This window comes from Leucopleurus acutus (assembly GCF_964270905.1).
Source record: "Leucopleurus acutus genome assembly, chromosome: X".
Classification (NCBI taxonomy): Eukaryota; Metazoa; Chordata; class Mammalia; order Artiodactyla; family Delphinidae; genus Leucopleurus; species Leucopleurus acutus.
In genome coordinates, this window is record NC_139148.1 from 129,112,657 (window position 1) to 129,184,745 (window position 72,089).

Genomic DNA, 72,089 nt, shown 5'->3' on the forward strand with positions numbered 1-72,089 from the left:
AAGCTCTGGTTTATGAGCACTTAACACAGTGTCTGGGACACAGTGAGCAGTCAGTAAATATCACCAACTATTATTATAAATTAGCATTTTAAGCCTTGTTAATAGCCTGTAGCTATTTTTGGTCTCCAAGTCAGTCTTCTCTGGGAGGAAGAGTTACCAGAAAATCTGGTGCTATAAGCTGCTATAGTCTCTAGAGTGGCCTCAGCTCCATCAGGGCCCAGATCCTAGGAGCACCTAAGTTGCCCAAACATACATACTGAGGCTGGGAGAAAAGAAGCAGGAAACCCAATCACCAGTGGTGGTACAGACATGGCACAGGGCCTGCCAAATACAAAACTTATTCAAACCCACAATCAGGGCCGGGATGACAAAATGGATTTTCAGAGGGGCAAGAACTAGTCCAGGGTCTGACAGCAAAGCGTGACAGAACAGAGTTAGAGGCCAGGGCTGCAGCCTCAGTCACATCAGGTGGCCTCTCTGCTGCCTAGCTCCACAATCTTGAGAGTCATGTTTAAGGCTTCTCTGGGAAGGTTAGATGTCATCTCCCCTGTCCTCTTTCACTCCTGGGCCAATAAAAGAGTTTGGAGAAAGAGAAGAACAATAGACAAATAAGTAAAGGTGTCTCTCTGTATTAAAAGAGCCTCCTCCCAGCTGCTCAGTCACTCACATGACTGAAGCAGAGCTAAAGTCTGACCATGTCCTATTCACCTCTCTCTGGTAAGCAGAGTGCAAAGAGGGCTTTTCCCGGACCACTGCCACAATCTAGTCTCACACAGCAACTAGAGTGATCTTTTAAAAACACAAGTCAGATCACATCCCTTCTCTGCCTGAAGTCCTACAATGGCCCCATTTCATTCAGAGTAAGTAAGTGCCCTCTATGCTCTGGGCCCCAATGTTTTGCTGCCCTCCTCCCTCCCCGCCATTCCTCTCCTGTGACCCCAGCGTCCTTGCTGCTCCTCAGTCTCGCAAGGACAATGCATTTGCTGTTTACTCTGTCTGGGTCATCCTGCTCGAGAGGCTTCTCCTTAGGGAAGCCTTTCGTGAAGGTCAGATTTAAAGTTAGCTTCCTCGGCTCCTCTTAAAACTGTTCTGATTCTGTAGAGGGCAGTTAGCTCCACTTGATCTTTTCCTTGTTCATTAATCTGCTTACTTCTACATTGGGACCTGGAATGATTTTAAAGAACAGGGCAGCCTTTCAACTGATGTATATGTAATGTGAGTGAGAAATGAAACTTGGTTGTTTTAAGCCATTGAAAATTTGAAGTTGTTTGTTTCTTCAGCAAACCTTAGCTTATCCTGATTACTACAATCTTCAAGCCAAGTCATTAAGAGCTGCATGGATGCTTTGGAAATTTCAGGCAGAATCCTTTCCTGAGGTAGTTGGGAGGCATGCCTAGCAGGATAGTAGGAGGTCAGCTCCCACATTCACTAGTACATTGCTGTAAAATGCGGTGTACAATTTTCCCAAACAGGTCACTACTGGGACTTTGGATGGAAGGATTCTTTGTTGTGTGGGACGATCCTTCGCATAGCGGGGTGTTCAGCTTCCCAAATTCTAGTCTTATCCCTTCAGGCATTATGACAACCAAAAACACCCCACCATTTTTAAATGCCTCTTAGGGGGCTGCATCATCCTCTGTTGAGAACCCCTTGGGCAGGTGCTTGCAGACATTTCCATTAAGGCAGTCAACCTACTCCTAAGGTGAAACTCTCTATGCAAAGGTTATGCACATGAACCTGGCCATGATCAGACAATGTGAAGATATTGGACTGGCTGATAGGGACTATTTATTATCCTCATTTAATGAATGAAAATACTGAGGCCTCAGAGGTGAAATGACTTGTTCAAGGTCATATAGCTTGTGAGTGGATCCACATCTTCTGGTTTGCAGTTCATACTGTACCCACTATCATGATATGTGTGCCCAGTGCCCACTGGAGCAAATTAGTACTACAGTGGAAGCAACCCTGCTGGACGTGAATGGAGTCAGAGTGGTAAGGATTAACACCAAGAGTGAAAACTCAAATCTCCTCAGTTTGATCCGCCAGCAAGGAGCCAAAACCTGGCAGGCATGAGCAAGTTGAAAACATATCCACACCCTGATAAAGCCAGTTCGTCTGTCTAGGCTCACTGTAAATTCCCTAGGGTTGGTTGGGAGGGCTCCTTTTTCCCCTGAGACCAGATTAACTCCACTGTTATACACACCATAGCATCCTGTACCTTCCCTCCATAACCCTCATCACATTTGCAGTTAATTTTCAATGTCAGTTATGCCCCTCCCACACACACATACACACACAAAGAGGTGACCTCTGTGAAAGCAGGGACCTTATCCATCCTGTTCACTTATGTATCCCCATCTCTGACACAGCGTTTGGCATATGGTAAGCACTCACGGTACTCATTAATGCTGTTCACCAGCTTCTAGCTCTCTATTCAGGACACATGGTAGGAATACATTTCTTGGTCCTTTAGCAGTTGAGTATGGCCATGTTAATAGTTCTGACCACAGAGTTTTGAATGAAAGTTGCATGTTACTCCCACAGAGAGCATCGAACCTCCAGTGTAAAATGCTCTGGAGGAGTTCTTCTTCCCTCTGTCACAGTGACCAGCAGCATTCAAGTTGATGGCTAATATGTCAGCTTACTTCCTAGACTGAAGAGACATGGAGCAGGCTTCTAGCCTTCTAGCAATGAATATGCAGTGTGAATAAGAAATAAATCTTTGTTTAAAGTAAGCCACTAAGTTTGCAGGGCATTGTTTGTTACTGCAGTATAATATGGAATATTCTGACATAGAGTACTCAATAGATATTCATTAAAAGAGTATTTCCATATTGACTTGACTCTGAGGGTCAAAAATAATAAGTCCACAGGCCATCTGAAAAGGCTAAAAGATAATGGTAACTTTCTGGAAAGAGATAGAAAATAAGTAAAATAGCAAACTACACATGAAAGGTTATAGGCTATTTTTAGAAGGAAAACTTAATGAAGATTACTAATATCAAGTACTATTGGGATCAAACTCAGGAATAACAGAAATAGAGAATGATCCAGAAAGTTTAGTACATTGCTATGCTCTGGTTAAAGGGTAATGTAGAAAGTATGTGGCAATGGCTACGGCCCAGACAATTATTATATAGCCTGTGTAATGCAATATATATCTGCATATAAAAAGACTTTGGCTGAAACTTTTTTCTCCTAGTAAAAATTGACGTCATCTCTGAAATCCTTTAATATGTAGTTCCTTATTTTCTACCTTTCACAAGAATGACACTGTTTCAAGGTGGGACTGGGGTATTGAGTTGGGATTAGAAGTAGCCTGGATGTCTGGGGGTCTCAGCTAGAGAGGATTTCTAGGGGGAGGGGCAAATGTGTAGCTGCAGTAGCTGGGGGACAAAGAAGTTTCTACAGTGGGCAGAATGTTCAGAAGCTGAATAGTCAGACATACTTTAGCAAGTGTACCTGCAGTTCAGGTTAGTGGTTCCTTTCCCACATCTGTTTTCATAATAAAAACAATAGTAATAGACCACGTTTTTGGCATGCTAAGAGTCAGGCTGTATTCTAAGTGCTTTACGTGCATTATCTCATTTAATCCTTACAATACCATTAGGCAGGGTGCTATTACACATAATGGAGAAACTGAAGCCCAGAGAGGTTAAGTAACTTGCCCAAAGTCACAGAACTAAGGGATGATAAGGCTGGTATATTGCCCCCTGGAGATCTACCTCCAGAAACCAAACGCCTTAACCATACAACCATGTTTAGGACTACGATGAAAAAGTGGTAGAGGAAGCAGTGTAAATGTGCAAGCAAAGTGTGGAACATGTGTAGCGGGTGGCCAAAGGATTATACATTTTAATGTGTTTGCTAACCCACCAACAAAAGCCCAGCCTTGCCTCCTGATCCCTGCCTTCTCTCCACTCCTACCTTTAGGCTTTCTTCTCATAATTTTAGAACATCACTCCTGGATTTAGTTTCTACAAGGTTCCAAGGCTTTAGTCCTGTTAAACGTTGAGCAAGAGCCAATGCTCAGATGAACGCTGTTGAGGATGAGGCAAGAAAGGAGGGCTTACACATTTGGGGTGCGTTTTGATCATAAGGGGATAGTGAAAGTGTACATTCACCCTCTACATTTGGTGTTTCAGTGTCAAAGTCAGGTCGTGGACCACACCTGTTTGTCTTGGGGATGGGATTGGAGGGGGAAGGTAGAGGCTACAGAAAATATACCTACACTTTACTCCTTTATCCCTTGGCAAGTTCACAAGTCAGTGAGCATTATTTGTGAGAAGAGAAAGGCTTTCTGCACATACGTCAGGCTCTTAACTCAGTCTGCTTTTGGATGGAACCGATAAGGGAAAAAGTTCACGGGCTCTACACTTTTAATTTGTTTGTCTCCTGGTGTGCTGCAAACAGCAGCCTGGGGTCAAAAGTTAATAGCCAATTAGAGAGTAGCAAAATCCAAGACCAGAAAAAGTCTCTGCGTCAGTTAGGGATGGACGTGGGGCTGCTGCTGGCTCTTGGCATAAGAATAGAATTACCAGGCAGAGGGATAAAGTTTAAAAAGCGACCAGAATTTTCAAAACCCTGATGAGTGAAGCTTTTCATTCAATAAGGGTAAGCAGCAACCATTAGCTGTGTGTGTCATTCCTAGCATCATTGTGTTTCCAAGGCAACTGGATTACCAGGGAGACTTGGGGAGTGTGTATTGCTTTAAACTGTGTTATTGGAAGTGGCTGCGGCCCTAGCATGGCCTTTGAAACCATACAGAATATTGATGGTGCTTGTATTTTCCTGCATGCCTTTGTTCCAGATCTGCATTCTCCAGTGCTCTGGCTGAAATGGTTGGTCAGAAATAAATCATCTTAGACAATGCTGTCCCCTTACTTATAACTATAACTTACATTGACATGAGAGGTTACTATTTTGGCTCACATTGACCTCTAGTCCTATTACAGAACCAGGAAGAGAAGTAAAACTAGGTGAGAAGAGACCAGATAGTCCTAGATGGACTTGAATGGTCCAACCATCCTTTTCCTCCCCTTCTTGCCTTGCCTGACTTCAGGCTAAGAAGAAAAACTGCTGCTTTTAGATCCCTGACTGGTAGTGGGGGTAGAGATTGAGAGTTTCTGCCTGTCTTACTCCTTTGGACTGTCTCTTCTAAGATTAGTAACCCCTCCTGAGCAGTAGAAGAAGTGGGGAGAGGCAATAGCACATTAGACAGAATACACCAAGCATTTGAAGGCCCAGGTTCCAGAAAAAGAATCTGAAAGAATTCTAATATAGCAGGAGAATAGAATGCAAGAGAGGAGACAGATGTGAGACGAAGCTGGAGAGTTACACATTTGAGGAAGTCGTTGGAGGATTTTAAGTATGGGAAAGAAATTATCTGAATTATTCTTTAAAAAATGATCAGTTTGCTAGGTGGAGAATGGATTGTAGATGTACAAGAGTGGAAGCAGAGAGATCAATTAGAAGGCATTCACAGAAGTCTAGGCAAGAGATAATAGCAGCCTGGAATAAGGTGGTATCAATGGCCATAGTGAGAAGTGGGTAGATCAGAGAGATGTTTAAGAGGTACAATTGATGGGACTTGGAGATTTATTAGATGCAGTAAATGAGGGAGAGAGGGGAGTCTAGAATAACTGTCAGATTTCTGGCTTGGGAAACTGGGTGGAAGGTGGTTCAGCTCACTGAGATGGAGAAAACTTGAGAAGGGCGTTCCTGAATTGTTTGGGACATTGAGAACTTATTTACAACTAATCCAAATCCTTCATGCTTGCCATATCATCACCAACAAGCATGTGTTTGTTGTTCTCAGTCAATTCTTCCTAGAAACAGCAAAACTATTTTCTCCAAGTGGAGCCCACCTTATCCAAAGATTGTTCCTAAATTCTTGTTCTGCAATCCATTATGAGAAATATAGATATTCTCCCTAATTCAAAGTTTATAATCCCTTCATCATGAAATCCACAGGATCCATGATTGCTTGTTTGTTTTGGAGATAAACTGACTTTTATTTATCATCTTATTCCTTCATCCATTCAGTCATTGTTTATTGAGGACCCGATTTGCATCAAGGATCTCTGCTGGGCATTGGGGCCATAGAGGAATGACATGGGCCATCACAATTATCCATCCATCCATCCATCCATTCCCTCCTTCTTTCAGTCACCCTATTCCACCATTCCCTCACATTCCATTGGCCAGATTTGCCAAGAAAAAGTTCTGGCTCACTTGCAGAACTGGGTAATGAATAGGGTGAGGAGAAATTTGATAGTGAAGCAAGAGGATCAAAGAGAAGCCAAATAAAATCAACTCTTTAATAGAGGTATAACCCAAAAAGTTCATTCAACTCCATCAGTGACCAATACATCTTGTGTTTGGATTACCGTGTCAGCCACTCCACATCCACTCCTGGCCCTTCCAATCCATTCTCCCCAGAGCAGCCAGAGGGATTTTTTAAATAGCTAAACGAGCTCATTTTCCCCCATGCTTAAAAACCTCTAGTGCTTTCCCATCACACTTCAAATAAAGTCCACATAAAATACACATACTTTTCCACGTGTCCGGTATTTTTTGTCATAAACATCTTTGCCATAGATAGCTTTGCTGCAAGCATTTTTGCTACATAACTAATTGGCTGTAAGGCAATTTTGTTGTAAAAGGTAAATTAACTGACAGTTTGACAGTTTGGTTTCATTTCTCCATTGACGCAATACTCCCATTTTTATATGACATGAATCTTAGCCGTCATAATGGTCTACACAGTGACAAATAGACATGACAGTCTTTAAAATAGTTGATCATAACAACTATGTATGTTGATTTGATAGAAAATATGGTGATAAAACTTACTGGAAGTGTGAAATAAGAGAGTAAAGCCAGATTGCATACTATACTAGAAAATGATAAAATCAGTTTGCAAATTCTTTGGTGATTTGAAGGCGCAGAGTTGAACCCACGTTTCCCATAGAACTCCGGTACTTCTATCAACAGACATGTGACAATATGCCAAGAACAAACAACAGTGTAGAAGTCTTTCACAATGCAATACAAAGCTCAGTTACACATATACATATTAGTATTTGGAAACTGATCTCTCTCTTTTTTTTTTACATCTTTATTGGAGTATAATTGCTTTACAATGGTGTGTTAGTTTCTGCTTTATAACAAAGTGAATCAGTTATACATATACATATGTTCCCATATCTCTTCCCTCTTGCCGTCTCCCTCCCTCCCACCCTCCCTATCCCACCCCTCCAGGCAGTCACAAAGTGATGTCAAATGAGGAGATGAATCAACAGGCAAAAAAAAAAAAAAAAAAGAAGGATAAAATACTATGAATGAAAGGTTGGAAGACAAGTGGTTAGGTAAAACCCACAAAATAAAATCTGTTATTTATGCAGTATTGCCATGAATCTACACACATTTTATTTTAAGGTTAAATTAATTTTATTTTTTTACACATTTTAAATGTATTCAAGTATTTTGTATTTCTCAATAAAGTCTTCTTAATTTTGTTATTCACTTCTCATGGTTCATTTTATCCTTTTTAATATGTCCCCCTTTTATTTTTTCATTATTTTATCTTTTATAGCAAAATTACGTTATGGAGAATTAGTTATGAGGAGAAAATGCTTGCAGCAAAGATGTCTTTGATAAACATGCTTATGTCAGCCCTGCCATTCCCCAAGAGGCACACACACCTGTGCCTCATACACTCATGCTCCAGGTGGTTGAATTCGCCAGAACAGGACTTGATTATGAGTTTAAAAGGCCCTAAACAAGGAAAAGATTATGCCACCCTCACATCTGCAATTAAAAAATAATGGTTGGCTATTGTATAAACCGTAAAATGAGTGTAAGAATGTTCTACACCGTTCTAGTTTTGCACATGGTGATAGCTACCTGGGTGCTTTGCTTTTTGAAATGTTTTTTCTTTTGGTTTCTTTGTTCTCTCCTTCCTTCTCTCTCTTTCCTTTCTTCTTTCTTTCTCTTTCTTCCTTTCTTTCTTTCCTTCCTTCCTTCCTTCCTTCCTTCCTTCTCCTTTCCTCTCTCCCTCTTTTCCTCTTTCTTTCCTACCATCCCTCACTCCCTTTTCTTTTTTCTTTCCTTCCTTCCTTTCTTTCTCTTTCTTTCTTTCTTTCTTTCTTTCTTTCTTTCTTTCTTTCTTTCTTTCTTTCTTTCTCATTCCCTCTCTCCCTCTTTTCCTCTTTCTTTCCCTCCTTTCCTTCCTTCCTCACTCCCTTTTCTTTCTCCCTTCCTTCCTCCCTTCCTCCCTTCCTTCCTCCCTCCCTCCCTCCTTTCCTTCCTTCCTTCCTTCCTTCCTTTTCCCTGCTGTTCTTACCCTATTAAACCAGAGAAGCTGAGCAGATTTGGGCCTGTTCATTATATAGAGGGAAAGAAACTGGCTGTGCTGTGGGGGGACATGATGGGAAATGGAGGCCGGCCTTATAAATTGGTCAAAGGCCTGATTATGTACAGTCTTTAAAGAAAAACAGTCAATTTAGTTCAATTACATAAAGTTTATGTATTCTCACAGCAAATTAGATCCAAAAAGTAGCCTGGAGCCTTATGGCTGGCTTGAATGCACAAATAAGACTCATTTGTATTTAGCACATTGATTTGGTACAAACGGTAGCTCTTGAAATGCTTTGCCATTTTTCAGTTTCCTCCTCTCTGTCATCCCTTTTCTCTCACGGTAGTCCAGCCCAGGGGGAGTGAGCATTTTTGGAGGTTGGAATCAATAGGAAGTTACTGTTATTATGAGATATCTGCTTGTCCAACCTACCTGTCTGAGCTTTTATCTAGCTGTTAAGTGTAAACATGCTGCATGGTCAGAGGTTTACTGACCATTTTCTTAGCAGGATAGACAAAGCTTTTGTGACTTTATATTTTGTGACTTTATATTTTACTCCTGCTCCCCCAGGACTATGGTGACACCTGACTTCTCACCATTGCTCAAATTTGCTACCCATTTCTAGTCCTTTGTACAAACTTTTCTAGTCCTTTGTACAAACTTTTCCCTTTGCTGGGAATGTCTCTCCACTCTTCACCTAATGCCCTCCAACTCAGGTTTCAAGCTCTATCTTAATGTCACCTCCACTGTGAATCCTTCCTGAAAACCCTGGTGGATTTAGTCCCTTCTTTCTGTTCCCTCAACCCTCCCTCCATCTTTCTATTATACCCAAGTGTAATGTCATTGCCTGTTCCCTTGTGGGCAGGAACCATATCTTGTACCATTATGTATCCCAGTCTAGTAGCATCAGGACACCTGGGAGCAGCGTCTCAGGCCTCACCCCAGATCTACTGAATCAGAATCAGCACTGAACAAGATACCCAGGTGTTTCTTTTGATGATTAAAGTTTGAGAATCACTGTAAGAGTTGACAGAAGGACGGGGGAAAAAACAGTACATTAATGATTTTATGTCTGCCATAGGAACAAGCTAAAGGTCAAAACAGGTTCAAATGCTCACAAAGAAATGGGATGCTGGGACTGTTCAGAGCAGACTAGGAGAACAGCTGGCTGACTGTGATTTCCAATGGTCCTCAGATTCCTACAGATCATGTTGGTCCTAGCAGGACCAAGCAGACAGTGTCATAGCTGTAAGGTTCCACAGCCAGTATACAGCCAGATAGCCTCAGAGCTGGCTCCTTGGCTGGATGAAGCTGGCCAGCCAGTGACCCAGGCCAGCTTGTTACATCACTAAGCTAGCCTGAACCTCTGGTGACTTCTACATTTGAACCTCTGGTGACTTCTACAGTCCAGCCTTGCTCCAAGTCATTAAGAGTAAAAATCATTCCCACTGAACCCTCAAGTTTCTGTTAATTTGGCCAATTTCCTTTTTTGCTATTATTTTTATTAGATAACAGAGCCAATTTTAGACCAATTAATGCCATTGCACATAGGAAAAGCCCCATGGTGGTCTCATCTCTTTCTAAGGAAATGGAAAGGTCAACATGCTCCAAATCACATGCATCTCTCGGCTGGTCCAGGAGACAGAAGTTTTCTTTCTAATTCGTCACTTCTGATGTCTTTTTCGTTTGAAAATGTTCTTTTCCACATGATTCTCCTGGCTTCCAAGTTTATCACTCCTTCCCATCTCAAAAAGAGTTGGAACTTTCCAAGTCCACTCACACACTCCCTGCTTCCAAATTTTACCTGAGGCATGACTCAAGGGAGTTGCCAGCCAACACCAATGGGCAGAGATGTGGAACATTATCCAAAAGCTCAGAGGCTGAACCCCTTCCACCAACAGCTCTCAGATCACTTCCCCTGGCCACGTGCCCCAGTCGTTTGAACTCTTTCACACTTTTACTCCTGATGTACCTTCTTCTTCACTTCAGACAGTCATCCAGCCCTTGGATGCACCCCTTTACTGTCCGCCCAGAAGCCTCCTCCAAGCCTCTCTTCCTTTCCTCCCAAGTCAAGCCACTGTACATGGTGGATCAGTGGGACAGCCCTGTCCCCAGTATTCTTGATTCCTTCCCATTCATATCTTTTCCTTGCACCCACCCAAAAAATTCCCAAACCTGGATGAACTAATCATCCACAATCCAACTTCTTTGTTTTTAGATGCAGCTCTGAGTCCAGCTGGGAAAAAAAAATCACACAACCGTGATTAGCCTCATTATAAATCAGGGTCATTCCTTAGTTGAGCAATCATTGCTGCCAGGCAATCCTTTTCCATGGCTATAATGAGATTTGCCACCATTTTTCATCCACCAGATAAGAACCTACAGTTGCTTACAGCACATGGTGTGACACAATATACACAACTATGAGGTAAGTGGCCTAAAGGTAATGTATTTGTCTTTTTTGTGGGGGTGGCACCGCCACCTACACATATCACTCTGATAGACTCTTGTAATTTATGCCTTGACATCATGCTCTGTTCCCCTAAAATACACATAGACAGAAACACCAAGCCCTTTTCCTCCTTGCCCATGGGATAAATTATGATCTTTCTTTGCTGTTGTTTGTCTTCAGAACTCATACGCCACCCAGTCCTTATCCTCCATGTTTGCCTAACTGTGGACCTTTTGGTCTGACCCCCAGCCCTGCAGGATCCCACTTTCCTCCCTCCTCATACATCTGTCACTTCCCTTCTTCCCACTTTCAGGGAACTCACGAAGACACACACATCTTTTCAGAACTTATGTATTTTATTTTAATCATCCCTATAGATGTACCCTGTAGATGAAAGATTCAGCCTCTACACCATTGGCCACTTCTCAGAGGCCAGATCTCAGAGACTTTGCAAAGTGTTCTGAAGTCTCTAGCCTCACTCTGAAGTTATTGGTTGCCCAGGTCATCACTTGAAGTGGGGGATTTCTCCACACTCTCTATTTTTTTTAACATCTTTATTGGAGTATAATAGCTTTACAACGGTGTGTTAGTTTCTGCTTTATAACAAAGTGAATCAGCTATACATATACATATACCTCTTCCCTCTTGCGTCTCCCTCCCTCCCACCCTCCCTATCCCACCCCTCTAGGTGGTCACAAAGCACTGAGCTGATATCCCTGTGCTATGCGGCTGCTTCCCACTAGCTATCAGTTTTACATTTGGTAGTGTATATATGTCCATGCCACTCTCCAACTTTGTCCCAGCTTACCCTTCCCGCTCCCTGTGTCCTCAAGTCCATTCTCTAGTAGGTCTGCATCTTTATTCCCATCCTGCCCCTAGGTACTTAATGACCTTTTTTTTATTTTAGATTTCATATATATGTGTTGGCATACGGTATTTGTTTTTCTCTTTCTGACTTACTTCACTCTGTATGACAGACTCTAAGTCCATCCACCTCACTACAAATAACTCAATTTCATTTCTTTTTATGGCTGAGTAATATTCCATTGTATATATGTGCCACATCTTCTTTATCCATTCATCTGTCGATGGACACTTAGGTTGCTTCCATGTCCTGGCTATTGTAAATAGAGCTGCAATGAACATTGAGGTACATGACTCTGTTTGAATTATGATTTTCTCAGGGTATATGCCCAGTAGTGGGATTGCTGGGTCGTATGGTAGTTCTATTTTTAGTTTATAATGGAGAAAAGACAGCCTCTTCAATAAGTGGTTCTGGGAAAACTGCACAGCTACATGTAAAACAATGAAATTAGAATACCCTCTAACACCATACACTAAAATAAACTCAAAATGGATTAAAGACCTAAATTTAAGGCCAGACACTATAAAACTCTTAGAGGAAAACATAGGCAGAACACTCCATGACATAAATCACAGCAAGGTCCTTTTTGACCCACCTCCTAGAGAAATGGAAATATAAACAAATGGGACCTAATGAAACTTCAAAGCTTTTGCACAGCAAAGGAAACCATAAACAAGACCAAAAGACAACTCTCAGAATGGGAGAAAATATTTGCAAATTAAGCAGCTGACAAAGGATTAAACTCCAAAATTTACAAGCATTTCATGCAGCTCAATATCAAAAAAACAAACAACCTAATCCAAAAATGCACAGGAGACCTAAATATACATTTCTCCAAAGAAGGTATACAGATTGCCAACAAACACATGAAAGGATGCTCAACATCACTAATTATCAAAGAAATGCAAATCAAAACTACAATGAGGTATCACTTCATGCTGGTCAGAATGGCAATCATCAAAAAATCTACAAACAATAAATGCTGGAGAGGGTGTGGAGAAAAGGGAAACCTCTTGCACTGTTGGTGGGAATGTAAACTGATACAGCCACTATGGAGAACAGTATGGAGGTTCCTTAAAAAACTAAAAATAGAACTACTATATGACCCAGCAATCCTACTACTGGGCATATACCCTGAGAAAACCATCATTCAAAAAGAGTCATGTACCACAACATTCACTGCAGCTGTATTTACAACAGCCAGGACATGGAAGCAACCTAAGTGTCCATCGACAGATGAATGGATAAAGAAGATGTGGCACATATATACAATGAAATATTACTCAGCCATAAAAAGAAATGAAATTGAGTTATTTGTAGTGAGGTGGATGGACCTAGAGTCTGTCATACAGAGTGAAGTAAGTCAGAAAGAGATAAATACTGTATGCTAACACATATATATTGAATCTAAAAATAAATGGTTCTGAAGAACCTAGGGGCAGGAGAGGAATAAAGTTGCAGACATAGAGAATGGACTTGAGGACACAGGGAGGGGGAAGGGTAAGCTGGGATGAAGTAAGAGAGTAGCATGGACATACATACACTACCAAATGTAAAATAGATAGCTAGTGGGAAGCAGCCACATAGCACAAGATCAGCTTGGTGCTTTGTGACCACTTAGAAAGGTGGGATAGGGAGGGTGGGAGGGAGATGCAAGAGGGGGGAGATATTGGGATATATGTATATATATAGCTGATTCACTTTGTTATAAAGCAGAAACTAACACACCATTGTAAAGCAATTATACTCCAATAAAGATGTTAAAAAAAAAGTGTAATTCCTTGGCAGCATATAAAGAGATTCTGTTTCAGCAGCCATAAGGCAGGTAGGAAAAGCTGATTCTCAGATCCAGGGCTTAATTATAAGAGGACGAGGTTAAATTCTAAAGTTTTAGAGGTTAGCAGACATTTGGTTCTGTCCAAAACATCCATGGGCATATTTGGTCCATTCCAAATGGTTTTGGACAGGACCAAATATCATTAGCCTTTTGGTGTGGACCAAATATCTTATGGACTTTTTAGACAGGACCAAATGGTCGTACATATATCAAGAACCTTTTGGTGTGGACCAAATGACTTATGGACATTTTGAACAGGAACAGATATCAAGAACATTTTGTTACTCACCAAATGTCTTATGGATGTTTTGGATAGGACTTAATGTTCTGCAGGGCTTCTGGAGGTTGTCTACATGAAGATCAGAGCCATGGTTGGGAAGGAGTAGGACACTGGGGCATTGAGTGGAGTTGAGTTGATGTACTCAAACATCTTGATTGTTCAAATTCCTCTGAACCCCTTAGGCCTGCAAAGTGAACCATTCCTTCCTGTGAAAAAATTAGCACTTCCTACTTGCTTGAAGGACATGCAGAAATCTCTGCCTTGTTTGACAACATACATCCTCTTCAATATCTGTCCCTATTCACCTTACCATTTAATAGAGAAATAACTAGGGTTAAGTCACAACATAACATGGTTACACAAATGTTGAGTCTGCTAATAGATGAAACAGACTATATTCCAAAGGGGCTGCAAGATCTATCTAACATATACACCAGGAGATCTGAGACTATGTATAGGACTGGCTTCTGAGAGTACTGGATTAATAGAGGCAGAACATAACATTGGATAAGGAAGATTTTATAGGTATGAGACCACTCTTCTATAATACAATATTTAATAGCCTGGCAAGAACCCTGTGGAATAGTGTTAATATTATGTTAGAGTGGATTTCAGAAGCATGAAGAAGGTGATGGTCCACATTAAGTCAAGGTGAAATGCATCAAGAAAAACAGTGAAGAAGAGATTAAAATGCTTATAAAAATGGACATGGAAGAGTGAATGTATTTCATAAGGTCAGAAAACACATCCAAATGACTGTTTTGTGGGATAGTCAGAAGGACACTCTATTTACCAAAGTGGTAAAGAATGAACTCATGAGAGGGACACCAGTAACTCCCAGAAGTTTAGAGGTGCCTGCCTGAAGGTCAAGGTAGCCAGAAAGATGCTGTTACAGAACTGGGATCCCTATTAGCAATAATAGGATCCCAAAATGATAGAGATCAGGTAATGGTGCTTAACTATAAGAAGCAAGGTTTGCACAATTATCAGAATGAGCAACAAGGTCAGAGTAGCAGCCAGGGGTCTAATTTGAAGAAGACTATGGAGATAGAATGAAGAAAGTTGTCCTAGTGGCAGATACCAAGGTTATTGCTCCATCTGTGCAACCAAAATAAGTCAAATACGGATGACCAGGAGGATAAGGACCATCCCAATAGTCATGATCCCTTTGCCCAGGTTCTGGATGTCAGCCATTTTTCAAACCCAGGACCCATTCAATGAATTATATACATTATAGCTCAGTCTGCTATAAAAAATACCATAGACTGGGTGGCTTAAACAACAGACCTTTATTTCTCATAGTTCTGGAGTCCAAGAACAAGGTGCCAGTAAATTTGGTTCTTAGTGAGGGCCCCCTTCCTGGCTTAGCAGATGGCTGCCTTCTCAGGGTGTGCATGTAGAGAGAGAGAAATGCTTCCTCTCTCTTCCTTTTCTTATAAGAGCACTAATCCCATCATAGGGATTTCACCCTCATGACCCCATCTAAACCCAATTACCTCCCCCAAGTCCCACCTCCAGATACCATCACATTGGGAGTTAGAGCTTCAACACATGAATTTTGGATGGACAAAACATTCAGTCCCTAGGAAACCTCTTCCACACAAAATTAATGACCATATGACCAGGTGTACGGCTTGCAGCTCCACCCACTGGGAAAATTTTCCCTTGCAACTGTTTTTTAAGATCACCCCTCAGTGTGATTGCAATATAGCCTCCATCATTTCTCAATTTTCATCCACTATGAAACCTGACTTATTTATAAACCAAGCCTATATTATGACTGGGGGTGTGATAATTAACAAAGCCTTGGGGAAAATTATTAATAAATATTCTTATCTTTACCATTGTTTTTTATCCTCTTTTGTAATTGGAATGGAAAAGTACACATCTGCCAAATCAATTGCTGTATACCATGTACCTGAGATTTTATTAACCTATTCTAGTAACAGTATGGCAAAACAGCTGTAATCTGTATTATTACTTGGTGAAGCCTGTGACAACATACAGTCATTATCCAGAATCCATCTAGTTTCTTCAGGGACCAGACTGGCAAATTAAATGGAGATATGATGATGACTTCCTTGAGATCTAGAAGGGTGGCACTAATTCCCCCACCTGGTTTGTGATATTTTTACTATACTGTATTTGCTGGGAAAGGGTATTTTCCGAGGTTTTCACTTGGCCTTTCCCACTATGATAGCTCTTATAACACAGATCAAGGACTCAATGTGGAAGTTACTCCAACTTCCAGAGATATCAAATCCAATTATGCACTATAGGATGGCAAGATGACCACCAAATGGGTCTGTGGACCTAGTCACCCCACTGTGAACTGTAATCTATCTAAGATTCAATTTATTACTTGGTCTCCATAAGCCCCCTACTCTAACTGGGAAGTCAAATGATGCTTTAGTCTTCTGGTAGCAATGTTAATTCAGACCTATGTCTAAGAGTTCTTGAAATGTCTTGGTATTCCCTTCTATCCCAAGTATGCAGTCATCTGAGTAAATAGCTATAAAACCCTCTGAGGAAGGAGTGGGGATATAATCATAGTATATGCTTTTCATGGAGTTGCATAGTACTTCCTCCTAGAGACCTGGAAATCTATTCAGTCAATGAGTTCCAGTTCTGAAGGTTGGCTCAGGGGCAAGAACTGAGCAAAGTATCATGACTTTTTTATTTGGGCAATCACACTCAGCTTTCTGTTCCTGCAGTCTTGCCTCTGATTGTAGATTTTAAGTAGCACTCTTGTTAGCTATTCATCTATTTTTGCCTGTTCTGTTATCTGTCTCTTCAACTTCCTGTAAGTAAAGCTCCCTTGGCTGTCCCTCCAACCTTGTTGGTTAAGATAATTTCATACCCTGACTTCTGGTGATTAAGTACTACCACTTGGTGTCCATTGCTTCAGGGCACCATCATTCTCATTGCTATTAGCCATCCAAGCTAATGTCTCTGCTATGGTCAGCCCGGGCCTGCAGAGGAGAACTACTACTGAACTTCTTAGCGATGTTGGTGCCTCTCTAACTGGTGCATTCTTCATGGCTTTGAGGAATATCATGTCTTCTGGGCCCTCTCATGGAATATAATCCTCTCTGGGCACTCTCCTGGCCTCATCTAGCGTACAGGCCTAACCTATACGTTCTAGCAGGCGCACTTCCCTCAGACCTTTGAATTCTTTCCTTTACTGTCTGCCAGTGCAGTTCAGGCATTTCCGCTTTGCTCAGCATTGGTCATCATATTCTCTAAGCTTCTAAGGGCCACCATAGCAGAGATTTTGACCCATCCCCTGGGGTTCTTGCCAGGGTGTTAAATCTCATGTCTTGAGAAAGTGTCCCCATGTCAATGTATTCATGGTTATTCATTCTTATGTTGCAGCCCTTGTAATAAAGCATCCTCAAAATCCAGTCCCAGTGCTACTCCCCTGACTCCTCCTGGTATATGCTAGCTAATTCCTATAGCTCATTCAGAGTCATCTCTTTCTTCTTTTATTAGACCTAGTACTTTCCCAGTGGATTATGCTGGGATTTAGCTCTAGCTGGGTTGGCATCCAGGAAAGGAAGTTGGACAGCTCCTGAAGGGAGCACCTATTGCCTTGAGAGATAAAGGTCTCTAAAGAGTCCTCCAGTACTGCAGAAGTGCTAGCCCTATTCAGGGAGCAAGGAACCACCTATACAGGAAAGTCTACAAAGCCTCAATCCTTGAAGGTATTCACTCACATGTTCCCATTCTATGTTTCAGAGTCCCAAGTTTTCTCAAACAGTGCCCTCATTTTAGCCTAAGAGATATGCCTTGGCTGGACAATTAATCATATCCTGGATTTTTGCAAGCATAACTCTTAAGTTCTGCATTTTCTCCTCATCTCTGTCTGCTTTCCCACTGAAGGCAATAATGTTCTCTTTATAAGCTTCCAGAGAGGCCCTCTGACTCTCATCCTTACCCTTTAAGGTACTAAAACTACCGTCAACTATTCTCAGTTTTTCCTTATCTCTCTGTGGAGCATCAATACATTTAGTACTAACTGGCCAATGCCACGGTCTTTATATACAATGTTTCCCCCATAACCTTCAAATATGCTTCAATCAGCAACATGATTCCCTCCATTTGGATGTTTCCTGAGATAACCACCAGTGGAATCTTCAGGAATTGGGCTGTCACATTGTTTCAGATACTATATGTGCCCCAAACTCAGGATGGGTTGCTCCTTGCCAGCCAGGTGGTGGGTGATCCCAGAACCCCATCTTACTGTGTACTTTCTTGTATTTTTCATGGTATCAACTGGGTCAGTTTAGGTGGTCTGAGACGCAGATGCCAAGATGGGATTAGAAGAGCAAGAGATTTGTTGGGGCAAATGTTTGTGAAAAATAAAGGAAGAAGGAGCAGGAGTAAGCTGGGAAACCTTCACGTGGGAATAAGGTCTGACACCCAAAAGGAGAGGGAGAAGCAAGGATAAATAGGAGGAAGACCCTCGAACTGCAAAGCAGGTTTGACTAAGTCTCACTGACTTAAGGGGAGCTCTGGTGCAAAGACTGCTTGTTGGAGGAGTCCATCTGCATTTGGCAGAGGTGTGCATACTCTAGTACCCCTGCAGTGTTCAGTCCTAGGCTAGGAGCAGCCCACAGACAGTGTGACCTCAAATAAAGCATACTTATGCCAATATATATTTGTTATTTGTCTGAAATTCAAATTTAACTGGATATCCTGGATTTTCATTTACATTAAGGTTTTATGTAGGCACAGCAGCATGGTCACCAACTCACTAAGGCTAACTTAGCTATTGATTTTGCCCACAACAGAGACCAATGATGAGTCCTGATATATCAACATTCTTGGAGAAAATCAACAAGTGACTTGGGGACAAGTTGACTACATTGAGCCTCTTCAGACTTGCATAGGACAATGATTCATCTCAATTGCAATCAACACATTATGGATATGGGTTTGCCTTTCTTTCCTGGAGGACCTCAGCCAGCTCCACTATTCAGGAGCATAGAGTGTTTGATCTACTGGAACAGGATTTTATATAACTTGATATGGACCCATAGATCCACTTTCTGGCCAAAGGAGTCCAACATTGGGCACATGCCTGGGATTCTATTATATACCACTCCACTGAGAAGGTGCTGGCCAGATAGAATGATGAAATGGTGTGTTGAAGGCACAACTGAAGAGTCAGCTTGGAGATGATACCCTGAGAGGATGGGGTGTTACCCACCAGGAAGCATTGTACATCCTAAATCAATGACCATTATAAAGGAGGATATATAGGTTTGGGAACTAAGGAGTAGGAATAGGAGTTGTCTTCTTATCATCACTCCCAGAGATCCACTGGGGTAATCTATACTTCCCATCCTAATAATTCTGGGTTCTGCAGGTTTAGAGTTCTTGGCTCCCAGATTGTGCCTTTACCAGAGGACAACAATGAGTCCCATTAAATTTAAATCCACGGCTGGTGCCTGATCACTTTTGGCACCAGCCAAAAGAACACAAATAACCATCCTGACAGGGAAAATCGACTCTAATAATTGGGAGGAGGTAAGGGCACTGCTATACAGTGGGGACAGGCAAGAATAGGTTTGATGTCTAGGTGACCCACTTAGGTACCCCTTAGAAATGACGAACAAGTCCTCCAGCCATGACTTGAGAAGAGCAAGATCTCAGACCCTTCAAGGACGAAGCTTATAGTCACTTGACCAGGTAAGCTACCTAGATCAGGAGAGATACTAGCTGAGAGTGAGAGGAAATTCAGAATTGGTAGTGTAACACAGACATGATGATTATCAGTTAAGTTTCTAAGACCACCTGCAGTGGCAGGTGCTATAGTGTGTTTCATTGATCTTGTAAGTTTTCCTCAGGAAAAGAAGCTCAATGTAACCATGGGTAAATTTCTCCAGATTTTATTTATCTGAAGCAAATGAGCCTGAACAAAGTGAGGAATGAACTATAGTGGGTACTGTGGTGTGCTACCAAGACCTTCCACATCCGTGTCCCTTTGGGACTGAAGCTTTCATTTCTCCAACACCTGAGATTGCTGGAGGCTCACAGCCTTCAACTGAGTCCTTCTCCAGACACATCCAAGTTCATGTCCCTTCCAAGTTCATGCTCACATCCAATAACTGATAAATGCAAGAGTATAAAGGCCCAGTTCCCTTGCCCTGATTTGTGACAATTTGGAAAGCCCATCCCAACTCCAAAACTTCCCATGTGTACAGCTGAGGACCTAATGGTGGCTGCATTGACCCTAAGAGCACTCCTGAGTCAACCTCCTGCACGCTAATCTCAGTCTCAGAGATTGCTTCCAGAAAAACTAACCAGTGATAATATGTTTTGCTATACATTTTTTGGCTTTTCCTTTAGTTATTATTTCTTAGTACGGACAAACTGGTGTTTTATGTCATGTTTATAAAGGCCTTTCCCATCTCAAGAATATAAACATATTCACCCATATTGTCTGATGATTTTCTTTAAAAGTTTTAAGATGTTTGTTTCATCTGTAATTTTGATGTAGAGAGAGAGAGACCCAGTTTGTTTTTAAATGAGTAACTAGTTCTCCCGACACTAATTAATTTTTAAGTTCCTCTTTCCCCAAAGCTTTTCTAAGGTATAATATGCTTTTATCCTTTTTCCAATTTCTAGGTTTCAACACTTAACTCATTTATCTTCCATTATGTTTAGTAATTGAAATGCTTAAATCATGAAATTTTCTCCAAGTGCGGTGTTGGCTGCATCCCATGAGTTTTAAAACACATGTAATTTTTTCTTCATTAATTTAATTTTTTGATATTTATGCACCCAATTATGGTTTTAACTTCTTCATTTTTAAAGAACTGTTTACATGAGCTTTTTAAAATTTACAAATGTTAGGAATTTTATTTGTTTTTAGCTTTACTGTAGGGTGATTAAGGAATCAGGTTTGCACTATTTGTTTCAAAATGCATTTAAATATGAGTGCTCACAGATTTGCATGTCTCCACTGCTCAGGAGCCAGGCTTCCTTTTCCCCCCACTGCATCTAATATAGGTAAAAGTGAGGAAATATTTTCCCTGTTCTAAACTGTTACTTGTAATGTGCTCTGGGTTAGGACATTAGAAAATACACAGTAGAAGCATGTGGATTTCTTACAGGGAAAGTGTTTGAGCATCATTTCAAGAACTTTATGGCAAAACTGTTGGCTGTTCAGATATCATTTTGTCTCCTCCTTAGTTCTTATTGCTGTTTCTGACTTTCCTTAGAGTTGGATGTGTCAAAGGATGCCAGGGCCAACATTTCCCAATATACCTTTAGAAAGTTTGTTTGAAGGGTAATCAACCAAGATCTCCAGGCTTGCTCTAAGCCAAGACAGGGTATTAGGATTTCTGGGGTCTGGCCCCACTCCACTACTGACTGGTTGTGTGATAATAGACACTCCGCTCTGTGCCTCAGCATCCCCATCTTTAAATGGTGGTGGTGGGGAGTGTTGTGAGTCTGATGGTCTTTAGGAAACTTCTAGGTGACTAGATGAAGCTAGAATCATGGGCAAAGCAAAAGGGACATGGAGGGGAGAAGTGGCATAGGAGTAAGTAAGGGAATCAGTAAAAGGGGGCCACCCGCTTGGTCACTCTCTTAAGTTCTCCACTGAGAGAAGGGGACATGGTGTGTGCATGGTAGGTCTGGGAGTCATGGATGGGAGAGGGTAACAGACAAATGTTTGGGTCACTGAGTTAAGATTTAAAACCTGAGCTGAGAGCAAACTTGAATGCCCAAGAAACCAGCCATACCTTCTATGCTTTGCTGATATATTTATTGATATATTTCCCCTTCTCACTTGATGGTGACAAAAAGCAGATGGATCCCCATCCTACCCACCCCCCAATAAAATACAGACACAGATTTCATTCAGCATATACAAGCATTGGGGCGTGTCCAAATTCACCTCACTGGGTTACCAGAGCCAGGAGAGGTTAGATCTTAGGGGGCAGTCTGAGCACCTGAGGCCCAGGAATTGAGCAGGCCAATGCTGAAAAGAGGCTGCCACTCTGGGCCCTGCCACTGGGGTGCCAGCAGAGGCTATAGAATCAAATCATGGTGAAAAGAGCTGCCTAGCCCTGTCATGTGGTATAGAAGGTGACAGTGGGCTCCTGGGTAGTTTCCAGTGAGATCCACAGTCCCATAGAAATCTGTGCGTCAGGGTTCTCATCTGCAAAATGGGGATAAGAATCCTGCCCTGAATATATCACAGGGCTATGAGACTCAAAATAGAAATAATTTGTCAAAAGTGCTTTTGCAAAAGGTAAAGTGCTATACAAATTTAAGGGAATTCAATTGATTGATTGTGATTGTCAGAGTGCCCCAGGGATAGGAGCGGACTGGTTCATGGGTCCAGGGGCCAAGGAAGTGGCAGAACTCCTATGCTGTGCCTTAGCTGGGCACCAATCAATGCGGGTAATGCCCACTGCAAAGCAGAGTTCCCTTAGTTTCTTGGCTCCAGGAAGTCACCATGGCCTAGCACCTGGGTCGGGGCTGGGAAAGTCACTGGGAAAGTTACAGAAAGAGTCACAAGGGTCAAGTAGGAGGAAGAAGGTGGCATAAAAAGCAGGGGGTCATAGTATCATCACACACGAAAATAGATACCCACTGGATGCAAGGTATTGAATTGGTACTGCAGATGAGGAATGAAGGCCAGCGGGGAAGGGAGATGGAGATGTCACAGCAGCAGAGGGAGGGATACTGTCCTCAATTGCTGACTCCCCTCCTCCTAAAGGGATAATGTCAGTGTCCGTCTATCTGCAGGGGAAGGGAGGGCAGGGAGACAGAATCAAGAAAATAATAATCTGACTTAAGGATGGGGATTCCCTCCTGCTGTTAACACTGCTGCCCAGCATCTTAAGGAGGTGTCAGGAACAGGCAAGTAGCTGGTCTGTGCACTTTGAGGCTGAGGCCAGAGCTGGGCCTGGAGCACCACAAAGGCAGTACTGGTTTTCTGGGAAAAGGCAGTGGGTGTTAGCCCTTTTGGGAGATAGCTAATCCACTCATACATGGACACCATCTTAGGGAGCTGGTCACTGAGAGCCTACATTTTGAAGCCTGAGCATCATAAATGCCCCTTGAGGAACAGAGAGGGGTGTCATTTTACTTGAAATGGGCTGCTAAGGAGATTCAGTGAATGGGCCAGGTAGGGGAGAGGGCCAGCAAGGACCAATTCCCTGCAGGCTTCTATTTGGGCAAGGGGGAAGGAAAGACACTCTCTAGTTTGCTCCTGCTGCTGCTGCTGCTATTTTCCCCCAACTCCCTAGGCAAAGGCTGTGGGACCTCCTGGGGAACTGGGGAGGCTGCCCCACAGGGTACCAGCTGGTGCCTACAGGTTAAGGCAAACAAGCCAGTAGAGCACATTGAAGAAAAAGAAGGTGACTGGGAAAATCACTCGCGAGTAGTTATCAAGGCGGTAGACATGGATGAAGAGGCGGCCCTGCTGCCAGGTGCTGCCCTCACAAGTGGGGACCGTGCAGCAGTACTTCTCGCACCACTTGCAACAGCCACCAGGGCGAGGGGTGCTGCCTGGCCTGACGGACTGCCGGGCTGGGCAAGATGGGCCCTCCTCTTCCTCACTCTCCTCTTCCTCACTTTCCTCCTCCTCCTCAGGGTCCTCAATGTCGCACACAAAAGCTTCCGGATGCTCGATGACACGGACACGGGAAGGGGTTGGGTCACGTGCATGGGCACGAGGCTGAAAGGAACAAGGGAAGAAGTCAGAACAAGGCAAGGGAAGGTGAACCAAGCCTAGGTGCTGCCTCAGGGTTTCCTGGAGATTCCGTCCTTGGCACACTGTTTCTTTCCCCCCAGAATTCCCACCATCACATCAGAAAGTTTACTCAACTCCCCCCAAAGCCCCAGGTTACCCCCATCACTTGGTGAGCTGGCCACCCATGTGTCATGAGTCCTAGTGCCCTCACTTGCATGCCTCCGTACTCCAAAGCCTTGCCACCACTCCCATACCCAGCTCATACATGACGAAGTTTCGGAGAACCACGGGATGCTGTCCGGTTGTAGGTCAGGAAGTTGAGCACAGCAAACTCCATCAGAGCACAGAAGCAGAAGATGAAGCAGATCGCAATATAGAAATCCAAGGCTGTGATATAGGAGACACGTGGGAAATTCTTCCGGGAAAAGGTGCCCAAAGTGGTCATGGTGAGTACAGAAGTGATCCCTGTGAAAGCACAGGAGTGGAGGTGGGCGGAGCTACTGTTCTATATATTACACTTTGGAAAGGACCCCTGAAAATGCAATTCTGTGCCTCATGTGTATGCTCACCTTACCCACTTACCTAAAGAAGTCCTGGCCGGAGCACAGTCTTTCTTGATCCAAAAGGAAATCCAGGAGATCATCGTGGTCACAGAAGAAGGAACATAGTTTTGAAAGGCCACAAAGCCAAACCTCCTGCTCACGTTGAAGAAAAGCGTCATGACTACGTAATCGCCTGGAAGATATTTTAAAAATATCACTTCATTACAGCATTGCCATGAGGGTCTCCCACACGCAAGACATGCATATTAAGGGTCCTATTGTTCAGCTCATGGGATGACCACCACGGTCCTAGGATAGAGGCACATTAATCCAATGCCACACATGGAGGATCAGAAGAAGCCCCAGAGAAGACTCACAACAAGACCCGTGGTCAGTTAAGAGCTAAGCCAGGGCTAGAACCTTAATAACTTCTTTCTCAGTTCGCTGGCCCACATCGCACATCTGTCTTACCAGGATGGGGGACAGAATAGTCAAATGAAAGAAGTAAAATCAGTTAGGCTTCTAGATATCAGAACCATACAGTTAATGTCCAGATGGCTGACTGAGGCCTTTACAACCACTGAGGTGCCATATCTAGTCTGCAGAATCATTGCCTTATACGTGCACTACTGGCCCTTACAATGTATACTCTCAGGAAATGAACTAAAAGTGATCTGTGGTGGGGGAAGCACAGAAGCTATTCAGCCTCCTTCCTATACATTCATATGCTGGTGAAATGCCTTAGTTAGCACTGTTCCATCAATGGCCAAAAGAAATCACTTGGCTACCCCAAACCTCTGATGGTTTCCTGCTCCACAGGAGCTACAGAATCAAGTCTACACTCTGTAATCTGACACTAAAGGCTCACCACAACCTGGCTCCAACTGACATCTTACATGTACACCCTACTCTAAGCTAACCCCCATTTACTCAGATTCCCCGAGATATCATGCATATATTTATACCAATATTCAAACCCTGGACTCCCTGTTCTTAGTCTATTACCCTAGCCCAAATTGAGTGTTTCAAGAAAATAGAAGAATTAGTTGAAAGTGAAAATTTCAGTCAGCCCTCTAGATGTCAGGTCTGCAGAGTATACATCCACAAGGCAGACTGAGGTCTTCGCATTCATTGGGTATCATGTCCTTGATGTTGGCTCTCAGCCTAGATAGTGATGGCTCCTACAGGACCTGATGACAACCTATATCTACAGTTGGCATCTTCTACTGTACATTTCATGTTGCCTTATACTCTGACACACCCATCCCAAACACTCTGCATGCTCACCATGACTCCAGGGATTTTGGAGTCTTTTCTGAGGCCAGAAGATCCCTTTTTCCTCTCAACATCATGTTGGATTTATAATAGTTCAACTTCTGGCTCCTTAGTGAAGCTAAGCTCCAACTTTCCACCTCAGTGATGCTGTAGAATTCCCTGGCCTTGAGTTAGGTGGGTTTTTAAACCCCTTCACGACAGGGCTCATCTGAGCCCTGTTGCTACGCTCCTGCCCATCCATGCACAGCACAGCCCGGAACCTAGCAGATGCTCAACAACTCTTGCTACTTCCTGGCAACAGCTTTGTAAGGCAGACTAGAACACTAACCTGTCCATGTGTCTTCCTATTTTAGAAAATAGATCACCTACCCAGCAATTCTGGGTATGTTGGGACTGAATGAGAAGAGCAGCCTTTCCTACTCACCTTGTCAGCACTGACACTCAAGGGGCAAGACTTCTCAGAATCTTCTGGAAAAAGGCAAGGATGTAGCCTGGGGTCAGTTGAACACCTGTGTCCAGAATAGTAGCTTTGTGGATAGAACTCCTCCTCCAGGGCTGCTGCAGGGACCACTCGCACTTGCCTACTAGCCAGAATGTATTTATCAAGATCCTAGTTCCCTTGTCCTGGGGTCTTGACTGCAATTTAAGACAGCCCTACTCAGCTACAACCACTCCCCACAAAACTTTGCTGAGCTTATATATTCTTGTTACAACAAGATTTATTATTCTATCAGCTTTTTCTATTTTTATTTTATTTATTTCAGCAAAGAAGAACCTTCTCTACTTGTCAAGAGATGGGAATTTGTCTTTTAAGGCCAAGTGAAGGATATTAACACACACTTTCTTATTTCTGAGGAATGGAGGAGCATGGGTAAGGGAAAAAAAGATACCTGGGGCTAAGGAGCCAAAGGGGGAAAAAGCTAGAGATGCTTTCTGCTCTTATCTGCTTTAGCCAGACCACAGTTGGTCACTGCACTGTCAGAGGAACACAATCAAAAAGACTGTGTCCACAAGGATGAGTGGAGCCAAAGCTTTGAAGAACAAGGGGGAGAAAAAAGAACTATGGTTGTATAGTCTATAAAAGAATATGACCCAGGGCTGGAACCATAATACTAGTTCTTTTATCTTGACCCAGTGGAAGACTCACTGGACTTACTGTAAGCTCAGTATTTGTAGGGAAAAAGAACTAAGTCTAATGGGTGGAAGTTCCAGAGACTCCAATTTCAGATGAACAGGGAGATTTTTCTGATGAACAGAACTGTCTAGAGAAGGAAGAAACTCACTTGCGAGAAAGCAAAATCCTAATCATGGGTAAAATTCTATCAAAAGCTCAACAGCCAACAGTGAAAGATGACTCACTCACTGGGGGCAAGGCTGAACTCTCTGAATGCCTCCTGAAGCAGGGATTCTCTGGTTGAAGGCCCAAGGTGGCCAGAGTAGCATGCTCCCACTTCATTCTGAACGCTTAGGAGCTGAGTACATAAGTTTGTTCCAGATGGAGAGAACTGCCCAGGGACTGACTGAAAGAGTTTGGGTCCAGTCCCAAAGATAACTATGATACTGAAGAAACCATGATTCAAGATCAACTCATCTCTAGCAGAAGAGAAAAAAGCCCTTTTCCTTTCTCCCAAGAACCTCTTCTCTCCCAAGGAGGACTGGTGCTTACCTATTGTCATTGCTTTGGTGATGATGCTGGCTCTGGGGCTTTGTAGTCACTAGGGCACCATTTTGAAACAATGCACAACCATCTACTAAACGGAACCACTAGTGACTTGAAAGCCCCTGGGCCTTGTCTCCTCTGCTGCTTTTTGATGATGGGTCCCCAACCTGTCTGGGGAAACTGAGGTGCAGAAAGGCAAGAGGCATGCCAATGGTTAGCTGGCAGAAGAGCAAGGGTCCTAAGTCAAAGGTAGTAAAATTGTTTACCCAGAGCCCCCGAGAAAAAGGAAAGCATTTGTAAAGCAGCCCTCTGCCCCTGCCTAGTGCTGCGCAAGCAAAGCTCTAGCCGGATGAGCATGAGCTATCCCTCACCCAGTGACCAATTCAACAAGTAAAGAAAAAGCAGATTTTCCGCCTAGCCACATGGAAGCAAAGCAAGACGCTTCCCATGGCAAATGGCTGGTTGGGTGACTGGTTCCATCCGTATTCTGGAAACGATGAGGGCAGTGCCGCCACTGCCCTGACTTGGTCAGTATGTGTGAAGAGGGTTTCCAGGGCTGCTCGGGGAGCAACGCTAGGGAGGTCCCTTGGCTCCTCATTCAGATCACCTAGGAACACAAGCAAAGACACTCACACCTAATTGGGAGCTAAAGTTTAAGAGACCCAGGACCCTCCCCTTTAGTCCTTGTTAGGGACAAAGTCAGAAAACCAGTGATCACCATGTCCACATTGAATCCACCATGAAGTCTTTCACAGGAATCTGTGCGTATCAGACCTGCTCCTTTAAAATAAATGTTGATATAGCAGCCACTGTAGCTGCTGAAACCTCCTCCATATTATCCCAGCCCTCACCTAGCTGATGACACAACTCAAGCCTCCACCTCCCATTAGGAAGGGCTTTGCATCCCACTCAACTAGAACCACTTGGATTGCTTCTGAGTATGTAGAAGTCACATGACCTCCATTTCCCAAAGTCATCCAAGTAGGTCAGTTGTAACAAAGACTTCGAAACTGAAGGGTGTGTATGACAAACCTAGTTGCAAATTTTGACAGCAATAAAACTTAATCTACTTACCTACCCTCTGCGGGGCTTGGCAAAGCACTTACTTCTTTGCAGATGAGACTGAGATGTAGTTACAAAGTCTCAGTTTCCTCTGCAAACAGTTGTAAGTGCTTAGCATTTACAAAACAGGAGCCATGTTCTACAGTATTTTCATGGGATGATTACATAAGCATTTGGATGAATGGATGGCCACCTCCAGTCATCCCTACCACCCTCCTGGGCCTCTGCTGCCTAGCCCTGGCTCAAAGGCACACTTACCAGCTACGGTTGTGATAGTTTCAGTCGTGTTGCTCACTCCTATGAAATCAAACTGGAAGAGCTTCCAGGAATTACTCTCATTGATTACAAGCTTGAAATTTTCCCACTTGTAGATGATCTCATTCTCAGGATAGGAAACTGTAAGGCAACGTGGGAAGGAGAGTCATGTGAGACTGGGAAGCCCAGCTGAGGTCTCCACCAGCATGGTGTCTGACTCTGGCCTCACCAGCTGTGGGACCTTACCTCTCTTACCGCATTGCTGAAGTCCATCCAATAAGTGCATTTACTGAGCATTCCTCAGTACCACGCCCTGTGCTGGACATACAGAAACAAGCAAGGCAGGAGCCCTGCTCTCAAGCACTCACATTTTATTGAGTAAGACAGTAAGTACACATCTGTAATTGTTGGAATACATCTGAGAAGCCTCCACCCGTGGGAGAGTGTGGAAACAAAGAAGGGAAAGATCAGTTGGGGACACACCCAGAAAAGATTCCAGAGAGTAGGTGACATTCCCAATAAGTCTTAAAAGTCCAATATAAACATTCTCTGTATGGATGAGGCTGAAGGGGTGAGGAGGGTGTTCTATGCACAGAAAGATGAAAATGCCTGATGTATTATGGAAATGTCAAAAGTTCAGGATGGCTAGCCCACAGAGGATGGATGAGGTATGTAGGAGTAGATAGCACGGGCCAGTTCATGAAGGGCCTTGAAGGCTATTCTAAGCAATTTGGAATTGATCGATGAGAGTTCAGGAAGGATTTGAAACTAAGAAGTGACCTAGTCTAGATGATGCTTCAGCTAGGTCACTCTAGTTCTTATACGAGGATGGCCTGTTGTCAGGGAGACCAGTTATGGGAGGCCAGTTCAGTAACCAGTGCACAATAAAATGAATGAAGGCAGGATTCGAAGCTGTGGCAGTGAGAATGCAGAGAAATAGGATCGACAGAGATTCAGGAGGGAACACCAACAGGATGTGTTGATTGAATAGATGGGGAGGTGAAGGAGAAAGAAGCATCAAAGTTCTTGGCTTGGACAACAGAGTGGGTGATGATGCCTTTCAATGAGACAAATGGGAACACAGAAGCAACACATCTGTCTTGGGGTAGAGGTTCGGTGGAGACCATATATTTAGTTTTGAACATGTTCAGCTTCAAAGTGAAGATGTTGCAAAGTCCAAGTGGAATATGACAAAGACCTAAACCAAGGTAGTAGTGACAGTGGAGATGGAAAGCCGACATACTTGAGATACACTTCAGAGGCCGGTGACTGATTTGAGGTGGGGTGGACAGGAGAGGGATGAATCCAACGTGAAGCCCAGGTTAAGCAACACAGTATTGTTAGCAGGAAAGGAGATGAGGATGGATTGGGAGGCCCTGGACAACTTTGGCACCATCTTAGGGGAAAAAGCAGAGGCAGAAAAATGTAAAGGGAAAGGATGAGAAAAAGAAGGGGCCCAGCATGATGACTCTGGGGCCCCAGAAACCTAAGAAGGTACTCACAGCTAGAGAAAGACAGAGGGCAAGAGTGAGAATCCATTGGAAATTTGAGCATGTGGAGTGAGCATCCAGCATCAATGGTCATCCTGGAAGGGAGAAAGGAGCCTCATTAGGCTGACCCTGAACACTTAGGTATCCACCCAGCTTGGGCCTGGGGACCACCACCAATGTGTGGCAATGGTGGGAGCTGAGACAAAGAGCTCAAAGGAGAGACAAAAAGAGAGGAAGAACAGCTTGGAAATATCTGGCTACTCTGGTCTCCATCATCAGAGAAACGTATGGACTAACTTAGATGGAATTTTGCTTCTTGCCCATCCCACCTTCAAGGACCTGCCAACACTCTCCCACTCTTTATTGCCTCCCTGCCACCTTATCACCTGTACACAACCTTTCCTAGCCAGGCATTCAAGTATCCAGCCTGGTCTTAGGTATCTTTCCAACTGCTGTGTTGCTGCTCCACCTGGACAATTCCACCACTGTGGACATGTCTTTACATCCAGTGCCCACTTGGGATGGAACTGTCTACACAACACAGTCACCGTGCTACATTCTAGTTGGGGGAGCTCTGGACTTGGAGCCAAGTAACTAGATATCAGTCCAAGCTCTGCTACAAACTTGGTGTGTGGTCTTAAGCAATATCTTTCTATTTTGAGGCCTTAGTGTGTGTGTCAGTACATGAGGGGATTGAGCTCATGGTCTAGGAAAGCTGGAGGGGCCCTTAGAAGTATCATTCAGGATGAAACCTCTGCCCATGTTTCTTTGGCAAAAATTCTCAGGAGGGGAAGAAGAGTCTCAAGAGGCAAGACTCCAGAGGCTTGACATACCTGATTGTGTACAACACCTTGCCATCCTTGTGGATGCGGACCATCTGGTTGGGCATGGTGATCGAATGCTCTTGGGTCCTCTTAGAATTCCTAAAAAAGGTGTCTGGGATCCATAACAGGCTCACCAAGTTGCCATTCAGAACAAAGCTTTCAAAGCTGCCATTGAAACGAAGGCGTTCATCATACCAAGTCTGGTAGAAGGTGATGTCAATGGTGTATTCCTGGTGGCAAGGATAGAAAAGCACACATTTGGGGCTGTGCAGGCAAAGAACATTCCCATGCCATCCTGTGATGGGCCTATCAAGTAGATAGGGACCCACTTAGGTTTGCACAGAGGAAAACAGCATGAGTTTGGCTGTAGGATGTTTTCTATTTCCAGGTATTCCCAAAAGAAAAAAACATTCCTGAATGAACAACAATCTGGGAAGATGCATTTAATCCAGAAACACACAGGTGATGGTGGCTTAATTGTACAGGCTGGCCTCATCACGTCACTACTCCCCTGTAGCAGGCCAACACCCACTCAGCCCCCATATTTCCATAGCAAATCAAAGATCTCAGGTCAAAATCATTCTAAACATTTACAAACACACACACTTTTGATTGCATACAGTGAAGTTGCCCCTTTCAGCTTTTATTTGGGGAGCACAGATGTTAATTAACCCATGATTATTTGGTCTCTAGATATTGCATAGCCCATAAATTACTTTTTTTTTGAAGATAAGGATTCAATTTAATAAAACTTTACCACTCACAGACATGCAGAGGGAGGTAGTCTGAGGTTTGAGTAGCAACTAATTAAAGAAATTTTAAGGGATTGTAGTATTTAACCAGAACATTAACAGTCAGCCCTCTGTATCTGTGGGTTCCACATCTGCAGATTCAAATCCCCCCCAAAAATTCCAGAAAGTTCCAAAAAGCAAAACTTGAATTTGTCCCTCACTCGCAACTATTTACATAGCATTTACATTGTATTTGGTGTCATAAGTAATCTAGAGATGATTTAAAGTTTACAAGAGGATGTGCACAGGTTATATGTAAATACTACACCATTTTATATAAGGGACTTGCGCATCCTCAGATTTTGGTATCTGTGGAGGGTGGGAGGTGTCCTAGAACCAATCTGCAACATATTCTGAGGGAGGATTGTATTGAGAGTTTTCTATGTACCAGACACATGCTATGTGAACAAAATTCTCATGATTGGACTTTCAAGAAGCTTACAATTCTCATTAGCCTATAAATTATTAAACATCAAAAAGAATTTTTAATAGCAAGAAGCATGAGAAGCTAGAAATCTCACCACTGGTATTGAAGAGAGAAAAAACAGACTGTAATAGAACTGAAGGAAGCTGCTGGAACAGCAAGTACCAGAACTATGCCAAGGTAGAACCTTGAGGGCTAGGCCAATCTCCTTTATTTTAGAGGTAGCAACACTGAGGCTCAGAGAGAAAGGAGCCTCAAAGTTTAAACTCAAACAGTTCATGGGAACATACTGGCTCTGATGCTCAGAGCACCGTTAACATGGCCTTGCCCTGGGACGACCTTCACTCATCTTCCTCTCCAGTGCTTACTTCACTTGCTCCAAGAATCTCTTTAGGATCAAGGTCCAGTTTTCCTCTGCAGGACCCCTAGGTCTTTCCCCTGAGTTATCCTGCATCAAACAATGAACACCAACTGGAAACCCACAACCTGGGAGGCCTGTAGAGCCCTCAGGGTGGGGATGCAGAGGGTCAATACAATCCCTGCTTGCCTTTGCTGATCACGCCAAAAGGTGGTGAGAGCCACTGCAAAATTGCAGGGAGCCAGACCCCCAGGCCGAGAATGTTCCCTCGAGGAGTCCAGAGCATCACACAGAAAAAAGCTGGCAGCCTGGCTACCAGTCACATGGGAGCCCCCAGCCCTGCCCTGCCCAGCCACACCAGCCTTCACAAGTGGCCTTCAGGGTGGCTCTGCAGTCCCAAGTGGCTGGCAGTTCCAAATTGGCCTACAGAACTTCTGGGTAGCCAGAGGAAGCCTTCCCCTCTACAATCCACGCCTGGCTCCTGCTCTATGTTAGAGTGTTTCAAATGAGCATTTAATTTCTATTTAACAAGATTCCAATTGTAACTTCACTACACATCAACTGATAACTAACGGTTCAGTTTTTCCCCAGTTTGACAAGGGGGCTTGTTTTCTCTCCCTGAGGACAAATTCTGAGCTCTACGCAACTTCTGATTGACTGAAGGATGTTGGAACTCCTCCTCACCAAGTACTGGACTCTACAGAATCACCAGAGAAAAGTAGCCTGTACAAGGACTGGGACCTCCCACAGCTTTAAAGAACTATTTGGAAGTATGTAGAAAGCCAGACTTCTCCGGGAAATTTAATACCACATAAGTGTTTGGAATGTTCTAAAGGCACTTGGCCCAGGCGATAGCACTGTTACCGGCCAAAGAAAATCAAATTGTTGGCTCCTCTTTGGACCAGCTCTGTGTTGCATGCCAGGTTCAGTGACTGCTGGGTTATTAAACTGTATCTCTCAGGCTTGTCAGGTATCATCACTTCAGGTGAGCCCAATGCTGCCAACATTAGTAGGCATAGAGCAAAGAGGGATAGGGTATTCAGCTACTGTGAGTGGGGCTGCTGCTCTGCTGCCACACAGGCTCTTGCAGATGATAGAAATAGGTTTCCCAAAATTATATCTTACGCAAATAGCAAGGAGATTGTAGCCACAGATTTTCTACTACTCTTCAGGCCACTTTCTCCATCCCCCCACCAATGATCTGAAAGGTCCCGTTCCTATTAACAGTAAACAGTGGCCATGATGGTGGACCAGAAGAGCTCAACCTCTGGCTCAGAACCCAGCGTTTCTTAGTTTATCAACAATTTTAATCAAACTGATTGCTAAATTCATACTCACTTAGTGGTAAGCACATTGATAACAGCAAAAAGAGTAAATCTGACATCAAGGGAAGAGGAAAAAAAGAGCTTTAAAATGTCAACAGAAACTCAAAAAGATCTGTCTCCTCTCATGTTTCTTCCTTGTTATTTCCCAAAAGTTCATGGCTTTTCCATCTTCAGCAGTTTTTCTCATGCTCTTGCTCACTCTAAGGGAAGCCACCTGCCAGATGGAGAAGCCCACATGGCAAGGACTGTGGAAGGCCTACAGACAGCAGCCAGAGAAGAACTGAACCCTGCCAACAACCACGTGAGAACTTGGAAGTGGATCCTCCCTTAGTCGAGTCTTCAGATGAGACCCCAGCCCCAACTGACACCTTAACTGCAGCCTTGTGAGACCCTGAAACAGAGGACCCAGCTAAGTCATGCCTGGATTCCTAACCCACAGGAGCTGTGACCTAATGACTACTTGTCATTTTAAAACACTGTGTTTTAGGGTAATTTTTTTGCATAGCCATATATAAGTACATTGTGCCTCAAGAACTAGGCAGCCAAACAAAGCATCACAGTGGGAAACCCCACTCTTCCACTCAGCCTATGTAAACACCTTGATCTTCCATGAATGTTTACTTACCTTTGCGTGTCTATTTGCAAGTGCCATCTCAGAGCCTAGACTCTGAGCTCACCCACTCACATGGTGCTTCTTGGGTACCAGTGTGTATGCTAAAACTGTGTCTGACTTGAGCCAGGTCAAGGTTATTGCTGTGATGGATTTGGTTACCACAGCCTTCCTCATTATCAGGCTCCGCAGATGAAAGTAACATTTGCAGAACATCTTTTATAATTCGTTTGCTCAGCTAATATATACTGGGTCCCTGACATCAAGAAACCCATAGTTGACAGAGCAAGGCAGACAGAGTACATAATTACAGTACAGTGAGGTAGAGAAGGTCAGGTAAACAAGTGTGATATAAGTTGAAGGATAAGGTAGAAAATTGGAACAATGCCATCCCAAAGTGGAAACAGCTTGAACAAAGGCTCAGAAGTACCAGATAGCCTGGGAACACCCGTATGCTAGTGTGACTAGTGCATGTGGTCTCTAAAGGGGTGAAAAGAAATAAAAATAGAGCCCTGGGTTGGCTCTAGCCATGGAGAGCCCTGACTGCTAGAGTGTGGGGTTGAACTTCATGCTTTAAGCAGGGTCAGGACTGCAGGAGGCACATCTCTCAGGAGGCCAGGTTAGTAGGTAGATTGGGGGGTAGGCAGGGACCTTGTGTTTTGTATATATCAAGTGGGAGATAATGGAGGCTAACTGGGGACAGTAGTGACACTGGGATGATAGCAACAGAAAGAGAAAGACAAATACCGTATGCTAACACATATATATGGAATTTAAGGGAAAAAAACGTCATGAAGAACCTAGGGGCAAGACGGGAATAAAGACACAGACCTACTAGAGAATGGACTTGAGGATATGGGGAGGGGGAAGGGTAAGCTGTGACAAAGTGAGAGAGTGGCATGGACATATATACACTACCAAACGTAAAACAGATACCTAGTGGGAAGCTGCCGCATAGCACAGGGAGATCAGCTCGGTGCTTTGTGACCACCTAGAGGGGTGGGATAGGGAGGGTGGGAGGGAGGGAGACGCAAGAGGAAGGAGATATGGGAACATGTGTATATGTATAACTGATTCACTTTGTTATAAAGCAGAAACTAACACACCATTGTAAAGCAATTATACTCCAATAAAGATGTAAAAAAAAAAAAAAAAAGGAAAGAAAGAAAAGGAGACAAGGAACTAGGGCAAAATTAGAGAAACACTCCTAGAGGAAGAGTTGGTAACTACAGGCTTAAGTCCAAAAAAATTCATTATCAGAAGAAAAGAGCAATCCACTGTGTTGTTTAAAGTTGCTTTATTATTTTTATTTTGAATGAAAGACAGGAAGATACAGTCAGGATTCTGAAGGTCCTCTTCAGGCAGCAAAGGACTTGTTCCTTTCAGCCTCCTTCTCAAGTCCATGTTGGTTAAAATCTCTCCCCCCAAAAACTCTTGTCACAGACACACAGAAAAAACAAGTATGTGAAAGCCCCACTATAATCAAAGCTCAGTACTCACCATGTCCAGGATAGAGATAGGCCCAAGGGTGTTGACAGAGAGCTCAACAGTGACCACAGTGGGCCTCTCTGTAAAGTAAGCAGAAGTGGCAGAGGTAAGTGTTAAACAGAAGCATGGGGCAGGGGAGGGTGTGGTCAGTGGGGAATAAAGGGGGTAAGGGTTGGACTACATGGTTTCAACATCCGATACCATTTCTTTCTTTATTCTTTCATGGCAAGATCCAATTCATAGACTGTTAAGAGCTGAACATACCTCGAAGGTCAATCACCTAGTCCAGTCATCTCATTTTATAGTTGGACAAACTGAGGGTGAGAGAAGGGAAAAATCTAGACCAAGGTCAATGGCATTGCTGAGACTAGAGTTGACATCTCTTACCTGGCAGGTCAGCAAAAGTTGTTCCTGCCCACATGCAGGGCACTATCACCTACACCCCAGGCCCATTCTCCACACTTAGGCCCTCAATCCTCCTCCCCTCCGGGGTGGGGGAGAACTATGTTCTGCTACTCACCGCCAATGCCAGGGCGCAGTTTGTAGTCATAGTTATTCAGGATACCATCCAGGATTTCAGTGGCTGTTGGCATTTTGCCAAGTCTGTCATGGGTATCAATAGCAGTGGGCTTTATTTCTTCAGGGGGGAGTTCCTTATCAGGAGCCTGGGGTTTGGGGCCATAGACATCATCATCACTGGCAGAGGGTCCCTTCTCTGATTCAACATGAGGTCCTTCAATCCTAGAACATAAAAACAAACAAGTGAAGCTCTGTCCTCTGCTCTGTAGGGGACCCAGCTGGTACTTCTTGGGACGGAAGCAAACCAAAATAAGCCTGCAACCCAGGGCATAGTTAAAGAATGACTGGTAACAGTAAATTAAGAGCCAGTAACAGATTATTCTTGTTAATTTCTTCTAAAGCTGCTGCTCTCTGGGAACTTCCCATGCTATCCTTTTTTTTATGGTCATACTTTATTTTAAAAAAATCAATAACAAAAGCAAGTTTGAGATTTTAAAAGAATTTTTAACGTAAAATCAAGAGGGTATTGGTGTATGAGCTCTGGCCAATCAGCTGCCATTACCAGCCTTGGTCTTAGTCTGCCTGACTAGTGACACCTGGGAGCAAATGGGCAGGCAGAGGGCCAGGATTGCTGAGGAATGCTCAGGAAAGCCACAGCACTCTCCCAGCGGGGGCTAGGACACTGGGAAAATTCTGCATTTCTTTGCTTTTGGGATACTCCATTGCATTGGAGTTGGGGGCTGGGGGTAGGGGAAGCACTGAGAAAAGACAAAGACTGTCATTCAGGAAATAGATGGTCAACAGGAGTCCAACCTGAGTGCCACAGCCATGCACCACAGCCAAAAAATAATATAAAGAATTAAACTAAATTTTTTTTAAAACTTAAAAAAGCCATCTGCTAATGTATGAAGCTCACTGATGGTGTTAGAAATCAGGGCCATGCTACCTTTGCTGGGAGGCAGTGAGGAAGGGGGCACCAGGGGGTGTCTTGATACCAGTGTGATCATTTTCTGACAGCTCATCAGCCGTGCACTTATGATCTGAGCACTTTTCTGCATATATGTTCTAATTCAATAAAAAGTATTTTGAAATCTGCAAATATATGGACCTTATTTGAATCCTGATTTTAAAAGGCAAACCATAAAAAACAAAACAAACACAACACAACAAAAATATATTTATGACACAATAAGGAAGATTTGAATACTGACTGGTTAGTTTCTTCAGCATGAAGAAGTTATTCTAAAAATTTTGGTGTGATAGTGGTATTTTATTATGTTTTTGAAGTCCTTATGATTAGAAATACATACTAAAATAATTGCATATGAAATGATATGATGTCTGAGATTTGCTTTAAAAGAATCTAAGCTGGAAATGGAGAGTGGGTGGGATACAGAGAAAATAAGACTGGCTATGAGTTGATAATTAATGAGGCTGGTGACGGGTACATGGAGATTCACTCTACTGTTATATGTCTTTGAAAAAAATTTATAATTAAAAGCTTTTTAAAAAGCCATCATCAAAATTAATCTGTGATGCTGGAAGGCAGGAGAGTGTTTTCCTTTGGGGAGAAGGGTGTACTTGGAGGGGGAATGTGGTGAAGCTTTTGAGGGGTGGGGGAGTGGACTGGCAATGTTCTATTTCCTGGTCTAGGTGCTGGTTACATGGGCATGTTTACTTTGTGAAAATCTACTCCTGATTTTTACACTTTTATATTCTGTTACACTTCCAAAATGATTTTATTTTTACAAAGGCAATTGGACAACTTGCTTCTGCAAATAAGGGGTTAACAAGGCAGGAGACGGGGGCATGGTCTCTGTACTGCAGACCAAGGAACTGCCAACTTGAGCAGCAAAATGCGTTTTCCTGCAGTATTTCAACCTCTTAGAATTGCTTAACTGGCATACAGATGTGCCAAGTCTATGCCATTTCTTATGTCTGAAGTGGCTAATTCCCACTGTGGGCAAGGGAGGAACTGGGCTTGGGAAAAGCAGTTTCCATTTCCAAATATCATATCCAGAGATGTCCTCTTTCTCTGAGGCTTTTCCCCCAGTCTTCTGAGTAGATCATGCCAGCCACCGTGGGAGGGGAGGAGGGAGAACTAGGGAACTGGCACCCTGCAAAATGAGTGACTTGAATGGGAGCAAGGCATGATCAGGACTGGCACTGTTAGCCAAGACCACCCAAGAGCCTGCAATGACCCCTCCCAGAAGTCCAAAGTCAACAACAAAACCCCGAGGTTCAAGAGGCAAACAAACAAGCAAAGGCCCTAAGACCACCGAAGCCTTTCTGCTCCCAGACTACGTCTGCTATGAAAGTGAGATCAGAGGGTCTTGAGGTTGCTGTCATCCTACAAATAGCTTTTGTCAGTAAAAAAATTTCAAATGAACAACAACAACAAAAAAAACACCCTCATCCTGGGATCCTTGGGGTTAAGGGGCTGCTGACAATGTATACCTTTCCTCAGCTAGCCATTAAGCCCACTTTCAAAGCTAGAAATAATAGAAAAGTGAAAATACTCATGCACTGGACTAGTGGGATCTTTCCATGGGGGCTTTTCAGGCATCCACAATCCTCTAGATGTGATGATCTAAGATGGAGGTGAATTTCTGCAACCCCTCCCCCATGAGGATGCTCAGTCAACTAGCTAGGGAGAGGGAAGGGACCATGAGAAGGGCCACTGGATTGTATTTTTCCAAATCAGTCCTCTTTTTCGCCTTACAGATAGAGAAACTGAGAAAATGGGGGGAGGGGCTGTGCCCACACAAGTGATTTTAAGCTGAGCCTGGACCAGACGGAGGTGGTTCAAGGTGGCCCTTGCCAGCACACCCCGCTGCCACCTCCCCAGCTCTTTAATGACATCACAGGTTGCCCTGCTGACAGTGTCTGAACGTCAGTTACTGCAGCCCTTCCCCCTGGCTGGAAGGTTAGTTTCCATCACAACGGCCCCTCTTCTCTGATGTTTTCCTCTCTGCTCCCTCTCCCTCATTCTGCACCACAGACCCCTCTTTTGCCCTAACCAGTCACCATGTCATCTCTCCCAACCAGTCCAGTTCACATCTGGAGTGATGTGGATGACTGGAAATTCCTAGCACGCATTCAGAAATATTTACCAAGCCCCCTGATGGGGCCAGCCCCTCCACTCCCCAGTGCACCAATGAGTCAGCAGGGAGCCCCACAGCCCCTCCCTTGAGGAGCTAAAGCATTTTGGGGTGGGGAGAGAATCCATCTCCCCTCTCCCCCTCCCCAAAACAGAAAAGCAAGACAAATCCAGTGACATGGAGGCTTCTAGAATGCTGGAAAGATCAGGAAGCTTAGGAACTTGTGACAGTTTGTGCCCAATGGGAAATCATCTCAAAAATATGAAGCAGTCATCTTCCACCCTCAAAAGCCAGAAATGCAGGGGACAACCTTCCTGGCAAAGTCCCAGGGCCAGAATAAGGTGTGAGGGAAGCTGGCTGCTCAGGGGAAACCTGCTGCTAGTCTTTGGAAAAGCGGAGAGGTATTGAAATGCAGGACCCAAACCACAGACCTAAGAGATTACCATTTCTGGCCTCTGGCTCCCATCTGCCCAAGACCCAGCAGGGTGTCTGGGGAGATAAGGGCGGAAGAGAGAAGCTGGCAGCAGAGGGGGTATGAGGTGGACAGCTGGGGTGGGAACTCTTAGACTAAACCAGGGCTCCTGCCTGGGACTGGCACCAAGAGGAGTGGTGGGAAGGGAAGTAAGTAAAGTCAGAGTTGTCTGGCACAGTGCCTGGTACTCACTAGGCGCTCAGGAAAAAAAAAATATATATATATATATATATTTTTTTTGAACGAGAGGACAGACTAGTCAACACTCAAACATTTCAAGCGCAGTTTCCACCCACTGCCCGCACGACTTTCTGGGCGCCACCTTCCCAAAGTCCCCCAGTCCCCCCAGTCCCCAGAAGCGCGAGCCTGCCCTGGCCGCTCGCCTCTTGCCTCGAAAGGCTCAGAAAGGGAGGGACGTGCTCTCTCGTTCCCCGGCCGCCGCGGTGGTTTGGAGAGCGGGAGTCCCGAGGAGTAGAGGGAGGGGGGACAGGAGCGGCCAGGTGACAGGCGTCCTGTCTTCCTTCCTGGGAGCCCCTTCAGGGGCCCAGGGAGCTCGTCCTAGGGGAAGCGGTGCGGAGGCTTGCCGCGCGCGTCGAGGGGACGCGGGACCAAGCTAGACCGTGCGAGGGCCAGGGGCAGAGTGGGCGCGGGGCTCGAGGAACACGGGGTGCGGGGGTCTCAGGAGCCGGCCTCGCTCCCGGAGAGGGGGAGCTGGGCTCGGAGGGATCCTGAGTCCTGGGTTGGAGACTTACCTCGACGGAAGGATTATGAACGTGCCCAGTAGGATCAGGAGAACTTTGGTCAACATCGTGGCGGGGACCGGCGCGACCACCTGTGCGGAGGTCGCTGCGCAAGGTCTGGCCGCACTGAGCGCAGTGTGGAGGGTTTTGTTGGGCTCCAACTTTCACTCCTCCCACTTGCCCCGCCCCCCGCCCCCCATCCTGGCCCCGCCCCCTAAGCCCCGATGGAAATCTCCGACGACGTGTTTGCTGCTGCGGAGGGAGGGGTAGGCTCCGGCGGGCGTGGGGAGGAGGGAGAGGAGGAAGGAGCCCTGTCGCCAAGGCCCCCCGCCCCCCGCCGCCACCACCGCAGCGCTGCCAGACAGCCAGGAGCGGGGGACGCGGGGGAGGGAGGAAGAGGCAAGCCTGCGGTGTGCGGGCCCCAGGCGGGGAAACCGGCGGCCCGCCGCTGCGGCTGGGAGAGAGGCTGCAGACTGGGCCTGGCAGGGGCAAGGTGGGGGGTTGCGACTCCCTCAGCCCGCTGGTGCGCATTGGGGTCAGACTGTGGCTTCCAGCCCTTGGCTCCCCCCACCACCTGTTGCATCTCATCACTTTCCCAAGTCCCCTGACCTCTGAGATTTCCCCCACCCTCACTACACACCTTCCAGTCCTTCAGAGCACATCCTTTGGCAGCCAAAGGAAGCTGAGTAACTTAGCATCTTCCTTGGCACAGAGGAAAAAAAGAGACTTGGGAGTCTCCCCAGGAAGCTCTGATCTGAGTTACCACACAGGCCATTTCCCCAGGTATTTAGGGGTGGGGGAGGACCCACCAACAGAGGACCAGCCCAAGGCATTCAGGGTAGGACTTTCTCTGATCCCAAAGGAAACAATGACACAATGTGGCTCACAGTTCAGTCCAGGGGCCTGGGTGTGAGAGGGACCACCTGAGGTGGAGGGACCTTGGAAATCCTCTTTCCAATATTGGCTGCCTATATCTTTCTGGCTCCTGGTGATGCCAGAAGTGAGAAGGCACTAGGGGTGGAGGTGGGGTGCAGGGGTCAGTGGCCCCATTCAGGGGGGACATCTCAAGTCTCAAGCATCCTCGGACTTCATCTTTCTTGCCTAGACCCTCATGATTCACGTCAGAGGGGAAGGGATTGCAGAGATTTGCCTGTCAAGCTGATGCCAAACACTAGCAGCATCCTCACCTGTTGCTCTAGAACGGGCTGTGTGCATCCCAGCCCCCAGGACGGCTCCCTGGAGAGGCTTTGCTGTACCACGCTAATCTAATACACCCTCTCCATCACCCCACCCCCATCTCATCACTCTGCTTTCTCATATTCACAACACTGCTCACTAACTGATGATTTTCTTGGGCATTTCTTTGTGAGCTCGTTTATGGAGCAAGCTCAGTAACAAAAAAGAAAACAAAACAAAACCAAACAACGTGTCTGTCTGGATTTTTCACCATATCCCTGAAACTTAAGATGAGTTTTGGGCACACAGTGGGCACCCAACAAAAATTTGTTACCGGCCTGTGTGCAGCTGTGTGTGTCTAAGTGCCACTGAGTTCACTGGGATCTGGCTCCGTTCAGACTGTGCAAGAGAGAAGAAAAGACTGCAGGACACATTCAGGCCTCCTGTGTATATGCTTCCCAGCTGTGTGGCAGGGCCAGCCTCATGGGCATGTGGCCTTTTCAGCTCGACATGGCCCTGCACACAGAGGTGCCCCCATGCTTTGTTTAATGCTTTGCTGTTACTTTCTTGAAATTCTTAATAATTTTTGAACAAGTGTCCCTGAATTTTTATTTTTCCCTGGGCCCTGCAAGTTAGGAGCCACTCTTGCCCTAGGTAAACATGCTACAGAGCAGGGAACAGGCAAATGCAGAGCATTCCTGAGCCTACTAGAAAGAGAAATCTGCCTTTTTGCCCAGCACCAGACTGCTGCAGAGAGAGGCGATTCTGCACTTACTGTAGCCAGCCTTGGACTTGAACTGTCTTAGATGAATGTCTTTTTCTCTACTGACACTGGAGCTCCAGGAGATGGAGGTTTGTCTGATTTACCTGTATTCCCCTGGGTTGAGTGCAGTGCCCAATGACTGGCAAATTATATTTGCTGAATGAGTGACTGAATCCAGGCACCAAAAGAGGCAGATGGTTACAGCTTTCTCATCAGATGACACCCCCAGGGCAGCTTTCTCTTAAGGCTTGAGATTAATCACACTTTGCCATCTTCCTTATAAACCTCATCCACTGGATGACTGCAAGAACCTTTGCAAACTCTGGAGCCTTCCAAAAGGCAAGGCCTTTTTACTGTGTTGTGGTTCTCTGAGTACTTCCCAAGTGCTTGTCTATGCCAGGCCCTGGACTTGGTGATGGATGAATATACAGTAAGGCCTCGAACGCAGTTCTTGGCTCTCACATGTGTTTCAACACAGGAGAGGGGATTTCTCTCAGAAATTACTAGCACAAGTTAGGAAGTCATGATTGCCCTGGAGTTTCTAGGAAGATGGGCCTCCATCTGACTGGGCAGTCCTGGAAGCTGTGTGTAGGTAGGAGGATCCTGCCCTTCATATGGACTTGAACCTTGCAGCCATACATGGGTCTTACAGGCAGGGGTTCACAGATGGGCATTCCAAGCAGAGATCCAGCCAAGGTGCTGAAATCAGAAATGCGTGGTGCTTAATAGAGAATAAGGAGGAGTTTGTGCGAGAGAAAGCTGGAGTGGGAGGCTGAATAGGCTAATGCTGGGCCTTGAATTCCAAGCCAAGAACTTGCACTTGATCTTGTAGGCAAAGGGGAAGGTACAGAAGAGTTTTGAAAAGGGACACTGCATGTCAGAACTGTTCTTCAGGAAGATCCCAGCAATCCCACTACTGGGCATATACCCAGAGAAAACCATCATTCAAAAAGAGTCATGTACCACAGTGTTCATTGCAGCACTCTTCACAATAACCAGGACATCGAAGCAACCTAAGTGTCCATCAACAGATGAATGGATAAAGAAGATGTGGCACATATATACAATGGAATATTACTCAGCCATATAAAGAAACGAAATTGAGTTATTTGTAGTGAGATGGATGGACCTAGAGACTGTTATACAGAGTGAAGTAAGTCATAAAGAGAAAAACAAATACCGTATGCTAACACATATATATGGAATTTAAGAAAAAAAAAGGTCATGAAGAACCTAGGGGCAAGACAGGAATAAAGACGCAGACCTACTAGAGAATGGACTTGAGGACATGGGGAGGGGGAAGGGTAAGCTGGGACAAAGTGAGAGAGTGGCATGGACATATATACACTACCAAACGTAAAATAGATAGCTAGTGGGAAGCAGCCACATAGCACAGGGAGATCAGCTCGGTGCTTTGTGACCACCTAGTGGGGTGGGATAGGGAGGGTGGGAGGGAGACGCAAGAGGGAGGAGATATGGGGATATATGTATATGTGTAGCTGATTCCCTTTGTTATAAAGCAGAAACTAACACACCATTGTAAAGCAATTATACTCCAATAAGGATGTTAAAAAAAAAAAGAAGATCCCTCTGGTGCAGGCAGGCAAGAGTGTTTGCAGGAAGAATAGACTGAAACCTCCTTTCTCTTAGAAAAAGGAGTTATAAGGATCTGAATGAGATCAGAGCCACATGGATGGTTAGAAGGGAGGGAGCACTGTGGGGGAGGATTAATTGACACAATTGATGGCTCATTAGATGGAGTAGGGGAGGAGGCAAAGGAAGGAGTGTTGCTGGAGAAGACATAGGGTCATCCCCAGGTGACCAGGGTGGTGAACAGAAATAGAGAAGGCAGGAGGGGGAAGAGCTTTTAGTCATGGTAGTAAGAACAGACTCTGGCATTTTGCATTTCACTTTCTAATATTCCAAGAACATTAACATTTACTGTCTAGATATGTGTGTGTGTGTGTGTGTGTGTGCGCGCACGCATGTGTACACCCACGTGCACGTGCCCACTTTATCCTGGGTTGTTTGTACGCCAAATATGTCTCTCTTCAATTTGATATTCAAGCTGGATATAAACAAAAAAGTTAATATAGTAGCTGTATTTTCATCACTAAACCAAACTACCCATTCATCAGAATAGCTATGAGCAACCCCTTTGTCAGTTGTGAATAATCACATTTAATAACCAACATCCAATCACATATGCCCTGCTATAAACGTGGTTTAGTGGTAAAACCAGAGCTTCTGGTCAAAAAGTCTTTGTATTCCTGCCCTAGGTTGGCCCAAACTGTACCACATGCACAATGTGCTTTTCCTGTTAGGCCAAGTGAAAAATACAAGCCCCGAGAAGTTGTGCAAGACTCTTAGCTTGTTAAGTATCTGGGCTTGCAGCAAGATCAAGATACCTGGGACATTGGGGGAGGCAAGCTGGAGAAAGAACTGTTATAGGAAAAAATGGGGCATGAGATGAGGGTCACATCCCAGGTCTTGAGAGAGTCCCTGGGATGGGCTGCCAAGTGAGGGTCCTTGGCTTCAAGCAGGAAAGAATTCAAGAGTGAGCCATAGTAAAGTGAAAGAAGGTTTATTTAGAGAGATACACACCTCCATAGACAGAGTGTGGGCTGTCTCAGAAGGCAAGAGGCGGCCCCAGGGCATGGCGTCATCTCTTTGGAAAGTGAGAGAGCCCTGAGGTATGGGGGTGGTTAGCTTTTACGTGCTGGGTAATATCATAGGGTAACAAGTGGGAGGATTATTCTATCTTGGAGAAGGGGTGAGGATTTCCAGGAGTTGGGGCACCATTCACTTTTTGGACTTTTTGGTCAGCCTCAGAACTGTCATGGTGACTGTGGGTGAGTCATTTAGCATACTAATGTATTCCAATGAGCATATAATGAGTCTCAAGGCCAACCAGCAGGGGAATCTTCCGCCATCTTGGGCCCAGTAGGTTCTAACCAGTTTTTGTCATATTCTGTTCTTCTTAATGTTTGTCTCATTCATTTTTTTAACATCTTTATTGGAGTATAATTGCTTTACAGTGGTGTGTTAGTTTCTGCCTTATAACAAAGTGAATCAGTTATACATATATGTATGTTCCCATATCTCTTCCCACTTGCATCTCCCTCCCTCCCACACTCCCTAGCCCACCCTCTAGGTGGTCACAAAGCACCAAGCTGATCTCCCTGTGCTATGTGGCTGCTTCCCACTAGCTATCTAGTTCACGTTTGGTAGTATATATATGTCCATGCCACTCTCTCACTTTATCACAGCTTACCCTTCCCCCTCCCCATGTCCTCAAGTCCATGCTCTAGTAGGTCTGTGTCTTTATTCCCGTCTTACCCCTAGGTTCTTCATGACATTTTTTTCCTTAGATTCCATATATATGTGTTAGCATACAGTATTTGTCTTTCTCTTTCTGACTTACTTCACTCTGTATGACAGACTCTAGGTCCATCCACCTCACTACAAATAGCTCAATTTCGTTTCTTTTTATGGCTGAGTAATATTCCATTGTATATATGTGCCACATCTTCTTTATCCATTCATCCGATGATGGACACTTAGGTTGCTTCCATCTCCTGGCTATTGTAAATAGAGCTGCAATGAACATTGTGGTACATGACTCTTTTCGAATTATGGTTTTCTCAGGGTATATGCCCAGGACTGGGATTGCTGGGTCATATGGTAGTTCTAGTTTTAGTTTTTTAAGGAACCTCCATACTGTTCTCCATAGTGGCTGTATCAATTTACATTCCCACCAGCAGTGCAAGAGTGTTCCCTTTTCTCCACACCCTCTCCAGTATTTATTGTTTGCAGATTTTCTGATGATGGCCATTCAGACTGGTGTGAGGTGATACCTCAATGTAGTTTTGATTTGCATTTCTCTAATGATTAATGATGTTGAGCATTTTTTTCACGTGTTTGTTGGCAATCTGTATATCTTCTTTGGAGAAATATCTATTTAGGTCTTCTGCCCATTTTTGAATTGGGTTGTTTGTTTTTTTGTTATTAAGCTGCATGAGCTGCTTATAAATTTTAGAGATTAATCCTTTGTCAGTTGCTTCATTTGCAGATATTTTCTCCCATTCTGAGGGTTGTCTTTTGCTCTTGTTTATGGTTTCCTTTGCTGTGCAAAAGCTTTGAAGTTTCATTAGGTCCCATTTGTTTATTTTTGTTTTTATTTCCATTTCTCTAGGAGGTGGGTCAAAAAGGATCTTGCTGTGATTTATGTCATAGAGTGTTCTTCCTATGTTTTCCTCTAAGAGTTTGATAGTGTCTGGCCTTACATTTAGGTCTTTAATCCATTTTGAGTTTATTTTTGTGTATGGTGTTAGGGAGCGTTCTAATTTCATTCTTTTACATGTAGCTGTCCAGTTTTCCCAGCACCACTTATTGAAGAGGCTGTCTTTTCTCCATTGTATATTCTTGCCTCCTTTATCAAAGATGAGGTGACCATATGTGCGTGGGTTTATCTCTGGGCTTTCTATCCTTTTCCATTGATCTATATTTCTATTTTTGTGCCAGTGCCATACTGTCTTGATTACTGTAGATTTATAGTATAGCCTGCTGGGAGGGAGCCTGATTCCTCCACCTCCATTTTTCGTTCTCAAGATTGCTCTGGCTATTCGGGGTCTTTTGTGTTTCCATACAAATTGTGAAATTTTTTGTTCTAGTTCTGTGAAAAATGCCCGTGGTAGTTTGATAGGGATTGCATTGAATCTGTAGATTGCTTTGGGTAGTATAGTCATTTTCACAATGTTGATTCTTCCAATCCAAGAACATGGTATATCTCTCCATCTGTTGGTATCATCTTTAATTTCTTTCATCAGTGTCTTAGAGTTTTCTGCATACAGGTCTTTTGTCTCCTTAGGTAGGTTTATGACTAGATATTCTATTCTTTTTGTTGCAGTAATAAGTGGGAGTATGTCCTTAATTTCTCTTTCAGATTTTTCATCATTAATTTATAGGAATGCAAGAGACTTGTGTGTATTAATTTGTATCAAAAAGCCCCTGGTTACGGAGAGTTCTGTTCTCCCCTTCATGAGACCCTTCCTCCATTACCACCCCTTGCCCCCTTCGTGTATCCTTCTTTGCTTAGAGAGGAGGCAACACTTCCAGCGTCCCCTCTCCTTTCTCAAAATGCTGTTCTGCGTGCTAGGGATACAGTGACAAGCCAGACAATTCCCTGCCTTCATGAAGCTTACATTGTTATGCAAGGAAACATGCAATACACAGACAAGCAAACAAATCTGATAATTTCCAGTATGAAATGGCATGAAGCAGTTAAAGTTGGTAATATAGCCAAGAATGACTATAGGATAAAAACAGTGGAGTGTCAATCTGGCAAGGGTGCAGGGAATGTCCTGGGCTTTCTGGGCAGCTTGGAAAATCAGGGCAATCAGCTCTGAAACCATTTTTGCCATTTCTAATTCCAGTGAGAAATAAAGGGAGCAGGAGGAAGGTAAAATGACAAGGCTATTAATATATGAGAGGCTGCCAAGCCATTATCATTTATTTCAAGTGGTGGTAAAAGCAGATGACTCATCCTTCAGAGCTGCAGGACTTTGCAACAGTCTTGATGGTTTACTGGCTTGCCTATTTTCCCAAGCCTGATGTTCAGGGGACAGGGCTTCTGAGCACGAATAGCCCTGAGGAGCTATATTTCTTCACCCCAGCTCTAAGTAAGATTTTCCTGACTGTCAAAGGTCCCAAGGAAACAAACAAATGCTTCAGCAACAATTGGGAGTAGGGTGGTTTCCTGGTGGGGATGGAGCTAGGCACTTAGATGGAAGAGTCTGTGGTTCCCTTGCCCTTCCTCAGCAGACACACTTCCTTGCCTTTTTGTAGGTTAGGGAGTCTCTTGTTGGAATTCCCAGGAGGAGCACATTTTCCCTGGTGCTCTGGACAAATGTAGCTTATTTAATGAAAGGCATTTCTCCTCCCAAACCTGTGATTAACAATTTCATAATGCCTGCTGGGCCCGGCTGCCAATCATTTGTAACAGTTGGGATTGTTGGGCTTGGTCAAGTGCTCTGGGAGCCTCCTTGGATGGAAGCTTCACCACTGAATCTACAATGCAAAGCAACCTGTTCTACAAAAGATTTGTTCCAACAGATTTAGAGGTGAATTCACCAAGGAAGTATGTACTTTCAATGTAAAAAGGCCTTTGTAAAGAGCAGGTGTTCTCTCTTTTCTGATGCATCACCTATAACATCATTGGTTGGGCCTCGGTTCTAAAATTATTAGGGCTAGTGCTCTTGTATATAATAGAAAGCGCTCTGAGGTGGGCTAGATAAATTTGAGGCTTCCTATTTCTATGGGCAATTTTAACAGGAAAAAATAATATGTTTTTATCTCTAAGAGTCTAGTATGATGGACTACAAGAGGAATCAGGATTTGGAAGGAACTATAAATGATTTGATGAAACTGGTCCTAACTTCCTCTTGAAATAGGAATATCTGTTATAGTCTCCCTCACAAGTGGGGCATTCAACTTTAGACTGAACCAGGGATGGGGAGCCCAGTACTCACAGGGCAGCCTGTGTCACTTTTAGACTAGTTCTATAGCAAAGAAGTCCTTTGATATGATAAGTAAAGAATTTCCTGAAAGAAGGTAGAGGGGCCAATCAGACTCTCCTTTCTTTTCAACCCTAAGTTGTCCAGGACAGAACATTTAAACTTGAAATTAGAGAGCCTGTCCCTACTACTGTTTTGCCCTGCCCACGTGGGCAGGCATGGTTTGATCTCCCCCTCTATAGGTATCCACTCTGTGGCATTCAGTAATCATTTTCACACACACTAAAACTAAGTAGGTGACACATTATCCTAACACTTATGATACTATTTGGACCAAAGATTAGCCAATAGTTTAGAGACATCACACTCATCTGAATGTCCCAGAGTCAACACTAAGGCTTCTGCCAATTTTTCATAGGCAAGCCCTTAGGACTTTACTCAGAGCCTGTTTACACTTAGTGTACATACAGTTCCAAATACTTTAGCTGCAAGTAATGAAAATCTTTACTTAGATTGACTCAGACAACAAAAACATTTATTAAAGGAAGTCCAGAGGTATGTGAGTTACTAGATTGCTTAATTCAGTAAGCAATTAAGTTATTGTATTGCTTAATTCAATTGTGTGGTCTTTGAGGACCATCTCAAAGACAACACAATGCTGTCTATGTTTGCTCTTTTCTTTCGAGGAAGAACTTGAACTAGAATAAGAGCTGGGCCTAAAGTCAACTGACAATTAACCCAGAGTTCTGTCCACTCCCTATGCTCTCTTAGGACTGAAGATATTCCAGTAGCCTTCTGTGTGAGGCTATGTTGGGAAAAAACAATGGAAGTTGAAGAAAGCTATCTCAGGGGAGCACTTGATGTCCAATTGACTATAAAGTCCCACAACTCTAGGAAGGATCTAATTCCATGATAAGGTTGAGGGTATATCAGAATTGAAAAGGGTCAACAAGGTTTGAGAGGACATGATATGTTTAGGATGCTTCTATTACGAGTGGTGAGAACATTGGATACTTAGAGGGATAGTGTAGGAAGTGAAGTTGGCATGTTATCTCTAGGGCCATGGTGGTAAGACTAGGTTTTCTCTATTAAGGGCCATTGAATGATTTAAGCAGAGGAGTTTGACATGGTCAGATTTATGTTTTTGAAAGACTTGTATGGCCATGATGGCAAACACAGATTTGGGGAGGTGATGGATGAGACCAGAGGTAGCTGTATCCCTTAAGATGCTGTTGCAATATTACAGGACAGAAATACTGAGAACATGGCCTAGGTCAGGGCAGAGGAGATGTAGAGAAAGGGTTGAAAGTCCTTCAGGTATTAGTCTTAGCCTGGTAATTGGTGATAGATTGGATGTGGGTGGTGAGGAAGGGTTCAGCCTATGAGGACCTTCAAATTTCAGGCGTTGCCCCATAATGCCTCTAGTTTAGGATATGTTGACTCTGAGGTGTCTGTGGGAAATTTCCAGGAGGCAGTTGAATATATGAGGCTTGCGTTTAGGATAGAAGTCTAGGTTAGAGATTGACTTATTAATATTATGAGTGATATTATATAGCTCTGTGTTTTACAAGCATCTTCATCATCATGATTTTATTTTATCGTTAACCCAATTCTGTGAGGTAGACATTATTTTTTCTACTTCCCAGCTGAGGCAACTGAGTCCCACAGAAATTAAATGACTTGCCTAAGATCACACAGTCAGGAACTAATAGAGCTGGGGCTAGAATTCAGGTCCCCTAATGCCAAATTCTACATGTTTCCCACTGTTCTTCAAAATGGCAAAGTAAGCTACACAGAGATGGTGGGAGAAGCCATGAGAATTGCTGAGGTCCCTCATAAAGCTTATGGAGAGCAAGAAGAGTGTTTGGCAGATGAAATTCTGGAGTTTTCATGGAAGTAGACATGAACTGACTGCAGCTGGGCATGCAGAATTCTGATCAATGGGATGTTATGATTCCACTTGCCTTTAGACCTTGCTCTTAGTCCTGGGGATGTTGCAACTTTGCCTTTCCCAGGTTTCGTCCCATACCTACTCTATCTCCCTCCTCCCTGTGCTTCTACTGAAGTCATTCATTTGTATTTTGTATGTTGGCTCTGTTAACTGTGCCTTGAGGTTCTGAACCTTGGCTGCATCCCTAGATTGTTGACTCACAGCACCCACCCCAGGCCTCCCTGTTTGGGTCTTGGACTCTGTCCATGCTTTCAGGCTGGCTGGGCTTCAGGTTCTGGGTGCCAAAGCCCAGGGAACATTACTGGGGAGGAATGAATTCAGACATGCTTCTTCATTCCCTTTCAGGCCTACTGTCTTGCCCAGTAGGTCACAAAGGAATGGTTGCAATTTGCTCGATTGGCAAACAAACCCCAGTGAAGGTTCACATGGTGTATTAGACAGAAACAAGGGCTTTGTAAACTAGAGGGCAATCCTGCAGATGGTCCTTGTGAAGAGGCAGTGAGGAAAATCCAAAAGGCAAGAGTCAACTTGGGGGTGAGTTAGAGGAACGAGGGTGCTAAGGAAGACAATGGAAGCTCTGGTTCCTGTCTTCAGTGAAACTGTAGGCAATTTATTCCCATCCTCAGATCAGGAGAAAGCAAGCAGCAGAACTGTGCTAAGAACAATCATATTTCTTATATCACATTTTCCAGCCTGGGTAGTGAGGAATCTGCATGAAGGTGTCTAAATGAAGTTCACCACTTTAAGCATCAAGGTTTTCGAAAAGGATTATTTTAAGCTATGTATTAGGAGGTAAAAACACATCTTCTAAGTATGGCACTTTTTTCTATCTTAGCAAAACGAAGCACACCAGACATAAGTAACCTCTTCCTACTGACTCCAATCTGTCAACTACCACTTCTCATGATTGTCAGTGAACCTGCTTCTTGCATGAAATCACTTTTCTTTGCTATTTATCATTTGCTTTGATGTTGGAACTTAGATACATACATTTCATAGAACTTTATGTAAACTAAAGTTTCTGGGCTCTGACTGAAATCCTGAACCCCCAATCCCAATAAAAGTGTGGAACTTGGGCTTCATAATCATGATTTCATTTGCTCTGAGGCTTTCCTTTTCCCCTCTTCTTAGTTGTATTCTCATTAACCACGGCTTATTCATTCTTTTAGCAAATATTTTCTGAGCACCTACCGTATGTCAGAGATTCTTTTAGAGGCTGGGGGTACAGAAGTAAGCGAAGCAGAAGAAGTCCCTGGCCTCATGAAGCTTGCATTTCATGGGAGGAGACACTTTAAAAAATAAGTACAAGATATGTTAGAAGATGGAAAATGCTATGCAGTACAGAGATCTTTGGGTTTAAATGAAGAAATACATTTTAACCTAGATTCTGGGTGTGGAAGAAGCAAGGGAAATGTGTATGGTCATGACTGTTAGCTGTACACTGGAATTTAGTTTCCTTTTCTTCTTCTTTCTTCTTCCTTTTCTTCTTCCAATGTTATAATAATAACATTGTGGCTGGGCACATAACTGCCCAGCTAGACTACATTTCTAAGAATCTCCTGCAGCTCGATGCTGTCATGTGACTACATTATACTCACCTTGAGACCACGCTGTGCTGCCTCCTTGTCCTCTTCCCTGCTTTCCATCAACTGGACCCCTTTATGATGACCATGCACATTTAATTAGGTAAATTATACCAATGTCCCAATGAATAACCAAGTAACAACTGGGAAGGAACCTGGGTTCCTAAATGACTTCAAGGGGAGAACCACTTGACAACCAGGTCCTTCACATCAGGACTATTAAGTGATAAAGAAATAAACTGCTTTGTTATCTCAGCCATTCTAATGGTGGTTCTCTGTTACAACAACTCAGCTTTATCTTAACTAAAGTAGAATTGTGTCTTGAAATAGGGTGCTATTATAACAAAAGCCTAGCAGGTAGGTGGTGGGGACAAAGATATTGATACTATCAATTTGAAAATGCGTAACTCCTTCCATGCCATGACAAAGCAGAGTAAAACTGTCACTTAAACTAACTTTGAATGCAGTCTAATGCTTACTGAGACTATAGTGCTAGAAAAAGTGATTGGGAAGTGTCAGAATGTTTATGTTGGCTGCTCCTTGATGCTTTTAGGAAAGTAATAAAAAGGGTTGATCTCAGGTGAGAATTTTCCCAATTTGCAATATGAAATAGAAGGAAATAAAGATAGTCCAAAGATGTGTCTCTAGTAGTAAAGGCAAAAACTTAAGAAAGTCCAAATGGCTAGAGAGAGATCACTGGCATTCTCAGAGTTCCAATGGAACTTTTCAGCCAATCAGAAGAAGGTATCCTGTTCTATTGATCTATGTGTCTGCTTTTGTGCTAAAACGATACTGTTTTGATTACCGTAGCCTTGTAGTATACTCTGAAGTCAGGGAGTGTGATTCCTTCAGCTCTGTTCTTTCTCAAGATTGTTTTGGCATTTTTTATTGTTGTGTAGTATTCCATTTTATCAATATATTAAATTTTTAAAAATTGTGCTCTTATTAGATGTTTTCAATTTGAGTGCTTATTATGAATAAACCTATAAAATTCCTGTATATATAGATATATGCATGTATTTCTGTTGGTTATACTCTAAAAACTAGAATTGCAGGATTAAAGGGTATGCATATATTTAGCTTTAGTAGATACAGCTAAACAGTCTTCCAAAATGGCTACACCAATTTTACATTCCTGCCAACAGTGTATGAAAATTTGCCATTGTTCCACATCCTTGCCAATGTTTCCTATAGTTAGTATTTTTCATTTTGATCACTCGACTGGGAGTATAGTAGTATCTAATTGTGCTTTTATTTTGCATTTCTATGATGATATTGAGCATCTTTTCATGTCTTTCCTAACGATTTGGATATCCTCTTTTTCTTTAATTTCTTTTATCTAGTTTTCACTTGGGGTTTCCACATTTCTCTTGTTGATTTTTTTTTTACATCTTTATTGGAGTATAATTGCTTTACACTGGTGTGTTAGTTTCTGCTTTACAAGAAAGTGTATCAGCTATACATATACATATATCCCCATATCCCCTCCCTCTTGTGTCTCCCTCCCATTCTCCCTATCCCACACCTTTAGGTGGTCTCAGAGTACCGAGTTGATCTCCCTGTGCTATGCAGCTGCTTCCCACTAGCTATTGATTTTACATTTGGTAGTGTATATATGTCCGTGCCACTCTCTCACTTTGTCCCAGCTTACCCTTCCCCCTCCCAATGTCCTCAAGTCCATTCTCTACATCTGTGTCTTTATTCCTATCCTGCCCCTAGGTTTTTCAGAACCTTTTTTTTTAATTCCATATATAAGTGTTAGCATACAGTAACTGTCTTTCCCTTCCTGACTTACTTCACTCTGCATGACAGACTCTAGGTCCATCCACCTCACTACAAATAATTTTCTTTCTTTTTTTATAGCTGAGTAATATTCCATTGTATATATGTGCCACATCTTCTTTATCTGTTCATCTCTCAGTGGACACTGAGGTTGCTTCCATGTCCTGGCTATTGTAAATAGACCTGCAATGAACATTGTGGTACATGACTCTTTTGGAATTATGTTATTCTCAGGGTATATGCCCTGTAGTGGGATTGCTGGGTCATATGGTAGTTCTATTTGTAGTTTTTTAAGGAACCTCCATACTGTTCTCCATAGTGGCTGTATCAATTTACATTCCCACCAACAGTGCAGGAGGGTTGGTTCCCTTTTCTCCACACCCTCTCCAGCATTTGTTCTTTATAGATTTTTTGATGATGGCCATCCTCACTGGTATGAGGTGATACTTCATTGTAGTTTTGATTTGCATTTCTCTAATGTTTAGTGATCTTGAGCATTGTTTCATGTGTTTGTTGGCAATCTGTATATCTTCTTTGGAGAAATGTCTATTTAGGTCTTCTGCCTATTTTTGAATTGGGTTGTTTGTTTTTTTGATATTGAGCTGCATGAGCTGTTTGTAAATTTTGGAGATGAATCCCTTATCAGTTGCTTCATTTGCAAATATTTTCTCCAATTCTGAGGGTTATCTTTTCATCTTGTATATAGTTTCCTTTGCTGTGCAAAAGCTTTGAAGTTTCATTAGGTCCCATTTGTTTACTTTTGTTTTAATTTCCAATTCTCTAGGAGGTGGGTCAAAAAGGATCTTGCTGTGATTTATGTCATAGAGTGTTCTGGCTATGTTTTCCTCTAAGAGTTTGATAGTGTCTGGCCTTACATTTAGGTCTTTAATCCATTTTGAGATTATTTTTGTGTATGGTGTTAGGAAGTATTCTAATTTCATTATTTTACATGTAGCTGTCCACTTTTCCCAGCACCACTTATTGAAGAGGCTGTCTTTTCTTCATTGTATATTTTTGCATCCTTTATCGAAAACAAGGTGAGCATATGTGTGTGGGTCTATCTCTGGGCTTTCTCTCCTGTTCCATTGATCTATATTTCTGGTTTTTTTGCCAGTACCATACTCTCTTGATTACTGTAGCTTTGGAGTATAGCCTGCAGTCTGGGAGCCTGATTCCTCCAGGTCCGTTTTTCTTTCTCAAGATTGCTTTGGCTATTTGGGTCTTTATGTTTTCATAGAAATTGTGAAATTGTTTGTTCTAGCTCTGTGAAAAATGCCATTGGTATCTTGATAGGGATTGCATTGAATCTGTAGATTGCTCTGGGTAGTTTAGTCACTTTCACAACGTTGATTCTTCCAATCCAAGAACATGGAATATCTCTCCATCTGTTGGTATCATCTTTAATTTCTTTCAACCATGCCCTATCGTTTTCTGCATACAGGTCTTTTGTCTCCCTAGGTAGGTTTATTCCTAGGTATTTTATTCTTTTTGTTGCAATGGTAAATGGGAGTGTTTCCTTAATTTCTCTTTCACATTTTTCATCATTAGTGTATAGGAGTGCAAGAGATTTCTGTGCATTAATTTTGTATCCTGCTGCTTTACCAAATTCATTGATTAGCTTTAGAAATTTTCTGGTAGCATCTTTAGGATTCTCTATGTAGAGTATTATGTCATCTTCAAACAGTGACAGCTTTATTTCTTCTTTTCCAATTTGGATTCATTTTATTTCTTTTTCTTCTCTGATTGCTGTGGTTAAAACTTCTAAAACAATGTTGAATAATAGTGATGAGAGTGGGCAACCTTGTCTTGTTCATGATCTGAGTGGAAATGGTTTCAGTTTTTCACCATTGAGGACGATGTTGGCTGTGGGTTTGTCATATATGGCCTTTATTAGGTTGAGAAAAGTTCCCTCTGTACCTAATTTCTGGAGGGTTTTTATCATAAATGGGTGTTGAATTTTGTTGAAAGTTTTTCCTGCATCTATTAAGATGATCGTATGTTTTTTAGTATTCAATTTGTTAATATGGTGTATCACATTGATTTACGTATATTGAAGAATCCTTGCATTCCTGGGATAAACCCACTTGATCGTGGTGTATGATACTTTTAATGTGCTGTTGGATTCTGTTTGCTAGTATTTTGTTGAGGATTTTTGCATCTATGTTGATCAGTGATATTGGCCTGTAGTTTTCTTTCTTTGTGACATCTTTGTCTGGTTTTGGTATCAGGGTGATGGTGGCCTCATAGAACGATTTTGTGAGTGTTCCTCCTTCTGCTATATTTTGGAAGAGTTTGAGAAGAACAGGTGTTAGCTGTTCTCTAAATGTTTGATAGCATTCGCCTGTGAAGCCATATGGTCCTGGGCTTTTGTTTGTTGGAAGATTTTTAATCACAGTTTCAATTTCAGTGCTTGTGATTGGTCTGTTTATATTTTCTATTTCTTCTTGGTTCACTCTTGGATGGTTGTGCCTTTCTAATAATTTGTCAATTTCTTCCAGGTTGTCTATTTTATTGGCCTATAGTTGCTTGTAGTAATCTCTCATGATCGTTTGTATTTCTGCAGTGTCAGTTGTTACTTCTCCTTTTTCATTTCTAATTCTATTGATTTGAGTCTTCTCCCTTTTTTTCCTGATGAGTCTGGTTAATGGTTTATCAATTTTGTTTATCTTCTCAAATAACTAGCTTTTCGTTTTACTGATCTTTGCTATTGGTTCCTATATTTCTTTTTCATTTATTTCTGATCTGATCTTTATGATTTCTTTCCTACTGCTAAATTTGGGGCATTTTTGTTCTTCTTTCTCTAATTGCTTTAGGTGTAAAGTTAGGCTGTTTATTTGAGAAGTTTCTTGTTTCTTGAGGTAGGATTGTATTGCTATAAACTTCCCTCTTAGAACTGCTTTTGCTGCATCCCATAGGTTTTGGGTCATCGTGTTTTCATTGTCATTTTTTTCTAGGTATTTTTTGATTTCCTCTTTGATTTCTTCAAAGTGTATTGTTTAACGTCCATGTGTTTTTATTTTTTACAGATCTTTTCCTGTAACTGATATCTAGTCTCATAGCGTTGTTGTCAGAAAAGATACTTCATACAACTTCAGTTTTCCTAAATTTACCAAGGCTTCATTTGTGACCCAATGTATGATCTCTCCTGGAGATTGTTCGATGAGCACTTGTGAAGAAAGTGTATTCTGTTGTTTTTGGATGGAATGTCCTATACATATCAATTCAGTCCATCTTGTTTAATGTATCATTTAAAGCTTGTGTTTCCTTATTTACTTTCATTTTGGATGACCTGTCCATTGGTGAAAGTGGGGTGCTAAAGTCCCCTACAATGATTGTGTTACTGTCGATTTCCCCTCTTATGGCTGTTAGCATTTGCCTTAACTATTGAGGTGCTCCTATGTTGGGTGCATAAATATTTTAAATTGTTATATCTTCTTCTTGGATTTATCCATTGATCATTATGTACTGTTCTTCTTGTCTCTTGTAATAGTCTTTAGTTGAAAGTCTATTTTTTCTGATATGAGAGTTGCTACTCCAGCTTTCTTTTGACTTCCATTTGAGTGGAATATATAATTCCATCCCCTCACTTTCAGTCTGTATGTGCCCCTAGTTCTGAAGTGGGTCTCTTGTAGACAGCATATATATGGGTCTTGTTTTTGTATCCATTCAGCCAGTCTGTGTCTTTTGGTGGGAGCATTTAATCCATTTACATTTAAGGTAATTTTCGATATGTATGTTCCTATTCCCATTTTCTTAATTGTTTTGGGTTTGTTATTGTAGGTCTTTTCCTTCTCTTGTTTTTCTTGCCTAGAGAAGTTTCTTTCACATTTGTTGTAAAGCTGGTTTGGTGGTGCTGAATTCTCTTAGCTTTTGCTGTCTGTAAAGCTTTTAATTTCTGCATCGAATCTGAATGAGATCCTTACTGGGTAGAGTAATCTTTGTTGTAGGTTTTTCCTTTTCATCACTTTCAATATGTCCTGCCACTCCCTTCTGGCTTGCAGAGTTTCTGCTGAAAAATCAGCTGTTAACCTTATGGGGATTCCCTTGTATGTTATTTGTTGTTTTTCCATTGCTGCTTTTAAAATTTTTTCTTTGTATTTAATTTTTTATAGTTTGATTAATATGTGTCTTGGCGTGTTTCTCCTTGGATTTATCCTGTATGGAACTCTGTGCTTCCTGGACTTGATTAACTATTTCCTTTCCCATGTTAGGGAAGTTTCCAACTATAATCTCTTCAAATATTTTCTCAGTTCCTTTCTTTTTCTCTTCTTCTTGTACCCCTATAATTTGAATGTTGGTGCATTTAATGTTGTCCCAGAGGTCTCAGTGACTGTCCTCAGTTCTTTTCATTCTTTTTTCTTTATTCTGCTCTGCAGTAGTTATTTCCACTATTTTATATTCCAGGTCACTTATTTGTTCTTCTGCCTCAGTTATTCTGCTGTTGATCCCTTCTAGAGAATTTTAAATTTCATTTATTTTGTTGTTCATCATTGCTTGTTTGCTCTTTAGTTCTTCTAGGTCCTTGTTAAATGTTTCTTGTATTTTCTCCATTCTATTTCCAAGATTTTGCTCATATTTACTATCATGACTCTGAATTCTTTTTCAGGTAGACTGCCTATTTCCTCTTCATTTGTGTGGTGTGGTGGGTTTTTGCTTTGCTCCTTCATCTGCTGTGTGTTTCTCTGTCTTCTCATTTTGCTTAACTTACTGTGTTTGGGGTCTCCTTTTCACAGTCTGCAAGGTTGTAGTTCCCATTGTTTTTGGTGTCTGTCCCCAGTGGCTAAGGTTGGTTCAGTGGGTTGTGTAGGCTTCGTCATGGAGGGTATTGGTGCCTGTGTTCTGGTGGATGAGGCTGGATCTTGTCTTTCCGGTGGGCAGCTCCACATCCAGTGATGTGTTTTGGGGTGTCTGTGACCTTATTTATGATTTTAGGCAGCCTTTCTGGTAGTGGGTGAGGTTGTGTTCCTGTCTTGCTAGTTGTTTGGCATAAGATGTCCAGCACTGTAGCTTGCTGGTCGTTGAGTGGAGCTGGGTCTTGGCATTGATATGGAGATCTCTGGGAGATTTTTGCCGTTTGATATTACGTGTAGCTGGGAGGTGTCTGGTGGGCCAATGTCCTGCACTCCGCTCTCCCACTTCAGACACACAGGCCTGACACCCAGCCAGAGCACCAATGTCCTGTCATCCATACAGGTCAGAATAAAAGGGAGAAAAAAAGAAAGAAAGGAAGAAAAAATAATAAAATAAAGCAATGTTATTAAAATAATTATTAAATATTAAAAAAAATTAAAAGTAATTAAAAAAGGAACAAAGAAAGAAAGAAGAGAGGAACCAAACCAAAAAACAAATCCACCAATGAAAAGAAGTGCTAAAGTCTACTAAAACAACAACAACAAAAAGAAATATGGGCAGACAGAACTCTAGGACAAATGGTAAAATCCAAGCTATACAGACAAAATTACAAGCAGAAGCATACACATACACACTCACAAAAAGAGAAAAAGGAAAAAAAAATATATCATTGCTTCGAAAGTCCTCTGCCTCAATTTCGGATGATTCATTGTCTCTTCAGGTATTCCACATATGCCGGGTACATCAAGTTGATTGTGGAGATTTAGTCCGCTGCTCCTGAGGCTGCTAGGAGAGATTTCCCTTTCTCTTCTTTGTTCGCACAGCATCCGGGGTTTGGATTTGGATTTGGATTTGGCCCCATCTCTGCATTAGGTTGCCCTTTGGTGTCTGTTCTTCACCCAGACAGGAGGGGGTTAAAGTAGCATCTGATTCGGGGGCTCTGTCTCACTCAGGCAGATGGAGGGAGGGGTACGGAATGCAGGGCAAGCCTTTGGCGGCAGAGGCCAGCGTGACGTTGCAGCAGCCTGAGGCACGCCATGTGTTCTCTGGGGGTAGTTGTCCCTGGATCATGGGACCCTGGCAGTGGCGGGCTGCACAGGCTCCCAGGAGGGGAGGTGTGGGTAGTGACCTGTGCTTGCACACAGGCTTCTTGGTGGCGGCGGCAGCAGTCTTAGCGTCTCATGCCCGTCTCTGGGGTCCGCGCTGTTAGCCGTGGCTCGCACCGGTCTCTGGAGCTCCTTTAAGCAGCGCTCTGAATCCCCTCTCCTCGTGCACCAGGAAACAAAGAGGGAAGAAAAAGTCTCTTGCCTCTTCGGCAGGTCCAGACTTTTCCCCAGACTCTCTCCCGGCTAGCCGTGGTGCACTAACCCCTGCAGGGTGTGTTCACACTGCCAACCCCAGTCCTCTCCCTGCGCTCCGACCGAAGCCCGAGCCTCAGCTCCCAGTCCCGCCTGCCCCGGCGGGTGAGCAGACAAGCCTCTCGGGCTTGTGAGTGCCGGTCGGCCCTGATCCTCTGTGCGGGAATCTCTCCCCGCTTTGCCCTCCGCACCCCTGTTGTTGCACTCTCCTTCGTGGCTCCGAAGCTCCCCCCTCCGCCACCTGCAGTCTCCACCCGCGAAGGGGCTTCTAGTGTGTGGAAACCTTTCCTCCTTCACGGCTCCCTCCCACTGGTGCAGGTCCCATCCCTATTATTTTGTATCTGTTTTTTCTTTTTTCTTTTGCCCTACCCAGGTACGTGGGGGGTTTCTTGCCTTTTGGGAGGTCTGAGGTCTTCTGCCAGCATTCAGTAGGTGTTCTGTAGGAGTTGTTCCCTGTGTAGATGTATTTCTGGTGTATCTGTGGGGAGGAAGGTGATCTCCGCATCTTACTCTTCCGCCATCTTGAAGGTCTCTCTCTTGTTGATTTTTAAAATCTCTTTATATATTCTTTATTTGAGCCCTTTGTTAGATACATTGTGAATATCTCCTCCCATTCTACAGGATTTTTATAGCCTTTGTTATAAATTTTTTCATATGCAAATACTATGAAGATGTGCTCCTATATTGTCTTCTGGAAGGTTTAGTATTTTATCTTTCACATTTTGTTCTGTAATCCTTCTAGAATTGATTCATGTATGTAGTATGAGGTAGGGAGTCAATTCATATTTTTCCAAATGGATATCAAATTGATCTAGTATTACAGTGGCACCTCTGTCACAAATGAAGTGACACTTTGTGTGGGTTTGTTTCTGTTTTATCTGTTACAATTGTCTTTATTATTATAGTTTTAAAATAGGTCTGATATCTATGGTAGTGTAAGTCCTCCTGCTTTGTTCTTCTTCAAGATTGCCTTGGTTATTTTTGGACCTTTGATTTTCCATATAAATGTTATAATCATATTATCCATTTACACCATACATGCATACACATTCAAACCTGCTGGAAGTTTGATTGGGAATTATGTTGAATCTATGCCTCAATTTTGAGAGCATTGGCATCACTATAATATCGAGTTTTCCAATCTATGAACATACTTACATGTTCTTTTTTTCAGTACCTGAACACCTGGCCTGGAGGCCACAGTGGAACATTCCTGAGCACCCTTAAGGCAACACCTGGGGACTTCTTGGAAATAACTGGGAAGCCTGTGGAGAATCTTTGACTTGGGGCAATAAATTCAATGGGATTTCTTATAGGGTGCATTGTTCTTATTATTAAGATCCACGTCTCTTTTTCGTTGATGTTGAATGCTTAAAAATAATTTTAACAATTATATACAAACAAATATATTATGCAAATTTCCTTTTAACACTGCTGGGAAACAGGAATACTAATTAATATTTGGGTATTTTGTCTGTCTATCTGCAGACACACTCATGTATGAAGATGAGTGCACAAAACTAATTTGCAAGTGTATCTTGTATATGCATAACTGCTTATCTATATGTTGCATGTAAATTGAAATTATTTTATTTTTTATTGAGATGTTATTGACATATAACATTATATTAGTTTCAAGTGTACAACATAATGATTTGACTTGCATGTTTTTGAGAGAATCTTATTGGTAAAGAAACTACAATCACCCAAATTCCCATCAGCTTATAAACAAATAAACAAAATGTGCTATCCCATACAATGAAATATTATTCAGTCACAAAAAGCAATGAAGTACTGATATATGCTACCACATGAATGAAACTTGAAAACATTATGTTAAGTGAAAGAAGCCAGTCACAAAAAGTCACATATTGTATGATTCCATTTATATTTTAAAAATTTGGAAAAGTTAAATCTATAGAGGCAGAAAGTAGATAGCAGTTTCCTAGGGCTGGAGAGGATGAAGGGATTGGGGAGGGAGTGATAGCTAAAGGGTATGGGGTTTCTCTTTGAAGTGATAGAAATGTTCTAATGGATTGTAGTGATGATTGCACAACTCTGTGAATATACTGAAAAACATTGAATTATAAACTTTATGAATGAATGTATGATATGCAAATTATATCTCATTAACGTTGTTACACACACACACATACACAAATCACAACCTTGATCTGCCAAATTTCTTGATTGTTTAAGCTATAAATCTGCTCCCACAAAATATATATTCTCCAAAATTTTATAACCTGGAGACTTTGGATAATGGGTGCATGTAGTAGTTGGATGAGGTTGTGGGTTGTCTTCCTTGTGGAAACTATGTTTTTTATGTGCAAAGACAGGCACATACAAATATTGAGGTGGACTGTAATGAAGATTGTCAATTGTCTATCAAATCCCACTTTCTCTTTCTTCCATATAATAGAATTATAAGATAATACATGGCTGTTCATGTTAACTACATTTTCCAACACTCTCTGCAATTTGGTGTGAACAATAAAATATGGGTCTTAAGAGAGTTGATGCTCTCTTTCCCATTCTTGCTGGCTGAAATTCTTTTTGGTGGCTACTGAATTTGAATCATGTAGAAGATGACGTGTCCTGAAGGATAAAGTGGATGGGAGAAAATGACTTGGAGGGAAAGAAAATGGGTCCAGAATGATCTTGAGATGCAGATCTGGATCTTTCACATTGTCTGTTATGTGAAAGAGAAATATATACGACATATATGTGATATATATCATATGTATTCTTTAATCCACTCTATTAAATTAATTAAACAAGGAGGCCATTAGACTGAGGTGGCTCTAATGCTACAGTGGCCTATGTAACCAAACCAAAATCTAAGCCTATGAGTGCCTCATGGTTACAAAAGTCTTGCCTCTAGCTCCTCTAGGTGGACCACTCCTAACTACTTCTGATTTGGCACTGCCTGACTTGAATTAATTTTTGCTCAGATAAACTCAAAAATTTTAATATGCCTCAGTTTAGTTTTTAACAGCTCTATTATTAGTTCAGTTTTAGTAGCTTAAGTTTACAGTAACTAATACAAGAATTATGTAAGGGTCTTTATATTTTGTGTTCCCTCTCTACAAGAAATCTGAAATTTGGAAGCTCATACTTAACCAAGGTCAAGGAAGAAGTCACCAATTCCTCAAGATTTGTGGTCACTACCTTGCTACCTGGCCTCAGTCAGAAAAAAGCACCTATGTGTGGCATTTCCTGTCATGCCAATACTTGGCAGTTGACCTTCAAGGTAGTCACTCCTACAGAAGAGCCCTAGGGAGAGAGAACAACACTAGGAAGAAAGGATTCAGACCTGGCTCTGAGATTGTGGCACTCACTGAAAACCTGAAAGATATCTTCCAGGCTTCCAACTCTCTTGAATCCCACTAAGTTGCTAAAGTATTTGTATCCTCCACATCTATGCTCAGGATGGTGAAGGCTTTGAAGTAGGGAGAGCATACTCTTTCACTCATACGAAAATAATTCTTTGATGGTAGGGAGGCCCAGAGATGAAGGCTGTCTCTAAATTCTCTGGACTGCTTTATTTTTTTCCAGGAAAATCAGGATTTATTTCAAGAAAGTTTAGGGAGCTAGAAAAGAAACTAAACAAATACACGATGAATTTTCTTAGGGGAAAAGGAGATCACCTTATGAGGGTTTGTTCAGTATTTTTAAAACGTTGCCTCTGAAGGCTGGAACAGACTTGAACTTGAGTTAGTAGCTCACAGAGGGAATTCTAGAATGCCACTGTTTATATACAGGGCTCAGAATCCAAATGCACTGATGTATCATCAGGAAAACACTAATGCCCAGAGAGGATAAGGGACTTTCCTAGGGTCCCCAGCAAGTCAGTGGTAGATTTGGGATGAGAAATAATATTGACTACTTCCTTGTCTAATCATTGCCTTAGCCTGGATCCAAACAGAAAGTCTAGCTTTCTGGAAATTGTTATGTCTATGGATTTTGCAAATTTTCCCTCCACCAAATCTTGCTGCTTAGGTAGCTAAGAAGTGTTGCCGAGCAAAGACCATGGAACTGCCTTTAATCAGTGGGGCTTGTGCTGAGGGGGCACACATGAGAATGGACTTTGCTTCATTCGGCTAACCTTCTGCTTCAAAATTGCTGGTCATCCTTTTTCTACAAAAGCACCTTAAAAGCACTGTGCCTTGTGTCTCTCACTACTCTTGTCCCCTCCTCCAGCCCCATTGGTATTGAGCCTGTACACCTGGGAGGTGTGAGCTGGCACTGTATTTGAAATACAGAGAGCATTTCTTTATCTGTCTCTAATGACCCGCAGCAGGAACCTAGCAAAATCTGAAGGCTGGAACCTCTCACCAACTATTACTCTCTAAGGGCACATATGACAAAGATCATGCATGTACTCAGCAATGTCTGGTGAGCAGTTCTGAATAGTTTCACCTGTGACTGAGACCTGGTAGACAGATTGTTTAGCAATCAATCAGACTATTTATTTGCAATTAATAGTATAGCTTGTGTATTCCCAGCTATAGGCAAGAGGATCCATGTAGTGGTTCAAGATGGGTTTGAGGAGCTAAGTATTGGAGAGAAATAAGCCCAAAGGCCCAGGAAATTCCATATATAGGCAGATAGATGAAGCAGGTCTAGAAGTTCCATGGCCATCACAACTACTTGGAGGATTTGTTTAAAATGCATATTCCTGGGCCCTGCCTTGTAAATTTTGATACATTAGGTCTGGGGAAGTTGATTCTGTTGCTGGTGGCTTGAGGGAGGATTACATGTTGGTAATTGGTCTCAATTACCCAGAGACTCACTTGAGCCAGGATCAGGTGGGCTGGAAGATTCTTCTTTCCATCTTCAAATGTATTCAGTTACTATAGTTGGCCAAGCACTAGTCCTTGGTCAGTGTGCTACCTGAACCTGCGAACAATAGCCTCTGATACTCTTCAGACCTTCTCAGTTTCCAAGATATCTCCTGGCCACACATTCATATGATCCTCATGTTAACTCAGGAGTAGAGCTGGCATGATTGCATGAGTATCCCATTTTACAAATGTGGAAATTGGGACTCTGTGAAGGAAAGTGACTTGCCTAAGGCTTCATAGCTAGAGTTGGCAAGCTGTCATTCAAACCTTAATATTCAGAATCTAGCTCAGGGATTGTCCTGCTCCAACCTGTTCAACCAAGAGGCATTGAGTTTCTCATTTTGTTCCACAGTAACAGGTGTTTCAGACTTGTTGCCATTTTTTCCAATCCCTCAAGTATGTGAAAAGTGATTTTGAAAAGTTAGACTCAGGGTGCTCTTGGCAGCAACAACTGTGGAGCAAAGGCCAAATCTCAGGAAAATGCTCCTTTGTCACTAGATTGCCAATACCCCTCTCATTAACTGAGGCCCAATTCAGAGCTCTGTCATCCTTCTCCATGAGATGTCTTAGTCCCTAGCAAGGCTGCCCTCCCTGAACAGGGCACCATTTCCCATACCTCTCTTTCCTTCTCTCGCTCAGAGCCTACTGTCCTGGACTGGGCTCCTTACCCCAGAATCACCAAGTCTAATGGTGCACACTAGTTTACTGAGTTCAGGAGAAATGAGGAGGCTTGGCTTAAAGTCCAGACTAGTCCTTAAGGAGGGCCTTTTTTCCATCCTGCAGAACCAGGGACCCTGCCTCCCAATCATCTTTTGCAAACTTACAATCCAACTCTATATTTTAAGGTTTTGGATCCCCAGAGCAGGATCCAGACCCCCTAAGTCCCTTCTCCCAGATTTGAGGGATTAAATGCTCTTCTGTCCATTCCCATGCATGATATCTAATTTCCTTATGGGAAAAGCCTTTGGAGCTTGTTTGGAGCCACTGGGGTAGTTGCACAGAAGCTCAACTAACGTCACAACCATCAGGTTTGAGGAGACAGTTTGCCAACTGACTTTTCTCACATTCCTCTCTCCAAGAAGATCCTCATCTCAGTCCGAAGATTATTTCCGTATTCAATAAATTTTTAATAAGAGTCTGATATGTTCCAAGCACTATAGCAAGCTCTGGAAATACAGCAGTGAACATAACAGACCCAAATCCCTACTATTGTGAACCTACATTCAAACAAGGGGGTATAGCCAATGACTGAAACATATAATGTGTAGAGTATACACTACATTTGAAGGTGATGAGCGCTAAGGTAAAAAGATAAAAAAGAAGGAGGGTAAGGTGTATGGTGAGTACTAGGTGTGTGTGGTTGTGTGTGTGTGTATGTGTGTGGTGTGTGTGTGTGTGTGTGTGTGTGTGTGTGCAATGTTAAATAGATGGTCAGTGAAGGCCTCATTGAGAAGTTAACATTTGATAAAGACCCAGAAGAGATGAGGAATGAGCCGTGTTGTACACATGTGGAAAAACAGCATGCCAGATAGAGGGAAGCATGAGTACAGAGTCCCTAAATTCTAGGAAAAGAAAGCAAGGAGGACAAGTGTGGCAAAAGTGGACTGAGAGAGGTCAAGAGTATTAAGAGTTGAAGTCAGAGAGGTTGAAGTAGGGAAGGGAAAGGATATCATTAGATACTTGGGGTCTTTAGAAGGATTTTAGATTTTACCATGAGAGGAAATTGATACCCATTATGACAGGAGAAATTCATGATCTGGCTCAGGTATTTTTAAAATCTGCTTCACTGGAGTTTTTTTTTTTTTTTTTTTTTTTTTGCGGTACGCGGGCCTCTCACTGCTGTGGCCTCTCCCGTTGCGGAGCACAGGCTCCAGACGCGCAGGCCCAGCGGCCACAGCTCACGGGCCCAGCCACTCCGCAGCACACGGGATCATCCCGGACCGGGGCACGAACCCGCGTCCCCCGCATCGGCAGGCGGACCCCCAACCACTGCGCCACCAGGGGAGCCCTGGAGTATTATTTTTAACATACATAAAATGTACCCAGTTTGGGCTTCCCTTGTTATAGCAACATTTATTAAAAAGACTTTCTTCTTCATTTAATTGACTAGACGCCTTAGTATAGTGTCAATTGTATGTGCAAGGATCTATTTATAGACACTTCTGTTCTAATGATTTTTATGTCTAATTGTTATGTTACTACTGCACTGTCACTTTGTTGCAACTTTATTTTATTTTTTAAACTATTTTATTGAGGTATGATTGATGCATAAAAACCTGTACAAATTTAATACATACAAGTCAATGAGTTTGAAGATAAGTATATACCCATGAAACCATTACCATTATAAAGGCAATAAACATATCCATCCCCTCCTAAAGTTTCCTCCTGCCCCCTTTACTATTTTTGGGGGGGTAGTAAAAACTCTTAACATAAAATCTACCCTCTTAGCAAATTTTAAGTATATAATACAGTATTATTAGCTATAGGCATTATGGTGTATAGTAGTAGATCTCTGGAACTTACTTACCTTGCATTACTAAAAATTTGTGGCCTTTAACCATCACCTCCCCATTTTCTCCTCTCTCTAGGTCCTGGAAACCATCATTCTATTCTCTGCTTCTATGAATTTGACTATTTTAGATTTCACATACAAGTGAGATCATACAGTGTCTGTTTTTCTGTGTCTGGCTTATTTCACTTGTCATAATGCCTTCCAGGTCCATCCATATTGTCACAAATGGCAGGATTTCCTTCTTTTTTAAGGCCAAGTAATATTCTACTGGCTGGATATACAACATTTTCTTTATCCATTCATCCATCAATGGACATTTAGGTTGTTTCCATATCTTAGCCATAGTGAATAATGCTGCAGTGAACAGTGAATAATGCTGGAGTGCAGATCTCTACGAGATACTGATTTCAGTTCTTTTGGATATATAACCAGGAATGAGATTGCTGGATCACATGGTAGTTCTATTTTTAATTTTTGAGAAACATCCAAACTGTTTTCTATAATGGCTGTGCCAAAATTAGATTCCTACCAACATTGTACCAGGGTTCCCTTTTCTCCACATCCTCACCAACACTTGTTATCACAGATTAGAAGAATTAATATTGTTAACATATCTATACTACCCAAAGCAATTCAATTCAATCCCTATCAAAATTCCAATGATATTTTTCACAGAAGTATAAAAATGATCCTAAAATTCATATGGAACCACAAAAGACTCCAGAGAGCCAAAGCAATCTTGAGCAAGAAGAACAAAGCTGGAGACATCACACGCCCTGGTTTCAAATTATACTATAAAGCCATAGTAATCAAAACTAGAAAGGTACTGCATAAAAACAGAGATATACACCAATGGAACAGAATGGAGAGCCCAGAAATAAATCCTTGCATACATGGTCAACTGATCTTTGAGAAGGGCACCAAGAATATACAATGGGGAAAAGATAGTCTCTTCAATAAATGATACTGAGAAAACATGTCAGATAATAAAATTGAACCCTTATCTTATACCATACACAAAAGTCAAGTCAAAATGGATTAAAGACTTAAAACATAAGACCAGAAACCATAAAATTCCTAGAAGAAAATATAGGGGAAAATCAGCTTGACGTTGGTTTTGGCAATGATTTTTTGGATAAGACACCAAAAAGAAAAGTAAACAAGTGGGATTACATCAAAATAAAAAGCTTCTGTCCAGCAAAGGAAACAATCAACAGAATGAAAAGGCAATGTACGAAATGGAAGAAAATATCTGCAAGCCATATATCTGATAATAGTTTAATATCAAAAAAAAAAGGAACTCATAAAACTCAATAGCCAAAAAAACAACCCGGCTAACTTGATTTTGAAATGGCCAAAGGACCTGAATAGACATTTCTCCAAAAAAGACATACAAATGACCAACGAGTATATAAACAGGTGTTCGACATCACTAATCATCAAGGACATGCAAATCAAAACCACCTCATATTCATAGAAGACCTCCACATGCACTCCTGGGGTACTACACTTCATGTAGATCCCTCATCTATAGTACCCTGCCACACAAATTCCAGTCACTTCAGATACCCTTACCTCTGTATTCCTTCTTCTCAATCCATGGGAATGCCATGCTTTGCCTGGACTCTAGGTCACTGTACTGTGATGGGGAAACTTTCCCCAGGGTGAAAGTTAGGTGACTCTGAGGCTTACCTTGTGAGTTTACTTTGTCTTAGTTATCTGTCATGTTCTCTAATGCCTGAAAACAGTTGCCTCATATATTTTGTACAGTTTCATGGTTGTTAACAACTAGAAAGGTTGTCTACTACCAGTTACTCCATCACAGCCGAAAGCTATGATTTAGTTTTTTTAAAAAACACTCTGACTACTGTAATAAGAATGGATTATAAAAGGGTAGAGTGGCATCAGGGAGACAAGTCAGGAGGATAGAATATCAGTATAAGAAAGAGATGATGGTGGCTTGGACCAGGGTGGTAGCAATGTAGATGTTAAGGAATCATTGGAATTTAGATGTATTTTAAAACTATTTCCAACAACATTTCTTGATGGATTATATATGAAGTGTGAAAAAAATTGAGGAGTCAAGTATAGTTCCAAGTTGCTTGAGCAACTTGGAGTATGAAATTCCTGTCAATTGAAATAAGGAAGTCTGTGGATAAAGCAAATTGTTGGAGTTAATCAACAGTTTAGACATGTTGAATTTGAGATATCTGTTAAACCTCCAAGTGTTGATGTTGAATAGGCAATTGAATATTATGGGTATGTAGTTTGTAAGGGAAGAGTGAACTGGAGATATAGATATGGGAGTTAGTGGTATATATCAATAGAAGGTATTTAAAGCCATGAGATTGGCAGTGAGTGCAGATAGAGAGAAGTGGTTCAGAGACTGTTTCCAGAGTTATTCCAACGAAAAAAGTTCATGCTGAAGAGGAAGAATAGGAAAAGGAGACTAAGAAGGAGCCACCAATGTGGTAGTAGGAAAACCAAGTTTATGTGGTAACTCAGAAACTGAGAAAAGTATGTCAAGGAGGAGGGTGTGATTAACAGTAATAAATGCTGCTGATGGGTCTTATAAGATAAATACTGAGAGCTAATCAGTAGATTTAACCACATAGAGGTCATTGGTGACCTTATCAAGAGCAGTTCCTATGGGTGTATGTGTGTGCTGTGGTGAGGAGGTAGCAGGAGAAGTAGGTCAGGAGAATGTTTTGTTGGTCTGGGAAAAATAACAGCATGTTTATATACTTATGGGAAAGAATAAGTAGAGAGTGAATAATTGATAATGGACAAGAGAGAGAAATTAATCCAGTATGCAAGTAGAAAGATAGACATCAGATAGAATTGTGGACAGTTAATTTAGACTAAAAGGTGTTGGTACAGTTAGTTGTAGGGAGTAGATATGGTGAGGGTAGCATATGAAAGTTCTTTTCTGATTGCTTCTATTTTTTTGAGTGAAGTAGGAATTATGGTTGGGACTGAGAGTGAAGCCACAAACCAGTAGGATTGCAGGCTACAAGTGAACCAGAGAGTTGAGGCTCATATTGACACCCAAGTTCCCTATAAGCTTGCATTTGCATTAGCAGCAGCCCAGAGATCCCAAGGAGAAAAAGAAGGGGATTTCAGGGCATCAGGGACTGTGCCAGGATCTGAGGATCTAACTTCTCCAGTTCTAGAGGGCCTCTGCAGATAACTTATCACACTTTCAGAAGGTGGAGGGCAGTGTTACATGAGTGCTATAATGTCTGCCTTCTTTGATGAAACAGCTGTTGTATAATTTGCAGAGGTAGAAACTTGCCAGACAGAAGCACACTTGAACGACTGGTAATGGCCTCAGGGCTGGGGACAGAATGGCCTAATCTTGGCCTAGCATCTCTTCAGCAAGCACCAGCTTTGCCCTGTGGTATATCTGGGTGAGCTTGAAGAAAGGCAGTAACAGAGTACATGTACACTCGTTGGACTTCTCCAGGACTCTATAAACATGTGGCAAAACACAGGCCTGGTAGAGGCTCCATTGGTCCCAGAGCTGAGGGAGAAACAACTACCAAAATCAAACCTCAAACAGGAAGATACTCAGCCCATTGCTGAGGATGGAAGTGGAGCAAGGCTGGAGTCATTTTGTCACCATTTTGGTAGCAAAACAGGGCTTTTAAATGTAATTTTTAAATGTTTTATTTTTTCCTGTTAAAAAAGTTGTGCTTGTTGTATAACATTTATTGTATATCAGTACAGAGAAAATAAAATCATCACAATACCACCACTCAAAGGAAAACACAGTTGCATATTGGGCTAATTTCCTTTCAGGCATTTTCTTATGTATACATACAAATGTTTATGCAAAACTGAGATCAGACTGTATATGTAAACTTACTGTCTAAGTTTTTCACTTGACATTATGTGGTGACTGATTAGAAAATCAGCACATTGCAGTTATATAAGTTTTGAAAAATATATGAATATAAAAGGTGAAAATAACAACTACTCTAATCTCCCCATCCAAGGATAACCTCTGTGGGCGGCCAGTTTTAAGTGTCTGGACCTTCTTGTGTCTGGTTTATTGTTAGATAATCAAATTCAGCAGTGTTCAGCCCTTTTCCTGTCTCACAACACCAAGGGAATATAAAGCACTCCCCTGCATGGTTTAAAAGGTGTTCTCTCTAATCTGGTTCTATCCCCTTGTTTTACAGACAAAAATCTGAAACACAGAAAAGTTAGCTTTTTGTTTATGAGAACTTAATCTACCACCCAAGTTTCCTATTCCCTGAAATTGCCACATCTGGCTGCTTCCTCCTCTGTAAACTGGA

The 72,089-nt window shown here is 42.6% G+C and overlaps 1 protein-coding gene across 1 annotated transcript; it reads right to left on the minus strand.

Moving 5' to 3' along the window:
- Positions 1-23,127: 23,127 nt before the first annotated feature.
- On the minus strand, positions 23,128-40,515 carry GABRE (gamma-aminobutyric acid type A receptor subunit epsilon; the record flags this gene model as incomplete). Its single annotated transcript, XM_082864184.1, has 9 exons — positions 23,128-23,496; positions 23,777-23,976; positions 24,094-24,246; positions 28,309-28,446; positions 29,808-29,890; positions 30,629-30,849; positions 35,628-35,695; positions 36,136-36,356; positions 40,460-40,515. The coding sequence occupies 9 exons, from the start codon at positions 40,513-40,515 to the stop codon at positions 23,128-23,130; spliced, it is 1,509 nt and encodes a 502-aa protein (XP_082720310.1).
- Between the last annotated feature and the right edge of the window lie 31,574 nt (positions 40,516-72,089).